Source organism: Tursiops truncatus, chromosome 12, assembly GCF_011762595.2.
Source record: "Tursiops truncatus isolate mTurTru1 chromosome 12, mTurTru1.mat.Y, whole genome shotgun sequence".
Classification (NCBI taxonomy): Eukaryota; Metazoa; Chordata; class Mammalia; order Artiodactyla; family Delphinidae; genus Tursiops; species Tursiops truncatus.
In genome coordinates, this window is record NC_047045.1 from 30,986,221 (window position 1) to 31,058,309 (window position 72,089).

Here is a 72,089-nt window from a genome sequence, read left to right on the forward strand (position 1 = left end):
AGTATTGTCCGCTGTGTAATAGATGTCATTCCCCTAAAACAAGCTATAAATGGATATACAGAGGATACACACCCCCTCGGTCCTCAGAGAGGCTGGGCTGGACCTTCAGGCACCCCCTGCTAGAGCAGCCTCAATACTTCACCAAAAATTTTTGTACAAATATTGTCATTTTTCTATGTGCTGTGATGTGACAAAGCAGGAAAGCACTCCCTCAAAGGTTCCTAGAGGAAATATGATCCAAAAAGAGGAGCTCTTACTCTACTGAAGTTGAAACAGAGCAAGCAAGGATATCCTCACGCAATTTTCCACCACATTAAGGCCATTAACTTCTGACCCAGGTTGCTGAGAAATCTTTCACAGGGCAGAGGATCACACCAGAAGAGAGAAGACAGAGGATGCCAGAATTTCTTAAGCACTGACCTGAAACTTCCTGCCAGGGGTTCCTGAACTGAGACTCACAGACAGTGTCTGACAAAAAGGGAGACTCACTAGGGGCACGTGTTTCCATCCCCAGGGAAATATGCATCCCCACCCCAAGCCTGGCTGTGATTCTCATGGGAACACTCTATTCTCACCCTACTGCGATTGGACCAGTCCGACTCTCCCAACCTTCGAAACTGTGCGCTAACCGTCACCTCCCTGCTCACATTCAAAGCCATGTCCTCCACATTCCCTGGTCCTGACTGGTTCCCAAAGTCATTCATGGAGGGGACAAATTCAGACAGTGGCTCCCTAGCTACCCAGATGTCAAACACTACAAAAAAGAAAAGTATATACACAAATGTGTGCATAGTTGTGGGCTTGAAGACAGCCATGTTAAGATTAGTCTTATATAACAAAATAAAGAATTGTACCAGATATTCAAGATTCACTCCAACACTGGTTCAAAGTCAAGCTCTGAGTTGTTTCAGGTCTCCTTAAATTAGCCCCTCAACAGGTCCTCCCACAACAAAATAAGTGACTAATGTACTACTTACTGCCTCAAGTCCACCACACAAAAACTTCTTTGCTAAAAACAACAATCACAGTGCTTTGTTTTTTACACTTTACAATGTGTTAGTTTCTCCTGGTCGTAATGGGACTTCACCTGGGAGAAGGTGATGTTGAGACTCTTGCTGGAATCCAAACACCAAAAAGGGATTTTTCCTTATATTACAAATGATTAATATAATAATAAAAAGAGCCATCGTTTCCGGAGCTCTTACTATGTGCCAGGAAAATGCCTCTAATAGTTTCTCTGTTTTCCTCACTAAACTGTAAACCCAGTGTCCTTCAAAGAACAAGCGGATCCCCATTTTCTTGATTGAGCACTTTGATACTTCCTTGAGATGCTTTAATTATCTCTGGATCCCTGATGACACGTAGTAGGTTTTGAATAAATCTTTGATACATTAATTCTTTAAATGATTGATATAATTATCTGCAATGAGCTCTTCCAAAATTGAATGCCCAATGAAAGATGTATCAATATTTCCCACTTAGAGTCATTGAGATTTATAATCAAAGAATGTACCTTTGAATCAACTAGGGAGTTAGTTTATACACAAATCAAACCATTTCTTCTCCATTATGCTAATTTTTAATCTAATACCCAAAACTCATATAGTTCATTAGTTCAAAGTTTTTAATATGTACGAAAATATTCATTTTAAATTTTGGGGTGTCCATAAACTTTTATACAGTGCTTTCCTATTATGATGAATGATTTAGTCAAAGCTGTCATAGTTAATGAGCATGATCAGAAAAGTTAATGTACTTTACCAGTTTATCATTTAGTACTTTTATATTAGAAATTTCAATCATTTCCACCTTAAAAAATGTTTCTAATACTTTTTGTATTCAACCTTTGTAATTCCAGAAAAATGTGTTTAAAATAATCATTTTAATAACTTAAGGGTTTGATGTTTTATATCTGAGTGCGATTTAGTTACCAATTTCACACAAGTACACTTAACGCTTGATAATGCTGTGTTACCATAGGTAAATCAGAGAGATTTAATTTATCTGCTTTATCTCTTTAGATTTTTAAAATTTTTGTTTTTCTTTGACTTTTTATGTCTTTTTCCACTCTCATTTGCACAAAAGCATTCTAATATTTTTAGAATTTACGTGCTATTATTGTTTGCATGAATATCAAGTTATCATCAGATAACCATTGAAGGCAAAATTAATTTCACCAATATTTACAGTGGAGTATATACCATCATTTACAGATTTTTATAATTTCAATGAAAACATACAAATTACCATTTTTATAGATCAAAACAATCTAATGTTAGAGTTCCGTAAGGTTTGGGACTTCCCTGGCAGTCAAGTGGTTAAGACTCTGCACTTCCACTGCAGGGGGTGTGGGTTCGATCCCTGGTCGGGAACAGGGAACTAAGATCTCGCATGTTGCACAGTGCAGCCAAAAAATTTAAAAAACAAAAGAATTTCATATGGTTTGATCTAACACAAGCACATATCCTAGCCTTAAACGCAGTTAAATTTTTTAAATTCTGGGAGGTTGCGTGGCACAGCAGAAAGGACATGAATAGGGAAGTTAGTCAAACATAGTTTTGAATCTCAGCTCTGCATACATACTAGCTCTGTGATATTGTAAAACTTCTTAACTCTCTGAGCTCTTAATTTCCTCACCTATCAAACAGTAATTACTACCTGGAAGGTTATCGTGAGAATTAAATTTTAAAAACATGTATAAAACACCAAGTACACTGCCTGGCACCAAGAAGACATTCAACAAATATTTTGTCTTTGCTCTTTCTTTCTTCTTCTTCCTAAATTGGCTCTAAAAACTGTAGTCTGAAGGGCAATTGACAAACTGATCAAATAAATAGCTCTAATTTGTTGTCTGAATGAGGGGTGTGTGGAGGGGCGGGTGGCAAGATGAGCTACATGTCACACTATAACTCGATTTGCCTTTCTGGCAAGAGTCGATCTTACTAAGTGCCTCCCATGTATTTTTATCTGAAGTGTAAATTCAGGGAAATTTTCATTTTTTGTTACAAAAGACTGTTTTATGAATTATTAATCATTTAGCAAATTCATTAGATTATGTCAGGGTTACTAACTCAGTGCTTTTAAAATATATTAGCTACATGAATTTTATTACTGTGACACTGACTGTCAGAGAAAACTGGAAACTTTTCCCCTTCCAAATGATTTCTTTATTGTTCGCTTTGAGAAACCAACAGGCAGCAAGTTTTCGCCCTTTCTGGACTGAAATTTTCCTTTCTTTTAGACGTCCGCTAAGAATTTGTATCACATCTGCTGGTGATTTGAAAATCTATGACTCTAGAAAGAAAATGGTATTTTAAATTATTCCTATTTTTCCAAAATTGCTTTCACAGAAGTCACAATGAAAAGAATAGCAATTTTTAACATTCCAGCATCACAGGGCCAAATGCTTTGTTTGTGCCTTGGATTCTTTGTTTAAAAAAGAAAAAAATTCTGTCCAGTTTCATTTCTGAGTTTTACTGAAACCTTACCAAGTTTTCCGTGCGGGCTTCAGTGCTTTATATAGTCCCTGTTTTGTTCTTTGATCTCCTGCTTTAGTCCTCCAGAGTCAAAGTGGAGGTAGGAACTAAACCCTCCTCATTCCCGACTTTGAAGGATGAGAAGCTAGAGGCAGTTAAAACTTAACAGCAAAAATATTGAAAGCATTTCTACCATAGTTGATCAAGTTTTAAATTCTAGTTGCCATATGAAAGAAGGGATTATCCTCTTATAGACATTATATTTAAATTATCTGGGTTGATATTTTTCTTATTTATGTCAAAGATTACAGTACACAGTCAAGAACAGCAACCGAAGAGATCTTAATGTAAAACATAGAACTATGCCGCCTCCCTGCCAAAAAGTGTTCTTGGCCTCCCACTGCACCTAAATAAAACCTAAATGCCTTACTATGGGTTGGTGGCCATTTGAGTATCCAGCAAGTAAATCCCCTTCCTACGTGGAGGGAGATCTCCATTTTTTTATTTTTTTTTTTTTATTTATTTTTTTTTTTTGCGGTACGCGGCCCTCTCACTGTTGTGGCCTCTCTCGTTGCAGAGCACAGGCTCCGGACGCGCAGGCTCAGCGGCCATGGCTCACGGGCCCAGCCGCTCCACGGCATGTGGGATCTTCCCGAACCAGGGCACGAACCCACGTCCCCTGCATCGGCAGGCGGACTCTCAGCCACTGAGCCACCAGGGAAGCCCTCACCGTTTTTTGAGTCTTCCTGAAGTCAAGGGTCCAAGCATTCCTTCTCCATCCCCAGCCAGCGAGGGCACACAGCCATTACCTATGTTTGGCCGGATGGGCCCTTCCAGGTGGGATTCTCAACCCTGAGAGAAGGCCACAAAGCTATAGAGGGAGGTGAGAAAATCTTCCTTACTGACATCAATTAGCAGCATTAACTCTCCAGTGGAGGCACAAACACCAGCATCACCTAAAGAGTTAGCTTCTCCTTTTACCCTTCCTTCGTTCCTGCTCATTTGCCAAGCCTATCTCTCCACGTTTCCCATCAATTGCGGATGCAGATTACTCTCTACTACATTCATTAGAATAAATTCCTTTCTGCTTAGGATAGCCATCATGCCTTCCTTTTGCAACCACTGGTTGATACGTGGCCTCTGAATCCTCATTTTTATCAAACCCTCCCCAGGGTTGATTGCATTCAGGTTCACTGGACTTTTGTTCAGTTCCTCAGCAATTTGAATCTGTTTTCCTTCCTTTGCACATCGAGTTCTCGCTCAAAGAGTTCATTTTTCCCTTCCTTACATGGATAGCTCCTTTCTTCTTTCAGGTCTTGGTTAAAATGTCACTAATTCAGAGGGAACGTCCCATGTGGTAGAAATGATCCAATGCCCATTGCTTCCTTCTTTTCTCCGCCTCTTTCTTCTTCCTTTGCATACATATTAGTCCATAACTTGGCAATTGTTAATTTCTGGGAAGCACACAAACAGTAAACCACGTATTCCTTAGGTCATAAATGAATAAAAGGCTAAAATTCTATATCTACTACCATTATCATTTTCACTGAACATATATTGCATGCAGAGTGTACATGACTTTGAACATGAAGTTTAGTGTTAACACAGGTATGAATATAACACTTTGTGTAAATTTTCTTACCACAAGTAGTCAGGCATAATCCTCAATCCATAAGATAAATTATCTAAAGAGTCAGGTTTAAACAAAAAGAGACTGGAAACTTAGAGATATCTGAAATTCTAAAAATCAGAATGTAGGCTTTAATCTGAATGTTATAAACTTTATGCCAAAGAACATTTTCTTGATATTTATTTTAATGCCAATAAAACAAAAGACTGATGGCTCAAATTCCTTGAGCTTCTCTAGATAAGCAAGCTTAAAAGTATTTTTGTTGGGTTTTGTTAAAGCAAGAGTCTTACAAGATTCTTATATTTTCTCCATGCTAGGGGACATTAAAATGAATACTTTCCTACCATAAATTGGAAATCCTGAGACTTGGGGAACACTGAATTAATCTGTGCTGAAGAAGCAAGTAAAGAGGACAACAGAGATTGAAGGATCACCCTGGCTTCCTGGAGACCCCTGTGTGGTGGATATATATCATAAGTATGATATGTATAGTATATATGTACTGTGGGACTTTAGCATAGAGCCTTCTGAGAAAGGCACGCTGGAAATCCACAATAGACATGTTAAAGAGCGTGAGACTTGGGCACAATGCCCATTTATGGAATAAAAAAAATATTTTTTTCCTTGCTGGAGCAGCGAGAAGAGTGCCTCCAGACTTTGTCAATTCCACTTCACGTTATTATGCTCCTCACCCCCTGCATTACAGCACTGGTATGCAAGTCATCATTCCTTATAATAGGCTCTCCACTATTAGAAGTGGCCCTTTTTCATCTTCCACCAAATTATAAAATAGCTTCCCATCATAACTTATGTTCTGTATACTCCAGCCACGACTTTTCTCTCATATTAAAATGCTCTGCTTTAAATGGGCCTCTAATATATAATTTTATTGTTTGAGCATTTCAGTTTCTTTTTGCTTTATGTTTCTTTATAGCAGGTTAGACAGCTCTTTGTGATATTTTGATGAAAGATTCTACATAAATAAAATTGACTGAGAAGACAGACCTTGCTGGTAGCGTTGGAGAACACTCTCTGCACTCTGCAAACTTAAGATCAAGATTCAAATCTCATATAGGGATATATGTATATGTATAGCTGATTCACTTTGTTATACAGCAGAAACTAACACACCATTGTAAAGCAGTTATACTCCAATAAAGATGTTTTAAAAAAAAGATTCAAATCTCAGCTTTCCCTCTTTCTAATTTTTATTTTAAAATTTTTATTTTAAAAATTAATGTTAGTAATTTTACCCTATGCTGGATTTAATCTTCTATACAGTGACTGAAAGGGTGGTTTTGGATTTTTTTACCAAAATGTATTGAACTGCCAAGGCTAGAATAAGTAACTAATTGTAATCATTATGCTGACTAAATTCAATACCACTTAGCCTTTAAACTTCCAATTTAAAATAGATAGATAGATAGATAGATTTGGTATTTAGAACAGGCAACCAAATAGATGCCATCATTTGGGAACCAATATTTATCTAAAAACTTTGAGATCTTTATGTTATTTCCAAAATCATCTTAACAAAATTTTTTTAGTATTTCCTTATTTATATTCTACTTTCATTTAGTTCCAGGATATTAACTAGTTTTAATTGTCAATGAATCACTGATGCTTCCTAAAGAAATCCCTTTTTTCTTCTACACTTTCAGATACTCATGAATGCCTTGATGACTGACTGATTTATTTTTTTACCTTTCATCTAGTGTATCAATCAACAGAATCCACCTAGCTTAAGGCAGAGATCTGAATTTTTTGCAGTGAACTTTAGAAAAACTGTGTGTACTTGTTGTAGTTTGTGTTTCAGCCTAAATATTCTTTTCTTTCTTTTTTCTTCTCTAAAATAGCATCATTCCATTTTGAATAATAATAATTGCTATTATTAGCCATTGTTTTTTGAAGAATCATCATGAAAGATAAAGATAAGGAACAAATTTTAACCTGACAAATCTAGGTGTTTAGGATCCCCTCAACTCACTTACATAATAACAGTATTAGCAAACAGTTATGGAGCACAAACAATGGTTGGGCACCATGCTGAGTTGCTTAAAGTCATCATCTTATTTCCTTCTAACCAAACAACTCTATGACATGGCTACCACGGTGATCCAGTTCAATGGAGAGTCAACTGGGCCGGAAGTTGACCTGGAAAATGCCATGACTGCAATTTGGGATATCTTGAAGGTGAGTTGTTGGCAGGCCGTCCAAGATGCTCAGTAGAGAGTTGGAAATACAGATCAGGGGCTCAAGAGAAAGATTTAACCTTGAAGATGTAAAACCAGGGGTTGTCTTCTACAGGAATAGGATCAAAGAAAGAGCCCTAAGAGATACCTACAGTTAGCAACTGGGAACAAATGGGACAGGATACTTCAGAAAAGGAGATGGGTAATCAAGAAAATGAATGACATCACATGGCTCTGCCACCTAGGAAATGAGAACTTAAAAGTAGAAATTAAGTTCAGGAATGAAGATAGCTAAAGAGTTATATTTCTTATATGCCTGAATTTCTATGCTTAGATTCAGCCTGCCAGACTGAAGTTATCTGAGCAGAGGTGGAAACTTGCCTTGGAATCTGGAGATCCAGGTTGGATATACCTCAAAGTAGCTGAGGCAAAGGACAGTGCAGCAACATGGAGAGAGAGAAAGTATGAGGCAGAAGAATTCACCAAAGAGTGAGAAATAAGAGTAGGGACATAGCTAAGGACAAAGCTGAAGAGGAAACTAAGGACAATGGCAAGAGATATATGGGGAGCGGGTGGGAGAAAAAAGTGAGAAAAGTGCATCAATCCATGACTGGGGTAAGGCCCCTCAGGATGGGAAAAAATGGAAAATTCTAAAATTTATAAATTCTGGTAATGTACAAAAGATGTGGTACACATAAATTAAGAATGTGGAACTATAAATGTTACCCTGTTAGTGTTTTTCTAGACATTTTTAAGTACTAAGTAACAAATATACTCCTTCTCATCTTATAAAAGCAGTAGATTTAAACTCATTTTTATTTTTCTTTAGCATTTTTTAGTTATCAATGTTGTGGTAAAAATAAAAAATTATAAATGCTTACTGGATAATAAAATGTCATCAGCAATACACATATTAAGGAAAGTTATTTTAAATTAAAACATACAAAAATTTAAAATTAGTTTAAAATGAAGATCTAGGGCAAGAAATCCATTTTAGAGATTATATAGTAATTAAACGGAAACCATTGGAAAAATATGTATCTTTTGCATCTAGAAAGGAATGTTCTATGTCAAATACTTTAGAGTAAAATAGGTGTAATTTTTGCCTTGTTCATATATGTCCTACATCATTATACTGTAGAATTGTTTCAAGGCAGATTTCAGTTTTGTGGAATATTGTAAATCAATTTTGGTGAAAAGAGTATTGATATCTGTGTTAGGAAAGGAAAGTCTATGCTATGATAACAAACAACCCTGAAATCTCAGTGACACAAGGTTTATTTCTTATTCATATTACACATCCAACGTATGTCAACAGCAGGATCTGCTCTATGTAGTCACTTAGCCAGACTGACAAGGACGTAACGATACCAGATGAAAATAACTCCTCCTTGGTCACTGGCAAGGAAAGTGGAAGAGAGAGAAACAGCTCACCAGCAATTAAATCCTTCCTCCCAGTGGAAACACTAGTCACGATGACCCTGCTTAACTGCAAGAGAGCTGAGAAGTGTCTTGTTTCTGGAGGAGAACAAGATATTGGTGGGTGCTGATAATGTCTCCCACCGTGGCTTTTGTCATTTCTTATTGCTAAACATCCTAATAGCTCTTCATCCAAGATCCTAGCTCTACAGCAGGGTAGGGAAAGAACAGAGGAATTTCAGACAGGACCTGAGCCCCAGGCTTGTCTTTCCCACAACTAGTTGGTTATGCAAATTTGCATGGGCTGGTTCAACTCTCTGGATTTTGGTTGCTATAGCTACAAAGTAAGAAGGCTGGACTACATCTCTAAGATTCTATAGGACTAAAATTTTGTGAATCTATTTCATACTTTCACATCAAATAAAATAATTACTAACCTAGTCATAAAAATATTTTCAGAAGTCATTTACTTCATAAAAACTCAACTGAGACCTAATTTATTGTTTGGTCTCCATTTTATGTGTATTTTTTATATATATATATATATATATATATATATATATATATATGTATGTATATGTTTGCAGACTTCATTATTTTGTTCCAACATCTATGGATATCTTTTGACTCCTTACTTTGGCAGACGTCATTAATACTTTTACGCTTCCCTTCAGCTTTCCTTTGTTCTTCAACTCTTACCTTTGCTGGTAATACTTACATTGCATTCTGATGTCATAATTAGGTCTTTTGCATTATAGGTTGATTTTTACAGTTGGAACTTTGACTATGAACTATACTTTGACTATGACTATGAACTCAAGTCATTGGAAGGCTCAGGTAGTAAACTACAATTACATTTGCTTTCACATACAGCTTATTTCTGTCCTGGAATTCCTCATCATTTTTCTTTCTAGCCACTAATAGTCTCTCTCATTTTCTTCATTTTTCTAATTCTCCATCTCATTGGGTGTTCTACCCATTTTCACTTTACGCAGAAACCACCCTCCCAGTACACTTGCTTCTTCATTTCTCACCTAGACTGATTGCTCCCCGGGCATGCCACTTTGCCCTCATCCCAGAATCCCCCTTCACTGCTTTCCTGGGTTGGTTCTGCTGTTCCTGCATCCCATGATTTCTTGTTCTTGGTTACATCCTCATTTTGCTGGTGTTCATCTTCAAGTATCTCCCTGGTAAAATGGGTTTGGGAGGTACCCCATTCACTCTACTCTTCAGGATAAACCTATGTACCTCTGCTGCAGATGGTGTCGGTAACCCAGTAACCCACCACGTCACTCCACAATTCTGCTACAGCTACCTTCCAACTGTGGGGATCTGCACTCTGGCCCTGAGAACTCTTTCTCCTGGAACACTGAAAAAATAGAGAAAGTTATGCTGCCCTCGACCAGTAATCTGCAAATGTATGAAATGCTGAGGTATCAACACCTGCTGTTTGCTTACCTATGCAGTCACTTTCAGGACAGTTGTATCAATACCCCAGCTTCCTCAGCCCTTGGATGCAATAACTCTGAGATGAGTGCTTTGTCCCTCTTCCCAGAGTTTCCCTGTGTGATTCAGTTGAAAACCCAAACTAAGTCAAGAACTAGCAGTTTTGAGTTCCTATTTTGTGATATATTCTACATTATTTAATCCCCACAACAACTCTCTGAAAAAGATTATTGTAGAGATTAGAATAACATAGCACATTATTTAATTACAGATGTGGAAATGGAGATCAGCAGGTCAAGGGCATGCTCACTCCTTCCACCTGAAGTTCTGTCCCCTGTGCCATGTGGCCCTGATCATAGAGGACGGAAAGTGAGCACCTCCTCGCAGCCTCCACTTATCGCTGAAGAAATTTCTGAGCCCCTAATCCACGCAAACACTAAAAATCTTTTTGCTTTTGCCACTTCAAATTCTTTGTGGAAAGACTCATTATTCACAAATAAATATATTTCTTCTATACCTATTGCTTAATTTTCAATAATCCAGCCGTGATTTCCTTCAAGCCCTTGGTTTATAAGCCAGGGTTTATTTTCATGGCTGATTAATGGTTCTGATTCGTCCTCCAAGCAGGAAATCCAATATCCCTTCGGGGAACCCTAAAGATGCAGATGACCGTGAATTCAAGGAAGCCTATTCACCACAGAAATCAATGGAGAAAGGAGGCAATGTTAATGTAGACAACAGTTCTACCAGCTTCTAAATGCAAGTGCTCAGACAGAGGGAGTGGAGGGAGGGGAGGGGATAACAGAGAATGTATTCAGAATACCGAGCTGCAGTTTCATCACTCTAAAAGCCAGCTTTAACAACTCCCTTCCCAATGTGGAAATTTAAAGCTTCCTTTTTGTGAATTTTGACTGGTCTATAGCGCTGAAGGAAAACTTCACCCCTCTCAGAGATTACCTCTTGGACTGAATGTGTGTCCAGGGGCAGAGGAGGCTTGATTTCACAGAAACTACAGCACGAGCATCATTCAAATAATTTCAAGACCATGGAAGTTTTTTAAAAAACTGTAGAAATGTGAATATTATGCTAATTTCTGTAACAGGTAGCTTATCTGAGTGCAGATATCACTTTTAAGATGATCATAAAGTTTTCTCATGGGTTTTTAATAGAACAGTTATTTTGTTTGTTTTGTTTTGTTTTGTTTTTCGGTACACGGGCCTCTCACTGTTGTGGCCTCTCCCGTTGCAGAGCACAGACTCCGGACGCGCAGGCCGAACGGCCACGGCTCACGGGTCCAGCTGCTCCGTGGCATGTAGGATCCTCCCGGACCAGGGCACGAACCCGTGTCCCCTGCATCGGCAGGTGGACTCTCTACCACTGCGCCACCAGGGAAGCCGTAGAACAGTTTTTTTAATCCAACAATTATAACACTCCCTTAGCCACGACTTAATTATCCTGTTGGTCAATTCTTTACAGATACTGAGATAATAGTGCCTCCCTTCCACCTCCTTCTGACTGTCCTATGGAGCCCATCATAAAGGAGTGGGAAGTAGTGCAGGTTGTTCAAGGTCATTACCTCAAGGAAGAGGGACTTTGCTGAGTAACTGGTTGTCTCTCTCCTCTCCGATGCCTGACTCAGCACCAAGGACCATATCTTCAGAGAAGATCATCTTTTTTTTATCCTCCACAAGCTCCATTCAGGCTGTGAAACAGCTGCCTGAAGTCAGAGGACTTATACTTAGTTTATGAATCAGAAAAATTTACATCTACACTTTGAAACATTAGCCAACAACAATTACCGTTCTCTTTGGTGCGCAGCTCTGTGCTAGACCGTAGATGGACTACAAAACGGCTATTCCCACTTATATTTCAACAGTATATTACATATACATGGCTTCAAAATAGTGTCTGCCAGTACCGAGAAGCTGATGGGAAGGGACAGGATATAGAAGTTGACAGTGTCTAGTTCCACCTACATCAAATGTTGTTACTTAGCTTTATTTGTTTCTTTAATTCACACAATCACACTATAAAGCAATTTTTTTTACATTGGAAACTACTATCAAGAATCAACTTAATATTGGGAACTGCAAATCCAGGACACCTCAAGGAGTAGCCTTTCCTCCCTCATACAACACACACACACACACACACACACGCTCCAGAACTGCCTGCAAATGAGACACAGTCACCAAAAGAAAAGCACTTTATGTGCTACATAAAGTAATGTATGTACAGCATTAGCATATACCTGGGAAAAAGCAGAAATGTAATAGTTGCTTGTGCCCTTGGGGGATATCTGTTGTTTCCACCAACCAGCTTCCATACTCCAAACTGACCTTGGGCACATCCTAACTCTACTCTCAACCCACGTATTTGGGCAGGATTAACCCCACTGCCAGTTCCAAGGATAGGTTCTGTTTGGCCAAAACCAATTAGCACATCTCATTCCTCTCAGAGTGACTGGAGACAGGCATGTGACCTAATCTGAACCAATGTGACCTTTTCAGGGATTTGGGGAACATACACAAGGATTCTTCCCAGATGGACTTGAGCTTTGAAGCATGTAGGATAGAATTGCTACTGTCATCTTTACTCCACATGAATTCTAAGAAGGAAAGCAAAGCCAATAGATACAAAGAAACCAGGTCCTGATCACCTTCACTCAGCCATGATTAAAAAGCAGTATTCCTGGACCATTTTGTTACATGAGCCAATAAAACAGCTTCTCAGTTTAATCCACGTTAGACTCAATTCTCTGTCACTTGTAATCAAGAGTCCTAAATGAGATGGTGTATATGTCCTCTCTTCTTCTTCCATGAATTCAACAAACTTGTGTAAACCTGACATTGGCGTGAGTGCTGCACAACACCCAAATTCCCAATATCATTCATCTTAGCGGCACTTGATACCTGTATGGGCATGGTGACAGGCGTAATTATTCATATTGGCTGTGCCTTTCGACTCCACAATCTCCTTTCTAAGATATTAAATAAATATCACCTCTGTCTCTAAGTACATGGAATTATTTCAAAAATGCAGACAAGGACTTGTGTAAGGAAACAAAGGTGAGTGCAGGGCTGACCCCTTCAAGTCTAAAACCTAGAATTTTAGAGACATATGACAAGAGTCTACTAAAATCAATAAACTTGGCATAAAAATTAATTCACATAAATTCTAAGAACATGTGACTTCAGAGTTACCTGCCAGATTTTAACAAGCTCATGAAGAGTTTTCTATTCAAGTATGCACTGCCCCCTTCCAAGGTGAAACTACCCTGAACAACCGCTGCCACTGTCCCAAATATTTGGGCTTCAAAAGCTAGTGGCACGTTTATTTGAGTACTTTTAACTGTAGAAAATCTTTATTCTTAAAGAGAGGACTTGATTTTTGGAAATAAAATTTATTCAGTGCTGAATCTTGAAAAGAAGAAGGCTGAAAGGCCAGCAAACGTATTGCAAACACATGTTATTACAGAAACTTCTAAAGATGGCTTCTTAGAAAATAGTGCTTGGGTAAACATTTAAAATCTTATATGCTCGTAAAAAAAAAATACCATTCTCATTACTTTTGGTCTAGTCCATTGAACTTAAGATTTTTCCCCTTCAAGATATCAAGTTACAAAATAATAACATTATGCAGAATTTGGCCTATAATCAAAGCTATTTATATTTTTAGTCCTCTGGTCCTGCATATTTTAAGAATAATTTGAGATTAAATTTAATAAAGCAGTTTCACTAACAATTCCAATTTGTGATTATCCATTAAACAAAGAAATATCACTCATGATATATTCTTCCTGAATATTCAGATGATATGAGAACTAAGCCTAAAATATGAATTTTGAAGAAATATTTCTAAAAATAGACTAATTGGAGTAAAACACAAACATTTACACATTAATGCCATGCATCCTGATGGAAAAGAACATTTTAAAATTTACACCAGTCTGAAGAAGTTTAATGAGCTGCTATTAATATAAATAAGGTTTCATTTCTTAGTGAAAGAAAGCATGTCTTGAAGAAGAAAAGTCAGATTTGTTTCAAATTGTTTTATGCTACTTATCAATACACCCATCAGGGTCAGCCCTACATGGAAACTGGCATCTCCAAGACAAGACGCAAATTTCTAGCTCTGATTCGATGGCTGGATTAGAGAAGGAGAAGGCAAGTAAGATTATTTCTCAGCAATCTTCCCTGATTTTTTCATATAATAACAGCTGTACTATGAACTTGACTTCACATACAAAAGTAGAATGGCAATTACACTTAAAATTAATTCATTTAAAAGTTTAAATATCATATTATAGACATGCACTATCTGCAATTCAGAATGGATTTAAACAGGTAACAGATATTACTACCCATCTTTGGACACATAGAATAGCAACATTACTGAAAGTGCCTCCCAGACAAGTATGGACAACCTGCTCCTTTATCTTAAGGAAGAGAAGAAGTCATGATACAGGCTCTGCTAATGCAGTGATTCCTGGATAGTCATTCTTTATTATCAAAGCCAAAATTAGGTTCCCATTGTTTCCTTTGTGAGGTAGCTGATAACTGTTGTCCTAAGCCTGATACTGCACAAGTCCAGCTCTGTTGGGTGAACGTTCAAAAGGCAGTAGCAGCAGCAACATTCCAGGAACAGGCTCAACTTCCACAGCTCACGCAGAGCACATCCTCTAAGCAGACACACATTGTTCAGCCTGACGCTGCCCAAGGTCAAGCAAGGATATTGGGTAGCACACATCCACCAGTGGAGAGTTATCAAGCTAATTTCTTTGCCTTGTTGATATATTTTTTATTGAAGTATAGTTGATTTATAATGTGTTATTTTCAGATATACAGAAAAGTGATTCAGTTATATATACATACACATATATGTGTAACTGTTTTTGCCTGAACTTCATATAAATAGTCATGAATAGACCCTCTTTTGTGTCTGGCTTCTTTTGCTCGGTGTTATTATGGGAGGTTCATTAATGTTACATGTGTAAAAGTAGTTCATTCTTTTTCATCTTTACATAGTATTAGACTTTATGTGTATGCCACAGTTTATCTACTTATAAAGCAACATAATTTTATTTAAAAAAATTAAGTGAACTTTTATTAAACAAGTTTCATGTCCTTTTAGACTCTAATTCTCTATTTTGTTTGCCTATGTTTTAATCTACGCTAGTTGTCACTTTTTGTGCAGTGGTGAAATATATTGTTTGAAAATGAATTTGGGTGAAAAATTGGTTGAAAGTGAATGACATCAGAGGTAAAAGATAATTTTCCTGTCTCCTAACTGACTTGTCCACTACTTGGAAAAAAGGTCTATTTACATACGTATAGGATTCAAGGTTTAAGATCATAAGATCATATGACCATAAACTCAATGTGCAATCTAGTTCTACCTCTTTGCCCAGCATCATTCTCATCTATAAAATTAGTGTAATGAAATTGTGTTACTGTCAAACAACAATAGTAATAGGTGTTAAATATACAGATTAAATTAAGTGGTAAAACAAGAAAAATTTAATTCATGTGACATGAAGACTTGCTAAGTATTTCAAATATCACCTCATTTATTCACCTAATTAATAGTCATTGAAAACCTACTCTGCCCGTTGCTATAGGGAGTGGGGACAATGTATACATAATGCTGAGTGCTTAGCATATTCTATACTCAGATATTACACAAATCATCTCATTTAATCCTCACCTATGAAATTGATGCTACTATTAAACACTTTTTACAAGTGAGGCACAGAGAGATAAAGAAATTTGTTCAAGATCTCATGGCTGGCTATGAAATTAGTAATGTGCTGTAAAAATGATTTGCAGATGGAATCAGTTTAATAATATAAAGCTAGAATTATAATTTAAAATGTTGCTATGATCATTAGAGACATACACAAAATACGTATAAGGACGCGTGTTGCAGTGCAATACCAAAAAAAAACTTTGGGGCTTCCCTGGTGGCTCAGTGGTTGAGAGTCCGCCTGCCGATGCAGGGGACACGGGTTCGTGCCCTGGTCCGGGAGGATCCCACATGCTGCAGAGCGGCTGGGCCCGTGAGCCATGGCCGCTGAGCCTGCGCGTCCGGAGCCTGTGCTCCGCAATGGGAGAGGCCACAACAGTAAGAGGGCCGCGTACCGCAAAAAAAAAAAAAAAAAAAAAAACTTTGGAAATTACCCGAATTAAATAAATTATGGTTGATCCACACGATGGAAGAATTGAAGCCACTGACAATCTTATAAAAAATATCTAACAGCATGGGGAAATGGTTATGATGTGTTCTTAAGTGGAAAAAATAAAACAGGCTATAAAAGAAAGTATGTACAACATACTACTGATTCTGTTAAAGTCGTGTTAGTATGTGTGTGTTTATGGGCGTGTAGAGGCATTTGTTGCTTTAGACTACGGTATCCATCCCCCATTCTTCTTGATAACAATTCTCCAACTTTCATCTGGTGTCCATGCTTTTCCTACACAGCCTATGTGCTCAGAGAGAGTTGCTCCTGGGGTCACTCAGCTCCTGGGGTGATTCTTGTCTGACCTGAGCAAATCCCCACTTCCACAACTGGATCAAGGATGGGCACAGAATTCAGGCCCATGAGACACCGGATTTTTCTGGGAGGAAAGGAAAACAGTGTCCTGGCTCTTCAGAGAAAGCAACTACGAGAGCCATCCTGCCTTTCTCTGGTTAGTACAGTGTAAGAGCAGGACATCGGAACCACTACAGGCCGTTTCTGCCCTCACAAGAGAACCAGGCTGAGGCCAAAGCCAGGGCAAAGAGGAGGCAAAGCTGAGAGGGTCAGAGTCATGTTGGATGAAACCACCTACAGCCAGAGAGAGCCCCCTGGCCTGCTCAGTTCCACAAACCAACAAATTCTCTCTTCTGCTTAAACCAGTTGGGGTGAGTGTTGTTACAACTTAGAGTTTTAATTGATCAGATTTTGTATACAAAGATTGGGAATGCCTGGGATTTTCTTTTCATGCTTTTCTCTATTTTGCATATTCTCTACAATATTTTATCATCAGTAAGAAAAATAAATATTATTTTAAGTAGTCCATTCGAATGCCCCACATGAAATATATTTCTTGATTATTTATATCAGGCAGTACACTGAGCTCACCAAGGAATTGAAAAATCAGTCTTTTTTGCAGAATCTGAATATTTGAGATAATAATAATAGCACACATTGGTATACGAGCTTATTGCTTTTCAAGCACTTTCCCACTTGGTAATCTAAACAAGTCTATGAATTAGGTTAAGAGCATGTCGATGAGACCCCTATGAGACCACAAAAGCCCATTTCCTTTTCCTTCTTGGCACAAGGATACACACCATTTCCCAGCCTCCCTGGGAGGGCTCCTCCCTGGGAGTCTGCCTGGCAGTGGAGTGAGCCCATGACCAAGCTCAGCCTAATGGGCTGTGAGCCGAGTAATGTGTGCTGGTCTAGGTCCAATCCAGAAAAACCTCCCACGAATGATCATTCTCTCTTTCCACGTCTGCTGATCAGGTGCAAGGGATCTTAACCTGAGCTTCAAGAAGAGAACTTCAAGGCCCTAGAATTAGTTAAAGCCACAAGATGGAAGGTTCTTGGATCCTTAATTAACTAAGTAGAAGGCCCGGTGCTAACCAGAAACATCTTTATTTGTATTTGCAAGAGGAAGAAATAAGATTTTACCTTACTAAACTGCATTGGTCACAGTTCTGCAGAGAAACAGAAACAGTAGGATACTTGTGTGTATCTATACAGAAATAGAGATAGAGATAGAGAGAGAGAGAGAGAGAGAGAGAGATTGAGATAGACATAGAGATAGAGATAGATAGGATAGAAATAGAGATAGAGAGAGATAGAGATTTACTTGAAGAAATTGGCTCACGCAACTGTGGAAGCTGGCAAGTCAAAATCTGCAGGGTAGGCCAGCAGGCTGGAAATGTAGGGAAGAGTTGGTGAAGTTTTGAGTCTGAAGGCCCTTTGCTGGCAGAATTCCCTCCTTCTCCTCCAGGGAGGACAATCTTTTTTCTATTCAGGCCTTCAACTGATTGGGTGAGGCCCACCCACATTCTGGAGAGTATTCTGCTTTCCTCAAAGTCTGCTGATTTAAATGTTAATCTCATCTAAGAAAATACCTTCACAGAAACATCTAGAATAACTTTTGACCAAATATGTGGATATCAGGGCTTAGCCAAATTGACATAAAATGAATCATCACATATGGAAATGGTCAACAGTTGTTGGGATTGAGTCTAACTTTTGCTGAGGAATTTGGTTTGGGGCTCTTTTGATGAATCTCATTAGATGTCCAGTATCACAGTCACTTTTTTAGTCATGGATGTGTTCAGTCCTCTCAATGTCCTGGAACGTGGCAAGAGCTGGCTTCTTACCCTTCTATCTCTACTGGATATATAAGCTCTCCGCTTTAGAGGAGTTTTCCTGGACTTCATCCGGGAAAACTGCTCTCAGTTCACTTTTCTCCAAAATAGGATATTAAGGAGAATTGGTTTTGGTTTTCTTTTCTTTCTTTCTTTCTCCTTTTTTTTTTTTTTTTTTTCCGATCACCTTCCTTCTTTGACCTGCTTCCTAAAAACTGAGAGTAAAGTAAGGAGAAACACCTCTCTGCACCACTATCTTCTATTTCTTCTCCTTCACCACCACTTTTTAAAGTTTATTAATAAAAAGCATACCCTTTTCCTTACCTGACTGCTGTTGGGAATTTGGGGCCAGATGTTTTACAATGTTTTTAAGCTTTGGAAGGAGGGATATTCTGTGATCCTTCTCTACTCTGCCATCTTTATTCCTAGAATCCTGGTTCTATTCAAAAGGAAACTCTTCTATGAAAATATGTTTAAAGAAAAGTTGTCCCAAATTGCAAAGTAGACTCACAGTCTAATCTAAAATAAAAGCTAGGTCAGAAGATAATCAAATTTAGAGCCAGCAGCCATACACAAAGTTTTTCTAAGCCGTTGCACAAATTCTGCAATTTTTCTCATTAAAAAATGTTTTTCTTTCAATATATATCCTTGATGGCTACATTAAACCATTTCTTTTACTACACAATGATTCAACTGTTATATAGAAAGCTAAATGCAATTTGATCAAAATTATTTACCATATGGGATTTAGATAAGTTTCAAAAGAGCCATGTATTTGCTAGAAAGTCATCCATTATATTGAAAGTCGAATGAAAATAATGTTACTTTCACATAAGACAGTCATGGCCCTTACCTCACCTGCTTGTGCCGATCATTGCTCGGTGCCTTATATTAACTGCTCCCTGTAACAGCAGAAGGATGGGCCTGATGACCTCTCAAGGTCATCTCAAGGCTTTTGATTATATGAATTGTGTGCTGAAAATTACATGCTAAAATACCTACACAAAAGCTATGTCATTTTCTTCCTACAACTGTCACCTTTAATGTTACTTTAGGTTTTATATTTAAAATGTATACCCATGTTTGCTTGTTGCTAAAATGGTTTAAAAACTGTTAAAGACCATTCTCAACTTTCAACAGCAATAGAGGCAGATTTCATACAAGGTTAAACAAAACTGAATATGAATGTTGCATTTTGTATATGTGGTTAGAGCTCTCAGTTTCTTTGATTTTTGGTTTAATGTAAGCCAAAGAGACTAAGATATCCATATTGCAACAATTAAAAAAAATGTTTATGTTTGTATCTTTTCATTTTTTTAAGAAACTAACACCATAACCCGCAAAGTAAAAACCACCATAGTTTAATTTATTAAAGTAGATTTAATGATGTAAATTAAGGTTGCTATAATTAAGCTTTTACAGCATTTACGACTTTATCTGCATTAGGTAGTCATCATAATTTTGAAAGTAAATATTTCACCAACTGACACTTATTGAGTGATAACTTTGCTAATTTGGGGGCATCAAAACTGACAAACAGGGCTTCCCTGGTGGCGCAGTGGTTGAGAGTCCACCTGCCGATGCAGGGGACACGGGTTCGTGCCCCGGTCCCGGAAGATCCCACATGCCACGGAGCGGCTGGGCCCATGAGCCATGGCCGCTGAGCCTGAGCGTCCGGAGCCTGTGCTCCGCAACGGGAGAGGCCACAGCAGTGAGAGGCCCGCGTACCGAAAAAAACAAAAACAAAAGCTGACAAACAAGATCGATATATTTGACATGCCTATTTTAGAAATTCATTACTTTTAAGCACCTACAATTTTGTGTCCAAAACTCTAGATTTATGCAGGAAGCTAAACTAAATCTTTAGAAGGCTTTCCCCTGAACACTGAGACTTTCTTTTTATTCTTATTTTTTGTAGAAGGAACACTTAACAGGATATCTATCCTCTTAAAAAATTGTTCAGTGTACAATATATTATTGTTGATTATATGTACAATGTTGTACAGATTTATAGAGCTTATTCATTTTGCTTGACTGAAACTTTATGTTCATTGATTAGTAACTCCTCCTTTTCCTGTCCCTCCAGCCCCTGGCAACCACTATTCCACTCTTTGGTTCAATGAGTTTGACTCTTTTAGATACCTCATGTATAAGTGGAGTCATGTATTTTTTGGTTTTCTGTGACTTATTTCACTTAACGAAATGTCCTCAAGATTTGCACATTGTCCCATAATGTGGAATTTCCTTCTTTTTTAAGGCTGAATAAGAAGTATTCCATTGTACTGAGATATCACCTTACACCAGTCAAGATGGCTATTTTTGTGAAAACGAAAGACAAGAAGTGTTGGCAAGGATGTGGGGGAAAAGGAAACCCTTGTGCACCATTGGTGGGATGCAAAATGGTGCAGCCACTATGGAAAACAGTATTGAGGTTCCTTGAAAAACTAAAAATAAAACTACCGTATGATCCAGCAATCCCACTCTTGGGTATTTATCCACAAGAATTGATATCTGGATCTTAAAGGGATAATAGCACCCTTATGTTCATTGCAGCACTATTCACAATAGCCAAGATATAGAAACAACCTAAATGTCTATCAGCAGAGACCTTCTTTTGATACAGATTTCTTTTCTTTGTTAGACCTTAGGTTACCTTTGATAAAACACTGAGTAGACACACTCTGTCTTTACTATCCAAAAAGTCAGTCTCTCTCCATCTCTCTCTCTCTGTCAAAAAATTTCCTTGAGTATGACCTCAGCATCTTTGGCACTTTCCTCTCTCTGTCTCTCCTTTGGGAAGACAGATCCCAGTTTCCAAAATGCAATCTTCACCTATCCCTGCAATCCTCATGGCAAAAAGCTAACTGAGACTCTCAATGACACACATTATCTATCACCAACTGCCTTTTTATGCCTGGGAAATATTCAGCTAAAACCCCTTTTTAGCTAAGTTTTGTTTTATTCTGTTTTTATTTTCTCCCTTTAGCAGCCTTCTACTGCTAATAATTTATTAGGTCTCTTTTAATCTTACTTCCTCTAATACATTATTCTTTATATCCCTTATCTTGTTTCAACTATAATTCATAAATTGGTTGTTGGCTAATTCACTCAGGCATTGTCATGACTTTTAGAGAAAAATGTATTGCCATGTCCTATTTTTCTTCCGTCAGGTCCTCGCCTATTCTAAACAATTTCTGAATTCTATTAAAGCCGGCCATTCCAAAGTTCACTTGTTTCTGCTCTATCTTGTTTCACTTTCATTTTCACCCTGATCCCAAACACAATGAGATTGGGATCACTATTTCCAAGATTCCTCTGAACCATTCTGCCTCAATCAGACCCATGCATCACACACAACACCCGGACTGGTATTGTTACTCCTCCTTACTGCCCATCGCACACCATGAATGGGAAGCAATCCTGTATCAGAGCTATGAGCATGTGGCCTGCCTTATCTGGTCTGCTTCCTAAAATGCAGTCTATTCACAAGAAATTTAATTCTGCTGGCCACTGCTCGCCCCTTGGACATTTGCATACTTTTTTTCAATAGTGCAGTAATTTCTTTATTTCAGTGCTTTTTCTAATTGTGTGATTTATTAAGAGTTCCAGTAAATAATTTTACTAAAACTTTCCAGTAAAATTGTACAGTTTGGGGGTTGAAGAGAACTATCTCCTCTGTCAGATGCAATATTATATATGAATCATTTTGCATTATTTCATATTCTATAAATAGGTAATATTAAAGATGTTTTCAATCAATATCAAAAAATGTAAGATATAAAATAGCTTCCTCTAATTTTTCACCAGAGGTAAGATTTTCTAGATCCCTAAGTTGATGAAAAGAACCTTTAACTTTTAATTTAGAAGAGAAGAAACAAAATGAATGTACATCAGTAAGTATGGTTGAAAAGGTCTTAGCTACCTCCAGTTCATGGATATAATGTTGTCATTAAAAGAATGAGTTAGATATATACCAATTGATTTGAGAAATATTCATGAAGTTTTGTTAAGCAAGAAAAACAAGATATAGTCAAATATATGACTCTGTTATTTGTATAACAGTGGCAAAAATCTTTATATGTACATCTAAATATTTTCTAAAACAAGTAATGATGATATATGTATTACATGTACATATATTTTCGATTATTTTAAAAGTTTGAGGAAGCACAGAAAAATACAGCAGATTATTAACATGGGGTCCATTAGGTAAAAGAAGACGGTTTGTAGTGGAAGAGAAATATGAGAGGAGGAAGGAAAGATAAGAAAAAAATTTTAAATAATAATTTAAAGCCCTGTATTAATAGATTGCATGTGATATGATCCCATTTGTATAAAATGATGCTAAGTATCTGTATGTATAATAAAGAGATGCATGAAAGGATGGCCACTGAAACATCAATGCTACTCCCCACTCCATCCAGGGAGGTAGGATTTAAATTGATTTTTATTTTCTTGCTTATAGTTGTTTTATATTGCTTGGTTTTGTTTTGGTTTTTTCTTTTTCAGTAAGTATGCATCAGGTAAATTATTGAGAGGATAAAATAAAGCCGTTTCCATTGTGGATGAAAAAGAAGAAACATATGGAGGAGTTTTCTGTAATCATGGGGATTCGTTTTTGGCTCTGATCCCCTCCCGAGAAGCTGGATCCAGCCTAGAGAGGAACAAAGATGTGACCCCAAAAGCTTTGTGGGGCTCTGACCGATGCTGGGCAGCAGAAGAGCTTCAGGAACTGTCCTGAACTTAACTTTTGGCAAAACCTACCACTACTGACACATCCCCCTAAGTGAACATATTAATGCAAAGGGACTGAATTCATCTTTCTCAAGTATAGGAGGGGGAATCACCTCCAACATACTCAGCACAGGAGTCGGACTGCTGCCAGGGTTCTATCCTGTTCCCACCACTAAAGACTTTTTCAGGTCCTTCGCATATAAAGCAGGCATAATATTACCTAGTGTAAAGGGTAGCTGTGAGAATTAAACGTCAAAGTACAGCCCTTACAATCTCGTCTCATCGTAGGTGGCTGGTGTGTTAGCTCATGTGCATGTGTGCTTGCCGTTTCAGAGAGAGTAATAAAAACTTAATTTGAAACATTTTCTTCAATCGTTATTATTTATTTAATTAATCCTTCTTATTCAATTATTCACAGCTTACAAATCCATGTTGGAGGAGGATGAGACTTTGAAATTACCTTAGATATTTAAATTTTGAGACCAAAGCTTGGAATGTATAAGTTATTCAACAAATACTGAGTCTTACAATATCTAGTTGCTGCTACCTCCAAGATCAGGCTATGTGGACATAACAAAACTTGGTCTTTCTTCATATCTCCAGCAAGTGAGTCTCAACTCCCAATCTATATTTAATCCAAGCCTATGCATTAGTTTACTATGTTGAAAGCATGTTCTCTCCCTATCTCAAGCCTCTTTAGATTAAAAAGAAGAAATGCCAAATGAGAAGAGAAAGGCAGTGTGAAAATAATGTTCTCCAAGTTGATGTAAGAGTAGATATTGATCACTATCCCCTAGGATCCATAGAGGTGGCATTTTCTCCACAGAGGAAACTATGCAAAAAGTCTCAATGCATTTGAGGGTGACTACGCCATTTGGACTCAGGAGATAAGTTGCAGAGTGTCAGCTGTTTTCTTGGTCCACCATTTTTCATAGATGGTCCGTCTTAAGCTTCCCCTTAGCCTGCAGAAGTTTTCTATACTCTAAGACAATTCCCTATCTTGAAATCCAGTTTAAGCTTCTTAGCTGGTACCCATTTCCCTCCCACCCATTCACAGAAAGGTCAAGGTACTTAATATCACTACATTTGTAGTTGAAAGGGTTTTGCCCTACTTTCTATAGGCACCATTATTCACAAACACCAGAGTAATTATCTGCCACCCTGGTAGGCAGTAGGTTACTTAGTGATATGGTATGGTGGTGGGCACTTCTACGGTGGGAAATGCACTAAACTAACCCATTCTGGCTTTTCTTCTCTCCTCATTCAGGACACATCTGATTGTTCATTTAAAACAGCAATCCTCAGGGCTTCCCTGGTGGCGCAGTGGTTGAGAGTCCGCCTGCCGATGCAGAGGACACGGGTTCGTGCCCCAGTCCGGGAAGATCCCACATGCCACGGAGTGGCTGGGCCCGTGAGCCATGGCTGCTGAGCCTGCGCGTCCGGAGCCTGTGCTCCACAACAGGAGAGGCCACAACAGTGAGAGGCCCGCGTACCGCAAAAAAAAAAACAGCAATCCTCAAACTTTGTGGTCTCAGAGTATCTGTGCACTCTTAAAATTCATGAACAACCACTAAGAGCTTTTAGTTATGAGGGTTGCATTTATTGACGTTTACTGCATTACAAATTAAAACTGATAAATTTAAAGATTATTTATTTTAAAATAACAGTAATAAATTCATTATACGTTAACATACATAACATTCTATGAAAGAATATATTTGCCAAACAAAATTATAGCGAGAAGAGCACCACTGCTTTACACGTTTGCAAAACTCTTTAATGTCTGACTTAAGAAAGGTAAATGAATTCTCATATCACTCTTTGGCAATACCATGTGTATGTAGCCTCTGGAAAATTCCATTCTACAGTCTCAAGAGAAAGAGAGTGAAAATGCAGATAATGTCTGACTATTATTACGAAAATAGTCTTGACCTTAGGGAAGCTGGGACCACACTTTGAGAACCACCGATTTCAGGAGAAAGAACTGGGCATGCGTGGCTTGGCCCCTCGATCCTCGTCTCTGTCCTGCCTGCGGTTCTCCTGTGCAGCCTGGGATGGTGAGGCGGACTGTCCCAGTGTGGGCTTGGTTTTGAGAAGTCCTTCATTGCCGGCACGCCTCACCTGTGCTTTCCAACGTCTCCATCAGGAGTAAAGATGGAGTTTTCATCTTCATCCGCCTGATTCCTTTGCTTTTCTCTCAGCTACTTATGAACGTGGTGGGAATGGGAGCTCAAACACCAGGAACACGGAACACTTTCACACCTGCGTGGGCCTCAGACCGCTGCTAAGGACGGAAAGTTCAAACTGACGTGGCAATCCACTAACCAGAAAGTAGGAGGCGTCTTTGATCATTTTCAGGTTACATTAGACATTCACAGCAGTGAGGAGCAGGTCTTCTGGAAATCAACTTAAAATGTCACCACGTAGACGACCCGGTGGTTTCTGCTCTCACAAATGAGAGGATCAAAACAAGTTGGGAGAAAAGAGAAACTCTGGGATAATCGATGAACCTCCTAGGGTTTGCTGTCAAGGTCCAGAACCATTTTTTTTCTCCCACTTTTGCAGCATACCCAGAGCAGGGTGCTAGTTTGGTTCTGATTATCTCCAACCCTCATAAAGGAAAAATGGAAAAAAAAGGGACTCCGTTAAAGCTGCCAGTGCAGCAGCACGTGGGCAAAACTGCTCTATTAGTGCCCTTGGGAGTGGCGCCAGGAAAGAGTCTAGTTGAGTCATCTTAAGCTGCAAGTACTAAAGTCAACTACACCTATACCATTTCTGGGGGCAGCGTTTCTGATTTATTGCATTTGAGTCTGCCTATTCCAAATGAGCCAGGAGAAGCCTGTTTTTCCATTTCTATGGCTTCATTTCTAAACAGTAGTCCAACTCCTCCCCAATCCAGTTATTCAGTAGACCAACTCCTCCCCAATCCGGTTATTCAGTAGACCAACTCCTCCCCAATCCGGTTATTCAGTAGACCAACTCCTCCCCAATCCAGTTATTCAGTAGACCAACTCCTCCCCAGTCCAGTTATTCAGTAGACCAACTCCTCCCCAATCCGGTTATTCAGTAGACCAACTCCTCCCCAATCCGGTTATTCAGTAGAACAACTCCTCCCCAATCCAGTTATTTAGTAGACCAACTCCTCTCCAATCCAGTTATTCACTAGGCACCAGCATTCATGAGCCCCACCCACAACCACTGATGTTCTAAAATGGTGCCTCTGCGTGATGCTTTGCTGTCTTAAGACCCTTTCTCAGAGGAGATATCACCTTTCATAAGAAATACGGTGCATCCCACAAACACCAGCCCCACGTAGTGTTGGGACACCACCCAATCCTGTTAACCCTTGCTCTGCCTAAGTCCCACAGTGTACCCAGTACAGCTTCAGGGCACCAGATACTCTTTCTTTAAAGCTTTCCACTTGTCTGGGAATGAAGTTGCAATTCAGGATGACTGTCTAAAAGTGAAAGGTAAAAGTCTTCCCTAATGCATCTCTTTTTCAGTTGTCATGGCACTAAAATGTTGCTGAATCAGAGATATTTTACATAGTTTGTGAAAATGAAGCTCTCCCAATACAAGCCTTCTCCCTCAGGCAAAGACAGATCTCAGCATCAGAATATAGTAGTTCTGCTGGTGATTCATCCTCAACTAAGCCTATGAATAGACAATTAAACTTGGATAGTTTATCAGAAAGAAATGGAACTTGACTCATCAATACGTCTCACAGTGCTTCCAGAAACAGGGCTGGGTTGTATCCTCAATAAGAAATTGGTAACAGTTTTAAACAACATTGGCTTTCATTTCAGAGGTAGAGAAAATGGCTTAACTTCGCTTTGCGTGTCTGACCTGAACTAATGTTCTTATCCTCAGGCTGTGCTACTTCCTTGATTATCTGATAGTCACACTCATCAAGTGTAAATGTGAGGGCCTTTCTCTCTCTTTGATTTCAAAAGGTGGCTTCTTCTGGAAGCCTGTACCAGGTTTTGAGGACCTATATCTCCACAACCCCACCTGGGGGAGCTCCAGAGACAAGGAGCTGATTATACCTAGTTATGTACTTTGGAGGAAGGCATGTGTTCATGCCATGCTGGACAGCACAATACAAAAACAATTTTCATCCATCTTCTTCACTTCTGTCCTGAACGTCAGTCCTTTGTCCAACTGTAAAGAATGCCATGTCACCCCCAGTATGTATGTACATATTTATTTAATGAACATATATGGCAGTACCACGTGCAGGCACTATTGAACACTTTTACAAATAACAGATCCTTTAATCCTCGTAGTAACCTAGTGACGTAGGTGCAGGTATGATTCCCATAACAGAGATGCTGAATCAGTCCCAATGGCTATGCAGAGACTCAAACTTAGGTGTCAGCTCCAGTGCCTGTGTGCTCTGGGGTCTAGCCCTGCCCTTAGTCTGAAGGATCCTGCTCTGGAGTATTTCATATAAATCTCCTGGATAAACAACTGCACTGATCTCTCCACCACCCTAACCTTTCCTTTTGTAAACTAGACACTGCTCCCTCGTCAGCCCATATGTGGCTCTAATATCTTCCCCAGAATGTCTCTCCTTCCTGCTTCCAAATATTCCTTTAACCTAAGATAAACGCGAATGGCCATCAGCACACAAGACCTTAAACCACTAAAGCACTTGTGATTGTACCATCTAAGTCTTCTACAGATTTTCCCACGGGTGGGATTATTTAAACTGGTAAGATATTCTGAAGGAATCAGGTAGACTGGGCAACTTCACATTTTCAGTTTCAATATCCTGTTGAAGCACTTGACAGCCATTCATGTAATGGAACCATGGTTGACAAAAATGAGGGCTGTTATGATTCTTCGCGTGTTTCTTCTTCGGCTTTTTAAAGGGCTCTCCCCTTGTTGGTTTAAAGTTTCTGACCCACCCTGCTGGGTCTCAGCACTGAGTTGGGATCCCAGACATCTGCTTTATCTGGTCAACCCTCAATCCAAGTAAACTTTGAAAGTACATCAATGGCTACTGAAAGAAACTTCCACCCCCTATTACAACCTGACACTAGCATCCGTATGTGGAAACGCAATTCTGTTTCTTTGAGAAAGACCCAGTGAATTTGTGTTGACAAGATGCCAAGTGGCCCACTCAGCCATTCTGCTCCAAGGGTCACCTCATCTTTTCACCCTGTCTCCCGCCTCCCCTCCATCTGCTGAGTCTAATCTAACAATCAAAGAACTTCAAAAGTATCTGAGGACTTTTTAGAAGAACATCTTTATTTAGGTACACCAATCCAGGCTGGGGGGAACAAAAGTGAGTTTATTACCTAAGAGATGAGTTAAAATACAGGTCTGAGATAGCTGACCATTTATGATTCATCAATAGCCTAGCGCTTCTGTGACATATGAGAGTTGCGTGCATTTGGCATGAAAAGGGTTAACAAGCTCCTTACAGAAACACAGATGTAGAGAACAAATGTATGGATACCAAGGGGGGGGAAGCAGTGCAAGGGGAGGGGGTTGGGATGAACTGGGAGATTGGGGTTGACATATATATATATATATATAATAGATAACTAATAAGAACCTGTTGTATAAAAAAATAAAATAAAACAAATCAAGTTAAAAAAATAAAAAATTTAAATTTAAAAAAAAGTGTTAACAAGCTCCTAGACAAGATACTGATGAAATTTACACTTCTATAACTGCTTCAAATCTTTTATTTTTTTTAATTAACTAATTTAGCTGTCAAACATAAAATATTCATTTTGTGGTTCATATATGTAATGATCCCCAGCACACAGGCTACTTTAATCTTCTATGTGAATTTCATCATTTATGTTTTCCTCCTCCCTTGTTGCAGGCAGGATTGCGACAGCTGTCCAGGGGCCCCAATTAAACACCTAAACTGGTCCACGCTATACCCATTAAAACATTTAAAAATCATCGCCTGAAAACAGCCTTCACCAAACAGCTACTGAACACATTCTCATCCTCCCCCTTATCAGCTGTAAAAACCAACTCATACAGGCCACCAAGTTAAAAATCTTCTACTCTAGTAAGTGGAGAAGAAAGGACAAGCGGATCCCAGTTATTTGGGGGACCCACTTCTCTGTTAAAGAAAAAACCCTACGTCTTTCAGATAAGCATGTTCTCTGAAGAGATGTTTCTCCTTGGACGCCAGCGTATCCATCCATCCATCCACTGGGCATATGGGTGGTCCTGAGGCAAAGGTGGTCCCTCCTAAATTTTCCAACCTGCACTCACCAGTCAGGGAGCACCGGCCACTGGGCACGTCTCTCGGGGCCTCAGACACACTCATGGCGCTCAGAGATGGTTGCTCAGCGGTGATTCTGTTTTAGAGCTTATAGCAGCTTTCATGTTTGAACTCTGTGGCTATGCCTTTTCTGGCTACGGCAGTGCCAGCTTGTACCTTTTGATAAAGCTTTTCCAGAATCATGAATTTCTTCTACCTACTCTACACAATTTTTAAAAATCAAATAAATGCTTCCTGGCAAACTTCCAGGAAATACTAAAAGGTCATTTCACCCCAAAACAAAACGATCCTATAAGGAATGTGAAGTCTTACTGTGTTTTCCAATAAGACCTGATGAAGGACGCTTGCTGCAGACAAATCTCAAAAAAAAACGTTATACAGTCAGTGATCAGGAGAAGTCAGAAATGGCAGACAGCTTGCTATAATCATAATTAAGACCATTCTTCAAAATCCCATGGTTCCTTTTCTGCAAAACCGGGGGAAAGTTATTCCAATCTTCCCAGATGAAACTACCTCCATTTTCTCAAAAGGTTATTTTGAGTTGGGTTGCCAGACAGGTTTTGTTGGGTGGGTTGGCTAGGTTTTTTTGTTTGTAGAAAGTTTTTAATACTCCAAGACACTCAATTTTGTGAGCTGATGCTCCTTGGTAGGAATACTTTGCAGGAATGAGTCGGGGTTCTGATATTCTGGTACTGATACTCTAGGCGAGTTGGGACAAGATTGGTAAGAAGGTATTGGTGGCTGAGGTGCGCAGGATTGGTGCGTGATTGTGTCCTTTGGGTGATTGATTAGATTCTAGTGGTTTATTGATCTGGACTATATTTGTTGGATGAGTTGTGATAAATGGATTATGCAAATTATGTCTTTGACAGTCCTCTAACTTTAGAGACTATTCCCAAATTTTAGCCACAAAGCGTTGCTTTCTACAGTTTCCTTCCTCTTTTCTTTCTTCTCTCTCTCTCTCTCTCTCTCTCTCTCTCTCATGCCCTTTAGCTAAATGATATCCAGAAAGTACATGGATATTTATGAGTCCTTTCTTAAGACAATTTTGCATTTATTTCAAAAATTTTACATACAAGGAGAGATGTTGATTTATTTAAATTAGTGAAAGAAAATTCTGCAGAGTACCCACATCAACTACAATTCCAATTACTTTTTTCCTTCTGTCATCACAATCGTTTGAAAATTATAGAAGTCTCAGCACCAAAGTTTGCAAACTCAAGGACTAGAGTATTTTCAAGAATACATGCTTTAAAAATAGAAACAAACATTCCTTTAAGCCACCTCATTTTACAGATAGTACAGATGGTCCAAATATATTATTCAGAATTATTATTTTATGATGATAAGAAACACATATTGTGCCACAATGCTATCCCTGGTAAGTTACCTTCTAATAATAAGAAATTGCTTTATAGGTAAACATGTTTAGAATTGGTTCTGCCGAATCTGCCACAGGACACAAATTCTGTTCTTCCCCCATAGACCTGCACTGTTCAATATGGTAACCATGCGTGCCTATTTAAATTTAATTTAAATTAAATCAAAATTTCAGTTCTTTAGCTGCATCAGCCACATTTTAAGTGCTCAAAAGCCACATGTGGTTAGTGGCTACCTTTTTGGACAGAACAGATTGTAAAGTGTTTCCACTCTTGCAGAAAATTCTACTGGACCACACTGCCTTAGCTTAGACTGTGAATTCTTTTACATCAGGGACCATGGATATTCTTCAATAGAGATAAAGCAATTTTATAAGAATATAGCATTTAGACCTAAAGCATTCCAAGTCCGACTTGTTCTTATCATTTTGCAGTTACAAATTACTTAACTTTTTTTTTTTTTTTTTTTTTTGCGGTATGCGGGCCTCTCACTGTTGTGGCCTCTCCCGTTGCGGAGCACAGGCTCCGGAAGCGCAGGCTCAGCGGCCATGGCTCACGGGCCCAGCCGCTCCGAGGCATGTGGGATCTTCCCGGACCGGGGCAAGAACCCGTGTCCCCTGCATCGGCAGGCGGACTCTCAACCACTGCGCCACCAGGGAAGCCTTGCTTAACATTTTGATTTAATAGTTACCTAACCATACTTTCTGTCTCCCAACTAAGCTTGGAAACATTGTAAGCACAGAGATTACATATCGAAAACATTTATTTCTCTTCATTGCCTCCCAGGTTAATACTAAGTACAAGACATTTTTTTTAATCTCTTGAATTAAATCAAAATGTAACATAACCTATCTACTTACTTTTTAAAAAATTTTTTTGGAGTATAGTTAATTTACAATGTTGTGTTAGTTTCAGGTGTACAGCAAAGTGAATCAGTTATACATATACATAAATCCACTCTTTTTTAGATTCTTTTCCCATATTGGCCATTACAGAGTATTGAGTAGAATTCCCTATGCTATAAAGTAGGTCCTTATTAGTTATCTATTTTATATATAGTATCTACAAAACAGAACTAGAGTTACAGATGTAGAAAACAAATTTATGGTTACCAGGTGGTAAGGGGGGTGCAGATAAACTGGGAGATTGGAATCGACATATACACCTACTTACTTATCATAATGTTGTGCCTTGTAGGTGCTCAATAAATTCTCGCTGATTCGCTAGTCTGAGAGAAAAGTCTCAATCTAGGTAGAATCTTATGATCCCTCCAGACTATGTGTCCAAATCTAAAGCAGTAACCCTTACAGAAGGGGCACTGGTTGCTTGGTGAGGCAAAGGAGTGACCGCAGGTGCTGTCTGCCAGTAGGCAGATCTCGCTTTGCTCTTGCTGGGAACAAAGTCCCAGGGAAGACACTCCAAAACCCCAGTCTCATGATTCAGAAGACTGAGTCCTCATTTGAGGACCCCATTTAGCTTACTCTTAATTGTGCAGTCCAACGCCCCCCCAAAAATCTTCAGTTTTATCTCAGGCCTGATACTGATCATCAGTTTTCTAACTCTGGCAAATATTCTAAAAGTATTGCTTCCTTCCACAAACGGGTATTAAAAAATCTCTTTTATACAAGGTATTGTGATTGACAGGGGAAACCAAACAGGATAGGGAAGGCAGATAGCAAACAAGTAGCAAACAAATATATCATTTACACCTTGAAAGGCTACAGTGGAACAGAACAGAGTGATCTGATGGAGGGTTATGGGAATGAGGGTGAAGACCTTAGATTCGATGAACAAGAAGGACATCTTGAGAAGGACACATGCACATTGAGACCAGGAGGACGAGAAGCGCTAGCCCCACAAAGAGCCAGGCGGAAGAAACAACATGTGCAAAGGCACTGAGATGGCAAAGATGGTGGTTTGACCACAGACCAGGGAGGCTCAAGAGAGCTCAGTGTGACTCAAGAAAGCATGGAGGAAAGTAGCAGGAGGCAAGGGGAGAAGTGACCATATTACACCCCATATGGCCATATTGTGCATGACCTTACCATTCATGACAATCAACTGGGACTTTATTTTAAGTGGTTTGAAAAGCCCCTGAACTGTTTAGATACAGAGATACGGTGAGTGAGTGAGTGAGTGAGTGAGTGAGTGAGTAAGTGAATGATCCCCCTTAAGCCTCCAGAACAAGAGTTTTTAAAATGGAAGGAATCATATGTTGTTTATTAGGTGTTTGTTTTCCGTAAATAAATACTACTTTTCCTCTCTGTTCATTTCTCCTCTTTCCTTTGGATTATGAGGGTGATATGTTTGACTGAAACTTTAAAACTGCCTCAAAGATAGCTGTACTTTCACTTCCGAAGGACAGCAACAGCAGTAACTGGAAGCCTTCCCTGACCCCTTCAGGCAGAAGCAGGTCTTCCCTCCTCGGTGCTCTGCACGGCTCAGCACACTGCTTTACCTAACAGTCATCACTTTGAATTCTTACGTATTTTTCCAGACTGAGCACAACGAACGCATCTCTAACCACACTTCCTAGCACCATGCACAACATGCAGCAGGCCCTCACTAAAAACTTTCTGAACGAGTGAAAGAATGGAAAGTGGAAGATGCAGGTCTTCTTAAGTAAATGCAGACTCAGAACCAAGTTTCTATGCTAATTAGTACTAAAAGAAGATTAATTTACTGTCTCTGTAATCAGCTCCTCTGACCTGATTATATATTGGAGTCCTGAGGTTCCCTGCAAATATTACTATTTATGCAGCATGTAAATGAAGACAACTCTTAGAACACTGAGAGGTTTGAATTCCCATTCTGTAATACAGGTCTTCAAATTCATTCCAAGTATCCTTTTGTAAATAATAGCCCGAGAAACGCCAATGGTTCCATCAAGCAATTCTTACTCTGTGTCAAGGCTAATACCTTGTACGTGGAGAAGCCGATGGTATCAGAATCCATTTCCTAAGACTCTCTTCTTTCTTTTCCACCACAATCTCTGGATCAGTGGTTCTCAAAAGGTGGCTCTCAACTAGCGGCAGGAGCCTCGGACGGGACTATGTTATAAATGCAAATTCTCAGGTCCCACCCCAGACCTACTGAATCAAAAACTGGGGGACAAGGGATGGAGATTGAAGGGAAGCGTTCAAATTCTGAGGCTGCCAATTACTTGCTGTATAATGTTGGATAAGTTATTTAACTGTTCCATGTCTAGTTTCTTATCTATAAGGTGGGGATTATAATAGTCCACACCGGATATGGTTGTGGTGATACCACTCTGGTGGTATCCAGAGTCCTGGGGAGGACAGCTGACACTTTAGTCTGGAGAAAGCAGAGGTCATCGTGAGAACAGAGGATCCCAGAGGGAGAAGAGGGGATGGGGGTAGAAGCCCCAGATCCACACTTCACCTGCTTTGGTTCAGCAATTCTGATGATATTTGCAAGACCAGACTCAAAAATTCTCACAGTAACTGTGGTACTGAACAACTTCCCTGGCAATCAACACATTTTGAGTGTAAAAGGGCAATAATGCATCAGATAAATTTTCCAAGAAAGAGAAAATTCCTTTTAAATTTTTTTGTCTAGATAGTTCATATTTTCCAAATACAAATCAAATAAAGCCTAATGTAAGTTAATTTTCGTCAGGGTAACACTTACTCACTTTGCTCACATCAGCAGGATAGAAGTTCCCAGAGAAGAAAAACTGTTCATCCTAAACAAAGTGTGGATTTTCTTTTTTCAAGTCACAAAATTATTAAATCTCTCTTTGGAACACTATCATCTTCTAGAAAAAAAAAATCTTTTAGGGGACTGAAACAACATGAGCCCAAGAAAAGAGAGTGCCCCGATTAATCCATTCCTTTAACAAATGTTTATTAAACATTTCTTATGTGATAGGCACTGAGGGAACTAAAAACATGAATAGGACCATCCACTCCAATTGTCCATTTGAGGACACACACATATAAACAGCTGCAAAACAATTCAACAAGGGCTGTCACAAAGTTTTCTATGAGGTCTGGCTGGAACAGAGAGAAGGGAGTCAGGTGCTTAGCCTGGCTTTCTGGAAGAAAATTCCAGAGAATGGACATTTACGTTGCTTCCTGAAGGGAACAACCCCATGTAAAAATTTCCAGAGGCAAGACAACATGAAGAACTGCGTGAAATTCCACGTGCACCTGAAGAAGAGTTTTTTTATTTATTTAACATTATGTAGCTGACGTTTACTCTTCATAGGACTTCAGGGCAGAAATTAAAGAAGAAAAAGAAGAGGCTTCAACTTAGTGAATCTTTTGTCCAACATGCAAGAATAAAAAGGAGCCAACAGACACAGGGCAGGAGAGAACCAGGATAACAGCCTGGGTAAGCGCAGGTCGCTGCCATCAGAGTAGGGGTGTGTTTCAGCAATGGAGAGTGGAGGGACATCATCACCTAGAAGGAAAGTTAAAAGTGAGGCAAAGCTAGGAAAATGTCAGAAGATCACAGGTGACTTTTGTCATTTTTATGTAGAGTGAAAAGCCCAGAAACTAGATAACCAAGGATTAATTATTGAGAAAGCAGTTAGGGAGTAACGTCCCTGGGATGAAGAATGCCTCACAGCAGAAGTCTGACAGGGTAAAGAAGGATGGAAGGAAATAAGTGCGGCTCACCTGGCAGTACCTAATATTTAAGACCCAAGGCCATCAAGGACATAGATGAAAGATTTTCACCTAACTCTCTCCGAGAGAGAAATTAAAAAGTGAACAAAACTCTGACCCCAAAATAACTAGAAGAACTAGAGACAGTTGTCTGATGTCTTTTCCAATGCTTCATTTTATTTACACAGGCTATATATGTATATGTGTGTATACATAGACATACATGTATAGATATGCATATATACACACACTTAAGGACGTGTTTTTATCAATTCTCCTTACCTTATGAGAAAGTTGGACCAGTGCAGCATAAATTCATGGTTATAGTTTCAAAAAGAATACCATATTTTATGTTCTCATACTTGAGTTTTTCTTTCCTAACACTATTTTGCAGTCCTGTTTTATTGTGAATACAAGAGAGCCATGGAATGCCGGTTCTTTATTCCTGGTCTCAGTATTAACTGATGCTTATCTCTGGACAAATAACTAAGCCTTTGCAAGCAAGCTTCTGTTCTGTTACTTATAAAAGGTAGTTGGAAATCTCCTTCCTATGGAAAAGAAGGTGTGACTGTCTCCGCCTCAGGTCACCCTAAGTAGATGAAGGATGATTCCAAACCTCTAAACAGTAGGAACGCTCTAATTTGAAAATTCAGTAAGCCTGATAATGCCAGGTTTTAGAGACAGATATAAAGGCAGACACGGTGAACTTGATAGCCAAATCCACTGCCGATGCTGCTGGGTGAGGTCACTTAACAGACAGAAAAGAAGACGAAGCGACACAGGTTCACAGACACTGTGCAGAAGGGTACACAGCCATGCTCTCTACATCACTAAAGGGAGAGTCTAGATAGAGATTTATATCATTTAAATGGGGAACACGTTCAACTAATTGAGTTACAGATTCAAGTTAACAGGTACAACTAGTTCATAAAGGTGTGTAAAGATATGGCCATTTTCAGCTGAAGATATATCTATAGATATAGATGATAGACAGGAAGATAGATAGATAGATAGACTCGCATTTTTTTAAATCACCGTATTAAATATTTTAATGGATATCAGTAGTCAGTTGGGTTCCTACTCTGTGTCAGGCATTGCTCCAAACACTTTACATGTATTAATTCAATGCTCACCACAACCATATCCGGTGTGGACTATTATAATCCCCACCTTATAGATAAGAAACTAGACATGGAACAGTTAAATAACTTATCCAACATTATACAGCAAGTAATTGGCAGCCTCAGAATTTGAACGCAGGTAGTTTGGTTCCTGTTCATTTACCTTACCATCATTCTATATTCTCTGCTACAAATATTTATCTACCCCTCACTATATTACAAGCATTGTACTATGCACTGGGGCACAATAGTGAACAAGGCAAATAGGGTCCTTGCCCTTACAGATTTTATAAACTAGTGGAAGATATAGACAGATAAGCAACTAAAATACAGGATTCTAGGTATTAGCATGGTGGAGATACAGTGTGTCCCGGGAGCACACGGTCAGAGCACAGCTCAGATACGTTTGAAGGGAGGGGGAATCTCAGGGAAAGAGTTCTTGAAACAGTAAAAGAAACCTGGAAAAATGGGTAAGGGGTCACCAGGAAAAATGAAGTCAGGGGTGAGAGGGTGAAGAGGGAGGACAAAAGAGAGAGAGTCCAAAGGGAAGAGAGTACATGAAGCATCTGGAGAACTGAAAAAGTACTTCTGGAGCTGGGGAAAGAGAGGCAAGAGATGGGAGGTGAAATCGGAGACATGGACAGGATTCAGATCCTCAGGGACACACCATGATTAAAACTTTGGATTCTATTCTCAACCATAAAGGAGCTTCATAAAGGAGCTTCTTAAATGGTGTTAGAAGTGGAGTTGCAAGAGAAAAACAAATACCGTGTGCTAACACATATATATGGAATCTAAAAAAAAAAAAAAAAATGGTCATGAAGAACCTAGGGGCAGGATGGGAATAAAGATGCAGATGTAGAGAATGGACTTGAGGACACGGGGAGGGGGAAGGGTAAGCTGGGACAAGGTGAGAGAGTGGAATGGACTTATATACACTACCAAACGTAAAAGAGATAGCTAGTGGGAAGCAGCCACATAGCACAGGGAGATCAGCCCGGTGCTTTGTGACCACCTAGAGGGGTGGGATAGGGAGGGTGGAAGGGAGGCGCAAGAGGGAGGAGATAGGATATATGTATATGTATAGCTGATGCACTTTGTTATAAAGCAGAAACTAACACACCATTGTAAAGCAATTATACTCCAATAAACTCCAATACTATAATAAATTATACTCCAATAAAGATGTTAAAAAAAAAAGAAGTGGAGTTGCTTGATCATATTTGAAATATATAAAGAACATTATGACTGCTGTGTGGAGCCCATAGTAGGAAGACAAGCACCAAGGCACTGAGACCTGTTAACAACTCAGCGATACAGGTAAAATGTCAGAGTGGCTTGATCAGGGCGTGGCTGCGGGCAAAATGAGGACACACTTAAGAGGAATTTAGTTAAGAAACACAGAACCTGGGAGGAGGGGAGATGGGAAAAATCTGTCAAGATTGACTACCAAATTTCTAGTTGGCCAAGTGGTCTTTTCCAGCAGGGCGTGGCAACCTGGTGTAGGTTAGGAGGAAGCAAAGGGTTAGACTGACTCAGAGTTGGGGTTCTGCAGGCCTGTGGGGCAACGGGGCCAGTGGGTGGAGGTGGCTGGCAAGAGAATCACTTAAAGGATGGAGTCTAAAGTCTAAGTTAAGCAGAGAAGAAAAGAGAGAGAAGTTAGAAAGTAAGGGGTTCAAGGAACTAGAGGTTCTTATCAGGCTGCAGAAGAGATGCAGTGAGAAGAAATGATGGATCGCGGTCAGCAACTGGAATGTTGAAACTTCAGAGCTGAAGCAATCCCATAGAACACAGATTCAAAGTAATGCCAATGACATAATGAGACTTATGGATACACCAGAGGACTAAAGCGCACCTAAAATAAAATGGAGGGAAATATCAAAGGGAGATGGGGAGCTATCTTAAAGTCAACGGGGAGTCCGGTCACAGAGGGGAGACAGGGCTGAATGGGGAAGAGGGTACTGAACACAAACGATCGATACGTCTGCCCGCCTCTCCCCCTCCCCCCCCCCAGTCTCTCCCATCCCCTCCAATAGAAATCATTTACCCTCCACAGGGATGGCAGGGCTGTGAGACTTGCTGAGTTTGATTACTCCCAGCAAGGACACAGAGGGCTATGGCAGCCTAGTCTCTAGAGGACCAGGAAACCAAAAGCCTATTTTCATGAAACCTGAGTGACCCTTACCAAGGCCGTTGACCTCTCAGACACTGTGGTTTCTGCCTAACGCACATATAGAGAAGAGGAGGGGCATAAGGCTTCCTCTCGCGCTCGCATAAATCACGGAGGTCTTTATCCAGCCATGCGTTCAAAAATTATTTATTGAGTGCCAGCTATGTGCCAGGCGTACAGTACCGAGCAGGACAGATGTCCCACCCGGCAAGCAACCCAGGCCTGTCTCCAAGGATTTTTAAAACCACCATTCCAGCTGGAGGATGAAGAATCCTGCCTGTGCTGGCCTGAAAAAGACACCACACTGGCAATGTAACTGGAGAAGTAATAAATAAAGCTAATGTGTGAGGGTTTTTTCAGTAAGCAAATTATCATAGTTCTCACTATTATATTCTTGCTTGAATTCCTCGAAGGAAAAAAATGTAAACTGAACAGCATAAATATGCAAAATAGTTGGCATGTGGGGGAGAATTTTTCTGCTTTTCCAAAGATTCAAGAATCATTTTTTTAATTGAGATGTAATTGACATATAACATTATATTAGTTTCAGGTGTACCACATAATGACTTGATATTTATATCCACTGTGAAACAATCACCACAGTGTGTCTAGTTACCATCTGGGAGGGATAGATGGATAAAGATGTGGTATATATACATACAATGGAACACTACTCAGCCATAAAAAAGAATGAAATCTTGCCATCCAATATGGATGGACCTAGAGAGTTTTATGCTAAGTGAAATAAGTCAGATAAAAAGGACAAATACTGTATGATTTAACCTATACGTGAAATAAAAAACAAAACAAGTGAACAAACAAAACAAAACTCATTGATGAAGAACAGAATGGTGGCTGTCAAGACTCATTCTTGAATCATAAGAATAAAAGTATTGGGCTTCCCTGGTGGCGCAGTGGTTGAGAGTCCGCCTGCCGATGCAGGGGACACGGGTTCGTGCCCCGGTCCGGGAAGATCCCACATTGCCGCGGAGCGGCTGGACCCGTGAGCCATGGCCGCTGAGCCTGCGTGTCCGGAGCCTGTGCTCCGCAACGGGAGAGGCCGCAGCAGTGAGAGGCCCGCGTACCGCAAAAAAAAAAAAAAAAAAAGAATAAAAGTATTAAGCCTATGAGAAGAACCACAATGCTAAATATGTAATCCAAATAAGTCAAATTTTAAGTAAATAATCATGTATATGTATAAAAAACCCTAATAATTTAGATGCAAGACCATGTTTATTCTAACACCTTCCCAAATAACAAGTTGAAGATTCCCAACCTGCAATATTCATAAAAGAAACTATTTACTCCTTTTTATTTATTTTCCAAAAAATACCCTGTAAATTGTTTACTAGTAGAATGATTCAAATTTCTCTTCTCTATTGACAGTAGATTTTATTTTAATAAATTTATAAACATACAGCTCCTTAAAATCTTCAGTCTCCACAAAACCTACAGAACATAATGATAATTTTAATGCCAAATAGATCACAAAAGGAAGTAAATTTTTGTTTTAGTTATGCCAGCACCGTTATAGCACTCAGCTTAAAGCTACAAGGAAAGATGTAATGTTTTCTCTGCCTACATGGTTATCGTCTTATTTATCAAAATTTAATTTGAACATATTATTTCAGACCAAGCTAACATCGTTTTAGCAGACTAAGACTTGGCCTACATGCTACTGACTAAAATACGTTGTATCTGTGTTCTTCACAGAAGTAATGGTGAGAAAGAATCTCATATATACATAAATATAATATAACATATATAGAAATGTCATACATCTCTCGTATAACACAGATTTTTAAATGATTGTAGCAATTCAATGACCTATCCATTAGTATGCCTAAAATATTAAATCTCTAGGTAATTTTAAGTGAGCTTGAACTTGACTGTTTCTTAGTTCTGCCTCAGAACCCTATGTTCATGTGCATGCGATTTCCACAGAAGAGGAACTGCGGATTTTGTGGGTCGGTGAGCATTCCTTTCCAGGGTGCTTCTGAGATGAAGCCCCACGATTAACACAGTGCCCTTAATGATGGGCGGGGGACTAAGCATTCCAAGATTGGCCTGGATTCTTGCCAGGAGGGAGAGAAAGGGGTCTTTGTATGTGGACATCTGAAGGGCGGGCATAAACATGTTAGTTGATACTTAACACCCAAAACCAGTGCCAAAACCGTTAGCTCCCCTCAATAGCTTACTCTGGTTTCAACTGTCCACGACAATGGAGCAGCCACCTCGATATACAAAACTTGCTCTTTAAACATCCTCCGAGGAATTCCCAAAATAGCAGCTGTTAGAAGCAAACAGACTCTAATTCATAGACATAAGGGGACCTTCTAATGTTTTTCTGGAGACAACTTTCCTTTTTTTTTTTTTTGGTACCTACGTGACCATCTATGCATTTTTCATAATTACCTTGTAGATTACATGATGCAGTTTCTCCAGGCACTTGGAGAAGAAGCTGGGGGATTCACATTCAGATGAACTTGCTAGTTTTTGAGTCAAGAGGCCCAGCTAATTTATGTGGTGAATTTTTTATACGTTTCTCCCCTGGTTTTCCTTCCCTGCTGTCCTGGCCCGCTTTCTTCTTCAGTACATTAAGAGATTCTGCTGTGCCTGCAGCCACATTCGCCCTGGTGGCTGACTGCGGAGAAGCCAGCCCAGACTTGCCCGCCGGGAGCGGGTCCTGCGCGCGCCTCAGCACAGCTCGGCTCCCCCGGAATCCCCTCTGGGATCTCATCTGCTATTCCCTTCCACCAGGCCTGGATCTAATCTCACACCTTCAATAACTTTTGTGGGCTCAGTTTAGTTCCTGGCAGACAGTTATCTGTGTTCCATAAATTCCACCCAGAAAGTAAGCAACCTCCTATCTCTAGAGAACCTTAGGCCAGGCAGCTTGCTGCAGTGGCAGCAGTTCCAGAAACTTCGGATAAGAGAATAAAATGGTATGCTTGCGATTCCAAGGGCTTTTATTTCCTTCTCCCTATACTTATTCGTGTAAAATAGTAACTCTACATTAAGAGGTCGTTGGGTGATTTTTTTTTTTAATAAAATAAACTCCTATATAGGGCAGATGGTGAATACATTTTCAAAACAACTAGGATGTAACTCTGAAATGTCAGTTTTCAACAAGCAGCTCAACAAACAGGTTTGGCCACGACAGGACTTTGGCATCAATGTGGATGTTTATTTAGGAAGGCAACATCCCTACAAGCGTCAGAAGCTCTAAATAGATCATTATTCCTAATGAGGAAACCATTTAACGGGGACACCTACAAAACACTATTAAATTTGAAACTATTTAATACATTAAAAAATTCGTTCTCTCTAAGAATACATATAACAGTTTTTAAATTAAAAAATGATAGCATATAATGTGGCTATTAGTAAGATGTAAAACTTAATTTTTATTACTCTTAACTATCTCTCATAATTTTTTAAATCATCAAACACTCTAATATATTTTACAGAGTGATAGTGTTTAGAAGTTCTATTTAGTAAACTATTTATTTGGAGTAGAATTACAGTGCTACAGTGAGGAATGATACACTTTTGGTGTAACCAGAAATTCTAGTAAAGGTGAAAGCAGACATTACAAACTTAACAAGCCTTCTGTGTGACCTAATTGCACCAGAATATATTAGTAAGGTTGCATATTGTAGGTTTTGTGTTTCATTAGAAAGGTCATCACCGATTTGGGTTGAATCGTTAAAGAAAAGAGATCACATTAGCAGAGTGCTCTAAAGGATGAATGTACCTTGCTTCATTAGAATTATCTCACTGTAACTCCATATTCTGATTTTACAGCAGGAAGAGACGGTAGGACAGCTTAGAAGTCCCGGATTCCATACTCCCCTTGTTGGAAATGGATGGTTAGTTACACCATGACACTGTTGCTCCAAAATACAAACATAATACTGTAAAAGAAGCCCACCTGTTTGTTCTGATTACAATCAAAGATATCAGTCCCAGGACCTGGTAATACTTTGCCATTTACTTAATGGTAAATCCTAGAAGACCTTACATTCCAAACTGTAGTGTTCTTTAACATTTGAACCACTGTGTTAAGAAATCTTATGCTGTTCTAAAACATCATGATGTTTAATCCCATAGAACAAATACATTACAAGGTTTCTACATAGAATTCCTAAATGTTTTTATGGATTTAACAAAAATATAAGCCTCAATAATCTTCAATAGGTGCTACTTGTAATTACACCAGGAAGGAATGTTAGTTGCTCTGTTTCTGTCACTCATGACAAAAAGACATAAACATACATAGTGATCCATTCTGTTAAGAATTTTGTTAGAATTCATAAATTCTATAAAAGGATAATAAAGTATCTTGTCATTTAATCTCCAGATTACATGGGTCGACCCTTGTGTTTGGTTCTTTTTGGTTACAAAGAACAGAAACGTGCTGATTACCTAGTATAATGGGCCTTATTGTAAGGATGCCCAAGAGAGTAAGAATCAAGAAAAATTTTTCCAAGCGAGACATGTGAAGACGCTAACCATCACTCAGCATCCCACTGCAATGCCTGTGCTGCAGCTACCGTTGTGCGCCTTGGTTTCCGACTCCTCCCAGGGCCTCTCTTCACTTCAGAGCCATGCTTTTGGCCCCCATCTGTTTCTGTTTATTATAAAGTCAAGCTCTTCAGGAACAAGGATGTCTTTTGGCTAATCAGTCCTCATCCAGATGGAAGGGGCCACAATGGAAAGAGCTCTCTTACCTGGCCGTTCAAAGGCTGACCCGAAAGACGATGCTGGCACTCACCACAAACCCAACTCTGGCTGTGGCTGGAGTAACAGGGTCATGTGACAAAACAGGAAATGATTATACAAGGAACTACTTGCTCAGAAGGGAGCTGTGGGTATGTGGTGAACAGTCATAGCACCATGGGCACTCATCACCTCAATGCACAGCAAACAATACCTCACCAGAGAGTCAGCTTCAAACCGCCTACCCCCCGTGAAAGAAGAGTTCAAGGGACTTGTTAGCTAACCATCCCTCTACCAAAAAGCTCTCATGAGTACCATATTTTCTAGACCCCTATGGAATTGCTCATACTGAACTATTCTTTTCACAGTCTTCTCTTTGCTTTCATTATTATATATTAATTATATATTAACAAGAAGGGAAAAAGTCTTGTTTGGGGGAACCCTTTACTGCACTGGCTATAGAAACATTGTTGAGAACACCACTCAGAGCCTTCTCATATGCAGTTCTATGAGAGAAATTTCCTTTAGGGGTATGTGCTAAGAAAATTTTTATGTGCCCCAGAGAAAATGTTTGCTTCCCCATCTTGAGCAATTATCCAATTTTGCCTTTTCACTTAGGCCACCAGAAAGCTTACACCTAAATATAGAGCACAGCTATTTCAAATGTGTCTTATTTTGTTTCTGATCTTGTCTCTTGTTCTAATTCCTATTTTCCTTAATCTTACTTTTTAAATGTTTTGTGTTTTGCCATTCTTTGTGTAAATTAATTCAAATCCCTGAAGAAATAAACAGAGTATGATAAATAGTATTTTAAAAGACATATAGGACAAAATACAGCCTAAGACACAAGAAAAGAGCATGTTATTTTATCCTGTCGTAGTAGAGTTCTGAGACAATCACAATGGTCCCTTTCTATCTGTCTGTTCCATTGAACTGAGAATTCAATTCAAAACCACTGCAGAGGAAGACCTCAACAAAAGAAGAACTATCCCAAATTTAAGTAAATATCATAAGCAATTTTATCTATGAAAAAATTGCAAGTATTTAACCTCTATAGACTTTCAAACACCAGTTTACATTATCATAATGAGTACAGTACCTAATCCTATACGAAGTGTTAGTCAACACCACTTCTAATGACATTTTTGCCATGGACAATATTGTATAGGAGTAAGAAGCCAAATTAAAACTGACCACATAGTGGTAACATAAATAGAAATATATATAGTGTCTATATTTTGCCAATAAACAGGGAAGGAAGATAATTAACATGATTAGGTGATTTTTTGTGAAAGAGAGAGAGAGAGAAAGAAAGAAAGTGAGAGGGAGGGAGGGAGTGAGGAAGGAAGGGAGTTTAAAGCGCTTCAAAACCCTGTTTCCATTGTTTATTCTGTAGCTCGGTAAGATAGTGTGAATAAGTAATTCCTATTTTTAGCAGAAGAAGGACGTAGAGTGACAAATGGCTGCTACTGAATCCGCTTCTCCCGTGTTCTTAAATAATAGGTTGTCCACTAGTACATAATGTTCTTTTGTTTAACTCTAAACAACCATCAATATCCACAAAGCGGGTGTTAGGTAACTAGGTAGCCTAGTGTTCAAAAGTGGTCCAGTTTTGAGAAAAAGGGAAAGGTCCCAGTCAAATGTGTAGGTCTAACGTCGAAAACTTTCGGGGCTAGATGGAGCAAAAAAAAAAAAAAAAAAAATCATGTTAAGTTATCTTTCCAAACAAGGTCTCTCTCTCACATACACACACTCTTTTTATGCTTCCACCAGACCAAGGAAGATAATTTGCTACATCGGCGGAAACAGGTGACATGCCTCACAAAATCAAATGGGAATAATAAAATTATACAGAGATATTCTTTCAAGGGAGAAGAATTTTCAAAGTGATAAAGGAGACTCATAAGTTTCACATCTCTCTCTAATGAAGATGAAAATCATGTTAAACACCAAATACACTTGTCTAATTACATCAGGAAATACTGTTCTGTATTTGCTAATGAAATGTGATACTACTGAGTTCACTGAGAGCCAAAGCAAAGTGAAGATATAACATTCTAATTACAAAAAGGCAATTGGTAAAATGGTTGTATGCTTTGAACTGTAATAAAAATTAATAAAATTATGTAAATACAAACACTGTTACTGAAAACGTGACACTCTAATTTTAGAAAAGCCACAGAACATAATGACTTAAGAAACTTCAAACCATTTTTAACCTCGTTCTTGTCACAGAGAGAAGACTAATGAGAAAATGTTTGTTTAAAAGGCTAATATTTGTTTTAATATATTTACTTCATTGTTCTAAGTATGGAACCCACTCCATATCATTTAGGCAGTAAGGGGAAAATCCTAAACAAATAAATATGTAAGGACGAATTTTCCATCCACAAGCATTTTGCAATCTCCCAGCTAAGTCACCAATGATGCATTCATACACTTAAGGTCTTAATGGCCTTACTACATAGAATCCTGTTGTAATGCAGAAGCCAGAGGACACACACAACCCCCTTATTGTACGCTTTCCAAGTTTCAAGAATAAAGAGGCACCACACATCACTATTTACACAGAGAACAGGAGTTGACCTCCATAATCAAATCCATGATATAACCAGGTGCCTTGTAATAGGTCATTATCATAGCTGGTACTTGGTGATTCTCCACAGTGGGCTTTGTTCTGTACTAATTTTTCATCCTGAAATCTCTTCAGAGTGTTCATGTTGACTCAAGAAATGCAGTGTCTTTAAAATTAACCTTAGGAATATATGTTCTATTAAATTTTCTAATAATTTAAACATGAAACTCATTAAAATTCATATAGCCTACTCCTACATTTTAATTTTTTTAAATTAATGTTTTCATTGGCTGTGACAGAGATCAGTGAAATGATAAGCTTTCCTACTTTCATCACTTTTAACAATATCTTCATCAAGAAATGAATATGGCTCTAAACCAAATAAGCAATTTAAAAACTCTTCAAATGTTGTGTCTCTGAATCCTCTGAATAAATACCGTATTCTTTACTAACAGTCTTCAATGATAAATGTGCTTATTTGCAATACACTTACTCAAGGAGTTATAAAGGGACCAGAGGTAATGTAAAATGTCCCTACTTGCTTTAGTATGCAGGAAAAAAAATTCTAATTCAAGTCTGAAAATATGTGTTGGAGAGTATATCTTCCATTTAGTTCTGATTACTTTTTGTAATCTACTGGGAGTTAATATAAGAGCACATATAGACGTCTTCCTTAAGGTAGGTATGGGAATTATACCAGCTGCAGAGGATGTGAATTTACTCTGGTGAAATCGCTACAATTACACCATCAAATTTATGTATATATGAAAAATGGGAAGATTTTTATTTTCCGTCACTTTCAGGATGTGATTATGTCAAAAACAAAGGATTTGCTTAATCCATAAAAAATATCATTTCTTGTGCTTTTAACATAGAGCTTAAAAAACATACTTCAAATATCAAATACACTGTAACAAAATCGGAGTAGTATTTAAAACACCCAGATTAAACAGCTAAATGATAACTATGGCGTGGTCCTGCACATCTGTTCTTTGTAGTGTTTTCCAGTAATGCAGCGGAGTGCAGCATTTCAGCAAACCAATTCAGCAAACCAATTCAAACATGAGAATCGCTACAGAGCAAAAGCTCTTGTCACTGTTTGTGATTGTCTAATGGTATATGGTTCAATCATAAAGGGCAGATGACAGGCTGGTATAAGAAATGAATTTTCTTCTTCCTCCTGACACATCAGGGTAAGGCCCCCTGCTGTAATGCAGAAAATCTTTTATGCAAAAAGAATACACCATCTTTCAGCACATGATTACTATTCAGAAGCTTCTGATTAGGATTTTTGGTGCATTTTTTAAAAACATTGATACAAAATTGCACAAAGAGCAAACTAGGTCAAAGCTGATGCCTTATCTTGCCCATGTAGTTGTTCTGTGACCTCGGGCATGTTACCTTTTTTCTCAATGCCTTTATTTCCCCATCTTTGAAATGGGAATGGTAACAGTAAAATATAGTTCCTGTCCTCCAGTAAACTGAGTTGAGTAAAATGGATGAATATTTATCTGTGAGGAATTTCAGCCTATGTAGAAAAATACTGCTTAGGCAGTGTCGGGGAGACAATGCTATCTTTTCAAACACTTAAAAAGAAACAATCATACTAAAAGGCCTAATCAAAACTGAATCAAACATGTTGCCTAAAATGTGATATTTTGAATTCTCATATTTTAGATATGTTGCGTAAAATGTGCATATTTCTGTGTCTGGACACAGAGTGATCAGCAGTCCTGGACAAATCTGTGATGAAAACTAACATTTATTGTGCTAAGCACTGTGGTAAATACTTGGTGTTTATTTTCTCATTTACTCCTCACAACCTCTCTGTGAAGTCAGCACTATTGTCCATTCCATTTTACAAATAAGAAAACCGAAGCCTGGAGAATTTTGTAAAGCTTAACCCTTAGTTAAAATATTCAGGGACAGGAGGATGTTTTGAACTTTTTAAGAACTCTGGCCCTCCAGCTGGCAGTCATGAACTACCATGTTATGCTGTATTTATTCACTGAATCAGTTAGCTAGTATTAGGGAAAAGATGGGAGAGTGGAAAAAAAAAAAAAAACAGGGAGATTTTTGAGCTGGAGAAGAGATGAGAGATGGGTGCTCACACAGAAGAGGGGACCTCAGTCCTCTGGACAAAACCCCATGAAAGTGATTCCTACAGGAGAGACGCATAGGTGAGTGGAGGGCAGCAGCCAAGGGCTTTTGTCAGAGCAGGGGCAGGGAGTCCCGGGCCTCAGCTAAATTGGTGTGACAATCAAGGGGCTTCCCTAGTGGCGCAGTGGTTAAGAATCCACCTGCCAACGCAGGGCATATGGGTTCGAGCCCTGGTCTGGGAAGATCCCACATGCCGTGGAGCAACTAAGCCCATGAGCCACAACTACTGAGCCTGCGCTCTAGAGCCCGCGTGCCGCAACTACTGAAGCCCGTGCGCCTAGAGCCCGTGCTCCGCAACAAGAGAAGCCACTGCAATGAGAAGCCTGTGCACAGCAACGAAGAGTAGTCCCCGCTCGCCACAACTAGAGAAAGCCCGTGCACAGCAATGAAGACCAGAGGCAGCCCAAAATAAATAAATAAAATAAATAAATTTATTAAAAAAAAAAAAGAGGAGTGAGGAAAAGGACTAGGCAGGTGGGCTTCTCCTGGGAGAGTCAGTACAATTATACCAATACTAGAGGCGAGGCCGAGGTTGGGAGGCAGGCTGGAGCCATGCTAGTCACCTGGGAAAGGGACCTCCGAAGGGAAGAGGTACTAATGAATGTGATTTATGCGAGTTCATGTTCATAAGGCTTTATAATGCAAGTTGTTATTGCTTGAGGAGTCTTATATTCACCAGAAGGAAAGTGTTACAAAAGAGAGACGTAGGAATAAGATATTCCTTGCAAATTTACTGGGGCTGCTAGTCTGTGGCTAAGAACGTCCTCCCTCTGGCTGAGTATCGCATTATCTAACCTGAGATGGGCAGGGAATGATTAGTGCTACTTTCAGAGGTAGGGGGAGAGAGATCTTCAAAGCGCACCCTCTCAGAGACTGAGGTGCTGCTGGAGTTTTTAAGAAACACAAAGGTGCTTCGTTCTCTGGGGAAGGAGTGGGGTAACCAGCAGAAATACCTGAAGGCAGGTTACAGTTGGAGGGAGGGGGACCAAGACAGGTCTGGGTGGACCGGCCCTCTATGGGAGATGCTCGAGGCCGAGGCTTGAATGGGAAAGGCCTCACCTTGTGAGTTTGAGAACATCTAAGTTGACTAAAATGCCGAGTTTTATCCTTATACACCAGTGTTTCTTGAATTGAGGTCTGTGGATATATTCTGATGAATCTAAGAGGTGTTTTTTGGTTGTTGTTTCTTTGATTGTTAGCTATTTATGGACACAATACTTTCTCATAACTATCTGATTGATTTATCACACCTGACATTGTCCATTATTTTAGTTCAGAGAAATCAGGCAGAGATTATAGCAAAACCCTGGTTCAAGTCTATGAAACACTAATACCATACATTAGACCCTTAAATCTGATTTGGCCCGGAAAGCCAAGTCATAAGCAAAGTAAACTGAGTAGTTCCAAGAAGAATGACTTAAATCGATCAAATTAATCCGCTGTGTTGAAAACTGTTAGGATTCTGACTCATTTCCAAGTAACTTCACTAAAACTGGGATAATGTCCGTTAGGAAGAGCCCACTGTTGAGTTAAATGACTAGTCTGTTGTTTGAGATGATTTTTAAATATTCAGGGGGAAAATGTTTTGAATCGTTTAGAAAGTCTCTTAGAAGCTATTGCAGAGGATTGGGAAGACCAAGGTTATAAAATGTAAATTAAACCCCAAAGTAAAGAGATTATAACATAAAAGAAACTAGGGACAAATTCAGGTTTCCTGGGATCTTAAGCTTATTCAAGTTTGGGTCTTTTTTTAAGAAAAAGAAGTTAAATTATGAATAAAAAATATATACAAAAGTGAATATTTTCAAATGATGCTGGTAGGAGCCCAGGCAAATAAGGGGTCTTGAAGGTTCAGCATAGTTAACGTCACAGTACATCCACTCCCGGGAGGAGCTAGGAATGAGGATGTCGCCTCATCTTCTGAGTCTCACAACACAGGACCGGAGATGCTTTCACTCGAGTAAATTAAAGGTGATCTTTCTCATAATTAGAGACAGCAATAAAGAGAGGTTAGTTGGTGTTAAAATTAATGTATCAAAATGATTCCTATAAGCAGACGAGAGCCGGGATTACAGTGATCAGGCAGGAGTTGGGGATAAATCATGGGTAATTCAAAAAAATTTAATGAGCACCATTTATTAGAAAATAATGTGGCATGACCTTGTCAAGTTAAACATTCACATACCGTAAACCTGACAATTCTGCTCTTAAGCGTATATATGTATGCTTTGCACACATCCACCAGGAGAAATGCACAAAAACGTTCAGAGTAGTGTTGTTTGTTCAGAGCTGATTCAGTGAATAATAACAATAATAATAGTCTAAACCTCCACTACCACACTAGAAATGACTGTGGTGTATTTACTCAGTGGTATATAAGGCAGCGTTAAAAATACACAATGTGGATCGATCATAGAAACCACAATACTGAAGAGAAAAAAAGGAAAGTCACAGAAGACTGTACAATATAATCCCATTTTAAGAAGTTCAAAGACAAGAAATACAAAACAATATATCATTTAGGGATACATACATAGGAGGTGAAACCAAGCTTTCAATCAAGGGAAACACTAACACAAAATTCAGATTAGCAGTTACCACTCAAAAGTAGATGATGGCAGGAAATATACAGGTAGACAACGATATTGGTAATGTTTTGCAATGAAGTAAGATAGTGGATTCACAACTATGTGTTTCATTATTGAGTTCAATATCTTAGTTCTATTACATATATTGTTCATATTTATCAAATATTTTATATATCAATATCTTTTCTCTTTAGATGTATTTCTTTTTTATTTAAACAGCTTTATTCAGGTATAATTGATATACAAAAACTTACACATATTTAATGTATAAAATTTGATGAGTTTGGATAGATGGAAACACCCATGAAACCATCATCATAATCAAGGAAAAAGTCATATCCATCACCGCCAAAAATGTCTGTGTCTCTTTGGGGTTTGTGTGTGTGGTGTGTGTGTGTGTGTGTGTGCGCGTGTGTGTGTGTGTGGCAAGAACACTTGGCATGGGACTTCCCTGGTGGTCCAGTGGTAAAGAATCCACCTTCCAATGAAGGGGACGCAGGTTTGATCCCTGGTCAGGGAATTAAGATCCCACATGCCGTGGGGCAACTAAGCCACGCACCACAACTACTGAGCCCAGGCTCCTTAACTAGAGAGCCCACGTGCCTCTAACTACAGAGCCCACATGGTCTGGAGCCCACACAGCACAACCAGAGAAGAGAAAACCTGCACGCCACAACTAGAGAGAAGGCTGTGCCACAACAAAAGATCCTGCATGCCTCAGCGAAGATCCCACGTGCCACAACTAAGACCTGACACAGACAAATAATAATAATTAATTGAGTAATTTTAAAAAAGAACACTTGACGTGAGTTCTACTCTCCTAACAAACTTTTAAGCGCCTAATACAGTATTGCTGATTATAGACACTATGTTGTACAACAGACTTCTAGAATTAATTCATCTCGCATAATTGAAACTTTATATCATTTGAAAAAGAACTCCCCTTTTCCCCCTCTCTCTAGCCCATTCTGTTCTGTTTCTATGAGTTTGAGTATTTTAGCTACCTCACTTAAGAGGAATCATGAAGTTTTGTCCTCCTGTGACTAGCTTATTTCACCTGGCATAATGCTCTTCAGGTTCATCCAGGTTGTAGCAAGTGGCAGGATTTCCTTCTTTTCTAAGAATAATAATAATGTTCCACTGTATATATGTACCACATATTCCTCATCCATTCATCTGTTGATGGACATTTGGGTTGTTTCCGTGACTTGGCTATTGTGAATAATGCTGCAATAAACATGGGAGTGCAGATATCCCATGCAGACCATGCAGATATCTTTGAGATCCTGATTTCAACTCTTCTGGTTATATACCCAGAAGTGGGACTGCTGCATTATATGCTAATTCTATTTTTAATTTTTTGAGGGAACTCCATACTGTTTTCCATAATGGCTGCACCATTTACATTCCCACCAATAGTGTAAAAGTGTTCTAATTTTTCCACATCACTGCCAACATTCGTTTTATATATATTGGGTTGGCCAAAAAGTTCGTTTGGGTTTATATATAAACTGGGGTGAGGTAATACCTCATCGTATTTTGGGTTTGATTTGCATTTCCCTAATTAGTGATGTTGAGCATTTTTTCATATACCTGTTGGCTATTTGTATACAGCTTTTTGAATTAATAAAATTAGGGTTTAAATACAGAGTATATTAATTATGTCTCATGATGGTTTTGGTCCCCTACTCTAGTTTATCAAACTAGAGTAGATAAAATTAAAACCATAAGTTCTGTTCAAATTATAATGCTATGATTTTTTACTTGGTTTGACCATTCAAGAAAATGTGATGTTACTCATGAAATATATGTGGCATACATATCAGCATCTTTCAATTATTTAAAATTGCCTTTAATACCTACCTGTAGCAAAAATTCTCCACCTGACACCAAAGTTACTCTTGTAACACATAAAACAGGTGTCAACAGGCCTCAGTTTAAACCTGTACCAAGGCTTTCCACTGCAATGGAACATCCCGAGCATTCCCATCCCAAGCATTTCACACAAAGTCATCTGCAACGGGGTCCTTCCTACCTATCCAGACCCTTCTCTGAAGTTCAGCTTGACCCAGACAGAGGTCTCTGAAGCATTGACACTTCCCTGGCTTTATCTAATCAGATATGTATTTCTTCCTTTTTTTGCAGTGAACAAAGAAAGTGTGTGTGTGTGTGTGTGTGTGTGTGTGTGTGTGTGAATGTATTCCAGTCACCTTGACTTTCTGTTGGCTTCAAGGACTAGCTTAGTGCTCATGAATCATCTCCAGGCACTTCAAGGGGCTCGTTCCTTTCCATCCTTTAGGTGTCAACTTTAGGAGACCTTCCCAGACTAACTGGACTAAACTGGGCTGCTCTCGTTTATTCTCTATCAGAGCACCCCATCTACTGTGTTTATTGCAGTCGTAATCATTTTACTTTCTCTCCCTATGGGATTATTGTCCATCTTAGCTACTTGAAAGTCAGTGCCATAAAGGCAGAGACCTCGTGTACCTTCTTCAGAGATGTAGCTTCAGCACATCGTACCCTTCATGGAACATGGCAAGTTTTTTAAAAATATCGCCAGAATGAATGAATGGTTATGACCCTTGAGCCATTACAAATTATTTGGAAAGCCCTCAAAACATCTGTCTTTTGTGTCAAGCCCTGGTACTAGCTCTGCCTTCTGCTTAGTGGACACCTGCATGGGTGTTTATTATTACTGTCGTGATGTCTTTCACGACTCACTGACTCTGCCTCAGGCAGACCTGACTGTCTGATCCTGTGTTCTCACTATGGCCACCGTGCATTTCAACCAGCTGACCTACCTATTAACAGTTTATTTCTATTTCAAAATGTTATGTCAGTTATTTAGATTTTTCTCTCTACCCTTCTAAACTCTTCTCTGTGATGATGGGCCTGGGACTCAGCCAACTACATTTCCCAGATTCCCTTGTCACCGTCTCCCCTTTAGAATCTGCCAATCAGGGGACTAGACGGAGACAGGAAAGCAGGGGGAAGGAGACACCACTTGCTCCTCTCTATTTTGTAGCTGTTCTCTCCCAGAGCAGCAGCTGGTCCAAGCTTCTCTGGGTGATCACAGAACCAGTGTGAGGGCTCTTCATAGCCCTCACAGGTATGAACAGCGGTTCTCTAGGGCCCTTTTTGTGCTTCTGGAGCTTGGTAACACTAACCACTTCTCTTTTGTGTTCCCCCTTAGAGATAAGACCTGTTTCCTGCAGTTCCTTTCTCTCAAGGATACATCAGTTCCTCCCTCTGTGCTTTTTCAGCCCTTCCAATACCTCTGCAACCAGTTCCCAATATTCAATTCCCCATCGAAATACCCACTGTAGTATCTGATTTTCTGAGTAGAACTTGACTGATACATATATCTATTTCTTCCTACTAATGGTCAGAATGTTTCTTGAAGACAAAGTACATTTCTGATTGAGGTTTGTGTCTTCAGGTCCTGGGGACAGACCCTAACCCAAAGTAAACCCTCTGTAAGTATGGGATAAGTGGGCTAATGATTGATCCAAGTAGTAGAGAGTGAGGAACTCAATTGAAGCAATGACAATGGAGATAGGAGGGAAACTGACTATAAAGATTTTTTTTTTTTTTTTGGCCACACTGGGTCTTTGTTTCTGCACGCGGGCTTTCTCTAGTTGCAGCGAGCGGGGGCTACTCTTCCTTGCAGCGCGCGGGCTTCTCATTGTGGTGGCTTCTCTCGTTGCAGAGCACGGGCTCTAGGTGCATGGGCTTCCGTAGTTGTGGCTCGTGGACTCTAGAGCGCAGGCTCAGTAGTTGTGGCCCACGGGCTTAGTTGCTCCATGGCATGTGGGATCTTCCCGGACCAGGGCTCGAACCTGTGTCCCCTGCATTGGCAGGTGGACTCTTAACCACTGTGCCACCAGCGAAGTCCCTGTAACTATAAAGTCAATTTTCACTTCAGATTCAAAGAACAGAGGGGAAGATTGAGGATACTCTGGTTTTAGTCCAAAGGAACTCTGCTTTTCTTATACTATTTCCAAATAACACCACAGTGAAAATCTCTGTGTAACAAATTGCTCGTTCCCCAAACATCAACAATGACCAACTAAATCATGTAATCCAGCCAAATTTCAGTAAAAATTGGGCGAGTGTCCTGAAATTCATTAGGATAAATTTTTTTAGGGTAAAAATTGAACTATAATAGGGGGAAGAAAAGGAAACAACTTCTAGGGAAGTAACCAATAGAAAACTAGTAAATTTTGCTTTGACTCTTACCCTGGTAGAGGGAGGGACATGAGAAAAATACAAACTATTAAAGCATTCAAAAAATCATTTTCACAATTCATTAATGCACTGATCCAGGGCCAATTATCAGAAGTTAATTGGGAAGGCTTGGTATCCATCCCTCATCTTTTAATTACTCTAACCAAAGGGTTTTCCCACGATATTTCATCAGCAGGACACATGGCTCTCACTGTTTCTTGGGCTCCAGGTTGAATCTGTTTACTTAGGGATGAGCTGGTAGTGACCCTGCATATTCCACACCCCATCCCCATCCACCCTTTTCCTGTCCCTCCCTGTCCATTCTCTGTATTGAACTGATCTGGCAGGTAAAAAGTAAATCCACCTCCTCCAGAAAGCATCACAAGGTCTAAAAACCACAGAGAACGAAAGACAGCATAACTATACACATTTACAAGTTTGTAAAATAATTAATATATTTCCTGTCACATAGCGGATGGTCAATAAATGGAAATTGATGTGATTGTTCCTCCTGCTTGACTTCTGCTGTCACAACCTAGGTCATTTGCAAGTAACATTATTGCAATGGAAGACTATGAAAGAAAGAAAACTTGAGGCCCCTGCACTCAGTGAGCTCAAAGGATGATATCATAACCATGTCAAACAGGGAGATGCAATTCCAGCAAATAACAAGGCCAGGCAAATATAATCCTTGGCCACTTCAAACATTGTACATGCTTGTACAATAATACAGTGCACGTTATACACAGCACGAGCCAAATGCACGGCAAATTCAAACTGCAAATGTCAACCGGAGGTAAGGAAAGGATTGAAAAAAACACCTCCTCATTTAAACAGAATTCAACCCCCAGAAGGATTCACCTTGAAAGGAGGTGGTCACCTCCTTCCCTGGTTGACTTTCCTCCAACTTCATGGGTCTATTGTCCTGAGTGGGGAATACAGCCATTGTGTTGGGGGTTCGCAAGTATGTGTGAGTGTGAGTGTGTCTTATGTGTGTCCTGTAGCCTCACGGTCAGGTACATCACAGCTTTGGCTCCGTCTTTTCTTGTTCCAAATCTCTCTCCATGTGAAGGGTGCCATCTTTAGACTTGCCACATAGAAAGTACCGCTTACATACCTGGAGACCTTCTGCTAAAGCTTAAGAGTGATTCTCAGGAACCCACAAGCCCAGAGGAATTTCCCATTTTAAGAGATACACCTCCTTCCTCCATGATGGACAAATGACAGTCACCAAACAAGTGAAACTCCACCTCCTCAGGCCTAACAACCTAATAATGTATTAATCATTTGACTGAGTTGTATAACAATTACACTCAAATAGGAACAGCAGGGCATTTCTACCACAGAAATCTAACAAAAATAAAACAATTGCCCATGTGGCCAAAATCTTTAGCCATCTTCTCATCTGTCAAAAGTGTCATTTTTATGTAAGTCAACTATACTTCAATGTGAAAACAATTCGTGTCATCTTCAGACGTTTGCCAACCAATAATTTAAATTGAGATGCATGTGTGGCACTGTGGTAAACATTTTGGCAGAAAAGATGAAATACATTCTTTTTTTCTGGCAAGGTCCTTTCCCTGCAAATGGCCATTTGATCATTAATAAATATTGAGTTTTTACTTTGTATTAGGCACTGTTCTAGGCCCTTGGGATAGACCACTGAACATAGCAGACAAACATCCCAGTGTTCACAGGGCTTCAGTGCTAGTGTAGAGAGACCAACAGAAAAATAATAATACGACAGCAATAAAAAATAGTAAGTTAGTAAATTATAGAGTAGGTCAGAATGTAATAAAAACTATAGGACATAGTAGAGCAGCGTAGGTAGGGAGCGGAGAGGGGGCTTGAAGCCAGGTTTGTTTAACTTCAAATAGGGCGGTCAGGGTAGAGCTAATGGAGACATTAACATTTGAACAAAGATCGGAATGAGGTGAAGGAGTTATTCATGAGTATATCTGGAGAGAAAGTGTACCAGAGAGAGCAAACAGTGCAAAGAGGGAGCACACACCGTGTCTTGTAGGAACCACAGGGAGGCTGGTTGTTGGAGCAGAGAGAGGGGACGAGGGAAAGAGTCATAGAGAAGGCAGAGAAGTCGTGGGCACCAGATCATTCTGGGCCTGTGGGCCACTGTAGAGATTTCAGATTTTACACTGAGAGAAGGGGGAATGCTGGTGGGGGTGAGGGGGTGTTGAAAAGAAGAGGGCATGATTTGATTCTATGTCATAGACCATCACAGTGACTGGGGAGAGAGGATAGGGGTTTGAAGGAGGTAAGAGCAATGAATGTGATAAGAGCTCAGATTCTGGGTGTATTTTGAAGGTAAACAGGATACCTGATAAGATGTGGAGAGTGAAAGAGGGAAGATTCACAGATGACCCCCAAGCTCTTAGCCTAAGCAACTGAAAAGGTGGACTTACCATCCAGTGGAATAAGGATGCCTGCACGTGTTTGGCGGGGAGCTCAGGGCATTCAGAGAACACCTCCAAAGGGAAAAAGAAAATGAAAAAGAGGAGGAATCCTCATGAGGAAAGAAAGAAAACTTCCCCTGCCCCTTCTTTTGACTCAAAATCAGGTGGAGAGCTAAGAATTTATTCTGTATTTGTGTATTTGTTTTGACATAAACCCTCTCTCTCTGCCTCTCTCTCTGCCTCTCTCTGTCTCTGTCCCTCTCTCTTGCCCCACCTTGAAAAGAGAGTATTTTAAAGAAAGATATGCATGGAGGAGCTTCTATACCTGCAATTTTTAAAACTGTTTTAAGAATCACGTCGCTGAATGAGATCAGGGCAAGGTTTAGTCTTTGTGATATTTTTATTTCAGACTGCATAAAGGAATGAATACTTTGTAAAACCCCTCTTGAAGGTAATTTGTCATTCTTGATGGTACTTTGTCTGATATTAATACAGCCTCTTCAGCATTTGTCTAATTAGTGTGGTGCATCTTTTCCCAACCTTTTACTTGTAACCTATTTGTGTCATTATATTTAAAGCGTATTTCTTGTAGACCATATATATTTGAGGCTTGGTTTTTTTATCCAATCTGAGTATCTCTACCTTTTAAGTGGGATATTGAGACCATTTATAGTTAATGTGATTAGTAACATAATTTGATTTAGTCTCCCACATTCTATTTGCTTGATATTTGTCCCACCTGTTTTTTTCTTTTTGTTCCTCTTTTCCTCTTTTTTTAAATTTCTTTTGAATTAATTGAGTATTTTTCATGATTTTCTCTTCTCTTTTGTTGGTTTATTAGATAAGGCTCTTTGCTGTGTTATTTTAGTGGTTGCTTTAGGATTCATTGAATACCATCATAGTCTACCTTCAAATGACATTATACCTCTTCGTGTACAATACAAGAATTTTACAATAATGCTTTCATTTCTCTTTCCTGAACTTTGTTCCATTTTTCTCATACATTTTATATCTACTTATATCATAAACCCCAAAATACATTATTATTTTTGCTTTAAACAGTCAATTATCTTTTAAAGAGATTTGAATACCTTATATTTATCCACATAGTTACTAATCCAGTGTTTTCATTTCTTTCTGTAGATCCAGATTTCCATCAGGTACCATTTTCATTCTGCCTGAAGGACTGCCATGAACATTTCTTACAGTACAATTCTGCTAGTGATGAATTCTTCTAGCCTATGTCTGAAAAAGCCCTCATTTCACCATTGCTTTTAAAAAATATTTTTACTGGTTACAAAATTCAGATAAACTGCCAACATCCACTTGGATTCTCACCCCCTGTGCTGTGGCCTCAAAACTCTCTCCCGCACGTAGGCTGGGGCAATCAGGGGGCTCGCCTCTTTAGTTTCCCATCTCTTAGGAATCACTGTCCTTCACTGTGATCCCAATGTCTTGCAAACTGTTATTTCATATGTTTTTTGTTTTTGTTTTTGTAGTTGCTTAAGGTGAGAGGGTAAACGTGGTCCTTCTAAGCCAGGTCTTTTTTTTAGATGTTGGGGGTAGGAGTTTATTAATTTATTTATTTGTTTTTGCTGTGTTGGGTCTTCGTTTCTGTGCGAGGGCTTTCTCTAGTTGCAGCGAGCAGGGGCCACTCTTCATCGTGGGGCACGGGCCTCTCACTATCGCAGCATCTCTTGTTGCGGAGCACAGGCTCAAGACGCGCAGGCTCAGCAGTTGTGGCTCACCGGCCTAGTTGCTCCGCGGCATGTCAGATCCTCCCAGACCAGGGCACGAAGCCGTGTTCCCTGCATTAGCAGGCAGATTCTCAACCACTGCGCCACCAGGGAAGCCCCTAAACCAGGTTTTTTTGTTTTGTTTTGTTTTGTTTTGTTTTTTCTGCGTTACACGGGCCTCTCACTGTTGTGGCCTCTCCCGCTGCGGAGCACAGGCTCCGGCCGCGCAGGCTCAGCGGCCATAGCTCACGGGACCAGCAGCTCCGCGGCATGTGGGATCTTCCCGGACCAGGGCACGAACCCGTGTCCCCTGCATCGGCAGGCGTACTCTCAACCACTGCGCCAACAGGGAAGCCCCAACCAGGTTTTTTAAGATGCAGAAAAAAAATAGGCAAACTCCATCCAAAATAACCAGAGTTATTTTCAATTGATGACTAGTTAAGAAGCAGCCTAGGGAAAAGGAGAGAAATATAAATTAGGAATCATGTTGATTCGCCAACTAAGGAAAGCCACTGCTCATCTCCTGTTTGGGTAATTAGCAACTGAGGTCTTCAGTGGGTGCTTGTCATTTCTATCGAAAATCAAGTTGAACCAAAAGCCAAAGAGGAGGAGGAGGAGGGTTAGGAGGGGTGGGAAGAGACGAAGAAGAAGAAACTTGAAGGGTGGGGGAATATTTTAAGAATATATAGAGGGCTTCCCTGGTGGCACAGTGGTTGGGAGTCTGCCTGCCGATGCAGGGGACACGGGTTCGTGCCCCGGTCTGGGAAGATCCCACATGCCGCGGAGCGGCTGCGCCCATGAGCCATAGCCGCTGAGCCTGCGCGTCCGGAGCCTGTGCTCCGCAACGGGAGAGGCCACAACAGTGAGAGGCCCGCGTACCACAAAAAAAAAAAAAAAAAAAAAGAATATATAGAATACTAAGACCAACACTAAATTCATGTCATATACTTCTTGTTATGTATTTCCCAGGAAAACCATAACATTCTATATTTTCAGAAATTTAGCTTCCTTCAAATCTAAGACCTAATTGGATCATCCAATTTCTAAACTTTGAAGAACACGATACATAATCTTTTCATATAATTTAGGGTGGTAGACTTTAGGGGAGATGCAAAATTGACAGCAGTTTTCAGATACTGACCAGTTAGATTTAAGGAACCTGGCTAACTATACTGGCACCTGTGTGACATAATGGTTTCAAGTTTGATTGGTGTTAATATTATTTTTTCCCATGAAATAAATATTTTTCTTTAACTAGGGAGTTATGATGTTTCCCAAATCTTTTCAATTTATTCCCAGTGAAACAAAAAGTAGCATACACTTTGTAGAAGATGAAAACTAGGAATGAAAATGCCAGATTAACACTAGGAATTAAATATGGTACTCATCTTTTAACACGAGAAGATATCACAAAATATTTTTAATGAATAATAAAATGATACTTTATACACTTATGTAGAGGGGATAAAACAGCTATTAATTGTCTTTTAAATATGATTCTTTTTCCCTAAGAACTGTGAAGCTTTTAATATGTGATACAAAACATAGGATTCCGAATTAGAAAGGCAAAACTAAATTTATTAAATAAACTTAGCAGTAAATAATAGTCTTTCTCCAGCAGAGATTCATTCTACATCTCTATTGTACAGAAAGGACATCAACTTCATCTCATTTAGTCTATCAGCTTTGAAATGCAAATTTCAAGAGATAACAGAGAGATCACATCGCCTGTGAAAACTATCTGATCAATGCAATGAAATTTTCAATAAAGGTAGGAGTTTTCGATCTATAATGATTCTTAAAGAATATCTCTTTAATTAATATATATACACATATATATTAAATTCAACAATAGCAGAATTGCTAGGGATAGAGAACACAATCCAATAGTATTAATAGACATTGTATTTCAAAATCTTTCTTAGACAATTTCAGGCTCTTTCCTTAAGACACTTTCTACCCAGCAAATGTGGAAGGGGGCATGAAGGATGTTCATTGATATAAAATTAAGCTAAAAGATACTTTGGCCTCAATTATCTAGATATTTTGAGCAAATGCCAGATGGTTTCCTCATTTTTCACTTCCTTTGCAAGGAACAAACAGCCTATGTCTTCTTTACGGGAAAAACTTTGCTCCCATTATATCACTGACAAATTTCAAAAGTATAAAATGACTTAGAGATGAATCATCATCTCTAAGAGACCAGAGATTTGAATAGTTTCCCCTTTTAAGACAGGACTTCTTCATGATTTCATAAAGATCCTGGCACGTTAAGCCCAGGATAGCAGTGTGTGATCCCTCCCGAGTAGAACGTTAGTGTCTGTACTAGTTTAACCCTGTGACACTTCTCTGGGCTCCTGGGCACTCTGTCTCCCCCTCTCGTCACCCAGCAAAGCCCTGAGACTTCACTCCTTCCCTCTACCTTCTTTGATCCGTCCGGGCTCCCCTGGACAGGCTGGCTGTCAGTTACTCTGGCTGTATTTCCTCCGCCCATTCGCCTAGCAGAGTTTCTGCACTGATGGCAGAAAAAGGAAGGGAAAAGGGCACTGGAGACACATGCTCTGGTTGGATTTACTTGTCACTAACCCCACAAGCTGAAATTTCAACCATTTAGTCAGTGTGTATTTATTTGGTTTATACAAAACACAACATTTAATTTGACTGACTATATTTTAATTGTAGTGTTTGCTTACTTGACTGAACGAAACACCAAATGGCTACTTTCTTCAATACCAAATGATCCTAGTAGCCACTTACTTTCAGGAATAATTAAACTACAAAAATTTGTTAAATGAAAAGTACAATTCTGCGCTGATATCCTCCAACCTTTAAGAGATCAATAACAAATAATTCCGTACATGAGTCCCATTCATTCTATCGTCTAAGGGGTGTGTTCTGTAACCCTGGGAGGCCGGTCAGGATTCCGAGATGCTGAGTGTACACTGGAAAACCTAACATTTTGATATGGCTGTGGCTATCTGGCAACACCCTCTCTGAAAAACACTAAAGCTAGAGTCACCTCTGCCATACTCCTTGGGTGGGCTTAATGAAACACTATTTCAAATGCCTTTCCGAGGAAAACCCTGGCTTTGCCCACAGGTCTGCTGATGACCCTCCAAGTGAAAGTGCAGAGACCTCACATGAGGGCAAGGACACAAAGCAGCCTCCTTCTTTCATAAATGTGTGGGTAACACCACTTGGTTCCCATAGAGGTGAGTTCTATCCTTAATCCACAGTGGAGCAGAGCTGATGTTCGCCAAGCTTGATAGAATCACCTTGCTGTGTTTGACAGTGAGATTCAATCAAAAACCCAATAGACAGAAAGTACATTTAAGAATGCTCCTCCACGGGCTTCCCTGGTGGCGCAGTGGTTGAGAGTCCGCCTGCCGATGCAGGGGACACGGGTTCGTGCCCCGGTCCGGGAAGATCCCACATGCCGCGGAGCGGCTGGGCCCGTGAGCTATGGCCGCTGGGCCTGCGCGTCCGGAGCCTGTGCTCCGCAACGGGAGAGGCCACAACAGTGAGAGGCCCGCGTACCGCAAAACAAAAAAATTAAAAAAAACGAAAGTTGCTAAGGATATTTGCCCCTTCTGTTACTCATGTCGCATATACAATAGTTACAGGGGTCAGTTATAGGAACATCACCTGCACCGAGGGACAGTTGTATTTCCTCTGCTCCATAATGAGCTAAGTAATCTATATCATCTCCCTATTGCCTTTGCTGCCAGAAAACTTACAGTACGGCTATGCTCACAATCACAACCACTGTACTTTAGTGTTATTTTTCCCTTCTTAAACCTCCTTTCCTCCTTTAAGAATTCATATTTTCTTATATTTGTCCTTTGGTAAGCTGACTTGATTTGCTTCTAGTAAAACTGAAAAGACATATCTTTCCTCACTCCAAGCCATGGGCCCTCATCAGCACATTCGCGTACACAGGTGTCCAGCATCTGGTCCTGTTTATGGTACACATCCCTTCTTCTAGATGATCAACCCTCCAACTTTTCTGTCATTCTCTCTGCATACAAACATGCTGTAATAGTCTCTATGTGAAATAGAACCTGCACTAGGACCCACATGCCCTGTGACTAATGTCCATTTCTCTGTTCCTCTTTCATAGCAAAACTCCTTAAAAGAAAAGCCTGGGTTCGCTATCTTCAATTCTTCTCCTCCCGTTCCCCCTCGAACCCTCCCCAGTTATACATTTCCTCACAGCACCACTGAGCTAGCTTTCATCAGAATCACCACTGACTCTGGATTCCTGAACCCAATACATCCTCTGTCTCTATCTTACCCTGAGAGAAGTGAGGCACTCATTATAGGTGCAAATTTTAAGGAGGTGCCCAAAACAATAGTTCAATGTAAATGCACAAAAAAAATCCTGATGAAGCAAATATCAAAATTTTAGATAAAGACAGGATCTGGCCAGGCCAGGACCAAGATGAGAGGCATAAGTTAAGTGGTGTGAGTGTAGGGTCAGATCTTGTCTTTATTTAAATTGTGATGGGTTGTTTATCATGGAATTTTTTTTAAGAATTTTATTTTTTAAATATTTCATTGAGATATTAATTATTTTGATTTCTGAGTTTCTTGGTACCTCCTTTAAATTTTGCACCCGAGGCTAGCGCCTGGCTCTCCCCACCCTATCTCAGCCCTGCTCCAGCTCCCTTTTTCTTCAATCATTTTCTGAATTTGGCTTCAAGGGCACCATCTTTTCTTTCTCCTCCAGTCTCACTGGTTACTCTTCCTCAGTCTCCTTTGCTGGCTTCTCCTCATCTCCAGCCTCTAAATATTCAGGGCTCAGCTCTAAGACTTCTTCTCCATCTATACTCATCCCCTAAATGATCTCATCCGGGCCCATTGCTTGAAATAGCACATATGCCCTGATAACTCTCAAGTTTTATCCCCAAACCACACTCCTCATTTTAACCCTTAAACCACCCACACTTTTGTTTTGTTTTGTTTTTTGCATCTCCATGAAAAGCTATTCCATCCTTCCAATTGCTCAGTCCAAAAACCTTACAGTCATTCTTATCTATTCTCTAAGTCTCTCACATCACATATATTCCATCAGCAATTTTTGTTGGCTCTGTCTTCAAAATATATGCAGAATCCAACCACTTCTCACCACCTCTGCCACAATTCCAGTCCAAGCCATCACTTCTTGCTCAAACAATGACTGTATCTCTGACTGATTTCTTTGCTTCTTTCCTTTGCCTCACTATAGTTTGTTTTTTACAAAGCAGCCAGAGTGATCATTTGTAAATGGAAATCTGGTTATGTCTTGTGCTTAAAACCCTTCAACGGCTCCCCATTACTCTCAGAATAAAATCCAAAGTCCTTACCATAGCTTCCAACCCTGGGTCTCGAACTTGAGCTGCAACAGAATCAGGAACACCTGGACTCTTGTTAAAACACAGATCACTGGGCCCCGATCCCAGAGCTTCTTGATTCAGAAAGCTGAGGTGCGGGACTGTAATTTGTATGTCTAACAAGTCCTGGGAGGTGCTGATACTGCTGGTCTAGGGACCACACTTTGAGAACCACTGGCCGACAATGCCCTGTATGATCTGTGAGTGCTTCCAACTCACCCCTCATTACTCTCCCCACCTTCTTTTCTGTGCTTCAGCCACACTGGCCTTCTTGGCCTTCAAGTCAGCTCCTACTTCAGAATCTTTGTATCTTCCATTTCCTCTGCCTGGAACATTCCTCCCCTAGATATCCTCATGACCACTCCCTCCTTGTAGTCTCTGATCAAATACACTTTTAATAAGGTCTTTACTGAATATACCATATAAAAATACCGAACTTGCCTCAGTCTACCTTACATTGCTTTATTTTTCTCCATAGAACTTACCACGATCTATTCTTTATATATTTATTTGATTACTTGTTTATTTCTCCGTCTAGAATGTAAGATTCATGTGGACATAGACTTTCTATCCAGAGTTTAATATTAACTCCAGAGACTAAAATGGCACCTGGCACATATGTGCTCAATAAGTACTTGTGAAGAAATGAATGAACAAATGATGGTGGAGAATTAAGCATTCACGAGAGACCATTCCCATGTCTGTTACCAGACTGGAGGGAATAATCGAATGTATCATGTAAACCTGAGCGAGTCACTTAAACACTGCACCCTCCTCTTGATTTATTGTAAAATCATCTTAATTGGCTTAATTATCCAAAAACCAAAATGGACATCAATTCAGTGACCAGTACAGGCAGTTTCCAAATTCCCTTTCTGTTTTACCCACATTCCTGACCTGGTATGCATAGAGGCCCACTTAGGGTGGCTAAAAATAGAGTCCTTCTACTCCGTTGCCACCTGCTTCCTATAGCTGTAAGTCCATCTGTTCCTATAAAGAATCATCTCTGAGTCTTATTTCCTTGAACTGTTTCTTTTTTCCCTCTCATTCTCCTCCACCACTTTCTTTATAATCCCCAGAGAGTCACCCGTTTTTGCCCAGCTAACATTCATTCACTTTCACCCTTATCAGGGGTGGCCCCAAACCAGTTCAAGTGGCCATCCTCCCCATATGACTCAGGATAAATCTTGATTAGGAATCCAATTAGGATAATCCTGTTTCCTTTGCTAGTACCTAGTTCAGGAATGTGCACATCACTGAGTGCCAGTCTATGGATGTAGTCTGCTGAGGACTTCAGGAAAATTTCATTTCCTCTCAATAAAGAGACATATGGGATGAAACATCCTTCCTCTACTATTGGACATTGTGATATCTTATGTTATGCCCGGAACCGCCTCAACCATTTTGTAACCCTGAGGGAAGCTAGCTGGGGACAAAACTAGAGGTAGCTGAGAAAAAAAGATGGCAAGAACGTGGGTTCTTAATGAATCAATGAACCAATGAATTAACAGCACTTGAGCTAAACTGGCTCAGGATTTCTTGGTACATAGGGTAACAGAAGTTTCTTATTGTTAAGACAGTTGGGGTTGAGAGTCACTACGTACATCCTTGCTGATACAGAGGGCTGTGCTCACTAGGAACATTGCTACACAACGGCACAGTTACACACATAATTTGCAGATAAGGCAAGCTCTGTATCCCACGTATACCCTTATATCCTAGAAGAGCTCTTTCATGCTCCGTAAAATGCTTCCTCAGAATCAAACGCCCATCGAGGAGCATCTCATGCTGAGTTACCTACATTAAATTTCATGCGGGCCCCACTCTCTTTGAGATAACAGCGACAGCAAACCCAGACATCTGCTTCCTGGGTGTGGCTCCAAAAGAAGCTGGTTTATATATATAAACCAATAGATGGAAATAACTAAAGCTTTATTACATATAATTACCGAAAGCAGTAACCTTTGCTTATTATTATTATGAGATCTAGGGAAGAAAATTTATCTTGAACTTTGTAGGATATTTTCATACAATCAGCTCCATAGAACTTCAACAGAGTCTTGCAGATAAAAACAGAATAGCTATATGACATTTAAAAGAAACCCTACAGATATGCATAATTTGAATCATTGTGATATATTTAAGTTTCAGACATTCTGAAATCTCCAAATCAAAAGCATTCTAATATAACTATTAAATATCTCAATGACACTCAAGTGTTTATTCTCATAAAATATTTGCATCAGTGGGTATTTTTCTTTTTAAACTCACTTTTAGAAATTGAATCTCTACTTAGATTGGGTTGCTGCTGCAATTGAGATAGAAAATTCTGCTTTCTTTCTTTTTTTTTTTTTTTTTTTGGTCAGCTCCACCTCCAGCCTCGTTTTGGCAAGGGCTAGGGGTTTCTTCTAGAGTTTAGCTAATAACCCTTACTAAGGAAACCTCCAGATGATCATTGCAGAGATGCTGCTTCAGTTTTTTTTCTTTTCAATTTAGACATACCATGCACAACCTCACTGATGTATAAAACATCAGTACAAAATGTAGAAAAGTTCTTTTGCTTTTTGCCTGCATATACCCTTTTTATGATGAGCTGAGATGTTTTTCCACAGGCAAAAGTTTTCCTAAAGAAAAACTATAAAAAAAAAAAAGCCTAAAATAGAATAAACAGAAACTTTGCATTCAGATTTTTACAGTTTCCTGCATAAAAATAAGAGGATGCTGTGAAGTCTCTGGGAAAGCAAGAAAGCCTACCTAGAACGGCACTTTTAAGAAGGCCTGGGAGATGTCCAAAGTACATGGTGTTGTATAGTTCAAGATTTAATCATTATGGGTCAGATTATCAGAGAGGCCTCCACCCTAAAGTCCAGAATTGTATTCACTATTACCATATTTTCATGAGAACGTTAAGTAAATAAACATTGCCCAACTGTGTGAGGTGGATATTCTGAGAGACATAGGAATCATGATGCAGAAATGTTGCCTTTGCACGGTTTTCTCACATTACAGGTATCTAATTTGGTAAATATTTTGAGAACTTGGAATCATGACAGTGTTTTTATCATTGTTATAGTTTTCACCTGCAAACCTTTAGAAATTCATGTGAGCACTTTATCCATGTTAGAACACTGTAAACTCCCTTGTAAAATAATGAAAATAAATCCTGGTTTTTATCTTTTCCTTCTATCGGGAAGTAGAGTTTCCTTTTACTGGGAGTGTAGTGATCTGATCTGACTGATCTAGGTTTCTGTCCTGACTCTATCACCTACCTGCTCAATCCATGATGTTGGTCAAAACCACTAACATGTGAAACCCTCAGATTCTTCATTTGTAAAATGAGAAGAAGGACCATAGCTCCCCACACTCACGTCTATCATAAGGCTTTTCACACTGTATTGTAATTGGTTACTTGTCTGTTTCTCTTTTGAGATTGTGAGTTCCCTGAAGAAAGGAAGAATATCTTTCTCTTTTAGAGCAGTGGTTCTCAGCGTTGAGGGCAATTATAATCTCCTGGGACATTGTTCCCAGTCCCAGCACCCAAGCTGCGTTTCAACAACTTAAACCATTATTTCTGAGGATGAACCAAGACATTTTTCTTAAGTTTCCCAAGGGAGTCTCCTAATGTGAACCAAGGTTGACAACCACTGCTTTAGAGGCTTAGCACTGGTGTGTGGGCATGTTACATAGAATGAGTAGGTAAATTTAGTCAGTAAATGAGTGAAGATTTCACAGACCACACTGTAATATTTCCCTATCCATCCTCCCCCAGCAGTCTGTGAGCTCACCGAGAGAACCACAGAGTTGTATCTGTTTTCTATCCCCATCTCCTAACACAGTGTCTCATTCACCTTTACATCCCTTGGCATATATGAGAACTCAATGTTTGTTTGAAATAATGTAACATGAAATAGAAGAAAAGAGTTTTCTTGGTCAATTAAATTTTTTAAAAATTTTTTAAGTAGAAGAAGATAGTTAAGAGATTAGATTTTGCTCATGTGTTTCCAATGAAAGAAGCGAACAAAGAGTTCCATTTCCATATGTATTGTGTGCTAACTCCATAAATATAGAGCTACCCGTACTTAATAGTCAGTGTACGACAGACAATTTGGCCTTGACTGATTACTCTGAGAAAATCATGAAGCAAGTGGGAAAATACATCATTTTTGGCTTTTAACTAGACCTCCTTAGGCTCTCCTGGAAGAGCCGAGCACATCATCCAAGGAGGCCAGGCTCACAGCTCGTGAACACTAATGTAAACAATGCATCCGGGGCTTCCCTGGTGGCGCAGTGGTTGAGAGTCCGCCTGCCGATGCAGGGGACACGGGTTCGTGCCCCGGTCCGGGAAGATCCCATGTGCCGTGCAGCAGCTGGGCCCGTGAGCCATGGACGCTGAGCCTGCGCGTCTGGAGCCTGTACTCCGCAACGGGAGAGGCCGCAACAGTGAGAGGCCCGCAAAAAAAAAACAACCAAAAGACAAACAATGCATCCTTCACTGGATGGCCATTTATTATAAACTGTCCTGAGTAGCCAGTGATGCCTGCTTCCAGTTTCAGTGACTGCTTGCTCTTATGTTCCCCCCATCCACAGTGCGAATTAGAGGAGATTTACTTGCTCTCCTGGGCTAAATACGGCTAGAATGTTCCTGAATTCTGTGAGACAAAGCCAGAGAGACTCTCATTTTTGAGGGTGAAATATTTACTGAATCTATCCTGAAAAATTCTTTCTTCAGCACATAAAATAGCTTAAAAGCACATGTGTATATTTATTTATTTTCTCATTATTTTATTTATACATCTTGGTAAATTCATATCCTTTAAATATTTTGATAGAATTATCATGACATTTAAAAGGAAATTCTCACAGGAAGTTGTGTATGTAAGTACAAATTGTTATGAAAGCAAAGTTAAAATTAAATGCATATATAAAATAAAAACCAAAACATAAAATCTGCCAAGTGTTTGAATAATGATGATTTCATGGTAACTACATCTATACAATAAATTGATTTATTTTCCTTAGAGAGCCACTAGTTCCACCTACTGGAATTTTGACATCCTATTATGCAATTATGTTATTGTACAAATGCCTAGCATAGTAAGACTGATGGCCCAGCTGAACTTAACTTAGCAAAGTTATTGAAGAGCAGATCTTACTGGGTCAGCTATTAGAATGGATCTGAGGTTCTTCTCATAATTATAAACTGAGAACTGATATATGCCCTGTGTAGAGTCTGCTCAGTGTACCACAAAATACACACACACACACATACACACACACACACACACACACACGGGCAGTTCTCACTTTGCATAGTAGTGCAGGAATGTAAAAATAACCATTCAAGCTGATACCATGCAAAGTGATCTTAATAATCAATGAAAAATTGCACTGATGAATTCTACGAAACATTTGAAGAATTACCATCAAGCCTTCTCAAACTCTTCCAAAAAATAGAATAGGAGGCAATACTTCCTAACTCATTCTATGAAGCTAGTATTACCCTGATACCGAAGATAGACAAAGGCATCACAAGCAAACTACAGACCTATATCCTTTATTAATATAGATGTAAAAATCCTCAACAGATACTAGTTAACTCAATCCAGGAGCATATTAAATGAGTGTACACCATGACTAAGTGGGATTTATTCCAGGAGTGCAAGGTTGGTTCAACATATTAAAATCACTCAATGCACCATATTAATAGATTAAAGGTAGGAAAAAACCATGATTGTCTCAATAGACATAGAAAAGTTATTTGACAAAATCCATCACCCTTTCATGATAAAACCACTGAACAAAAAAGGACCTTTCTCAATTTGACAAAGGACATCTGTAAAAAACCCACACCTAACATCATACTTAATGCTGAAAGCCTGAAAGCTTTCCCTCAAAATCAGAAACAAGGCAAGGATGTATGCTCTCACCATTTCTACTTACATTGTATTAGAAGTTCTACCCAAGGGAATTAGGCAAGAAAAATAAATAAAAGTCATCCATATTGAAAAGGAGGAAGTAAAATTATCTCTTTTCATAGGTGATATGATCTTATATGTAGAAAATAGTAAGAAAAGAATTATTGGAACTAATAAATGAACTCAAAAAGTTGCAGGACACAAGATCAATATATAAAAATCAATTGCATTCCTGTATACCAGCAATGATAATGTAAAAATGAAATTAAGAAAAATATTTCACTTACAATAGCATTAAAAAGAATAAAATACTTAGAAATACATTTAATCAAAGTACAAGATGTGTTCACTAAAACTACAAAGCATTGTTAAAAGAACTTACAGAAGATCTAAATAAATGAAAAGATACACCATATTTATGATTTAGAAGACTTAATATTGTTAAAATGGCAACATTCTCCAAACTGATCTGCAAATCAATGCAATCCCTGTTAAAATTTCAACTGCCTTTTTTTTCAGAAATGGTGAAGTTGATTCTAAAATGCACTTGGAATTGCAAGGAACACAGAATACCCAAAACAATCTCGCAAAAGAAGAACAAAATTGCAGCGATCACACGTCTCAATTTCAAAACTTACTACAAAACTACAGTAATCAAAACAGTGTGGTACTGACATAGGGATAGACATAAATGCCAATGGAATAGAATTGAGAATCCATTTGAGGCCATTAGTGGCTGAGAACTAAACTGTGTCCACTAATAGCACCCCCAGCAGCTGGGGTAAAATTTCTCTCCTTGAAGAGGGAGTTGAATGGCATATCTCTGTAGCCACCTTGCTGATGCATATGATTACATTAAAATTAAAGATTTTTGTTTGATGAAGAACACTTTGGATCAAGTTAATAGGCAGGAAGCAGAAAGGGTGAAGATGTCAACAATGTCTATAACTAATAATTACTATATCTAGAATGTACAAGGAATTCCTGTAGCAATCCCAACCAAAGAAAGATGGACAATGGATATAAATGGGTAATTTACAGAAAAGAAAACCCAAGCATGAAAAATATGCTTCAACATAATCAGAGAACAACAAAATAAAATAAAAGGGAGATACACCTTCATACATATAGATTGGCAGAAATAGGAAAGCTGGATAGCATCGAGTTGGCCTGGAGGTTGGGATAGAGCAATTTGTCTGAAACAGTCCTAGTTTACACTTATTGTCCATCATAATTATTAATATCTGCTTTCATTGTCAAAAGTGTCTCCATTTGGACAATATATCACATGATCTCCCTGGGATAGAGGAATCATCATAGACTGCTGGTGTAATGTAGACTGGTGTAGCCATTTGGGAAAACAATCTGACACAGTATTCAGTCACATTAAGTATTTAAATAACTTGTGATGCAGAAATTTCCCCCTGGATGTTTGGATTATGAAAAACAATATGTATGTGTGTGTGTGTGTGTGTGTGTGTGTGTGTGTGTGTGTGTATATATATATATATGAAACTCTCACAAAACTCCATGAGGAAACATGTATCAATAATAAGCTGATC